The 63386-nt window shown below is 43.0% G+C and overlaps 5 protein-coding genes and 1 long non-coding RNA gene across 11 annotated transcripts; 1 reads left to right on the top strand and 5 right to left on the bottom strand.

Annotated features, from left to right (window-relative positions):
- Positions 1-11226: 11226 nt before the first annotated feature.
- LOC120711612 lies at positions 11227-18945 on the bottom strand. Its single transcript, XM_039997203.1, has 4 exons — positions 18839-18945; positions 12807-12965; positions 12572-12727; positions 11227-11977 (listed from the first exon to the last, which is right to left on the bottom strand). Exons 2-4 carry the CDS (start codon positions 12957-12959, stop codon positions 11891-11893), a joined length of 396 nt encoding a protein of 131 aa, XP_039853137.1. The 5' UTR covers positions 12960-12965; positions 18839-18945; the 3' UTR covers positions 11227-11890.
- A 1586-nt stretch (positions 18946-20531) lies between these two features.
- On the bottom strand, positions 20532-22912 carry LOC120711609 (U3 small nucleolar RNA-associated protein 18 homolog). The gene is made up of 2 exons (XM_039997200.1): positions 22821-22912; positions 20532-22020 (listed from the first exon to the last, which is right to left on the bottom strand). Exon 2 carries the CDS (start codon positions 22000-22002, stop codon positions 20710-20712), a length of 1293 nt encoding a protein of 430 aa, XP_039853134.1. The 5' UTR covers positions 22003-22020; positions 22821-22912; the 3' UTR covers positions 20532-20709.
- Positions 22913-22961: 49 nt separating this feature from the next.
- Positions 22962-26631, bottom strand: LOC120711614. 5 transcript variants are annotated; one of them, XR_005690356.1, is made up of 6 exons: positions 24824-26631; positions 24422-24743; positions 24031-24131; positions 23878-23943; positions 23531-23712; positions 22962-23200 (listed from the first exon to the last, which is right to left on the bottom strand). It is a non-coding gene; the product is annotated as an uncharacterized LOC120711614 (long non-coding RNA). The 5 variants fall into 5 exon arrangements; XR_005690354.1 differs by having other exon boundaries at positions 24031-24743; positions 24824-25597; positions 26448-26631; XR_005690357.1 differs by having other exon boundaries at positions 23878-23958; positions 24031-24743.
- Positions 26632-32987: 6356 nt separating this feature from the next.
- Positions 32988-33701, bottom strand: LOC120713202. The gene has a single exon (XM_039999207.1). The coding sequence runs from the start codon at positions 33699-33701 to the stop codon at positions 32988-32990; it is 714 nt and encodes a 237-aa protein (XP_039855141.1).
- Positions 33702-39280: 5579 nt separating this feature from the next.
- LOC120711608 (putative disease resistance protein RGA3) lies at positions 39281-45765 on the top strand. Its single transcript, XM_039997199.1, has 3 exons — positions 39281-39696; positions 40576-43071; positions 45437-45765. Exons 1-2 carry the CDS (start codon positions 39391-39393, stop codon positions 43057-43059), a joined length of 2790 nt encoding a protein of 929 aa, XP_039853133.1. The 5' UTR covers positions 39281-39390; the 3' UTR covers positions 43060-43071; positions 45437-45765.
- A 4718-nt stretch (positions 45766-50483) lies between these two features.
- Positions 50484-57072, bottom strand: LOC120711607 (putative disease resistance protein RGA4). 2 transcript variants are annotated; one of them, XM_039997197.1, is made up of 3 exons: positions 56663-57072; positions 51752-54858; positions 50484-51700 (listed from the first exon to the last, which is right to left on the bottom strand). In XM_039997197.1, exons 1-3 carry the CDS (start codon positions 56945-56947, stop codon positions 50617-50619), a joined length of 4476 nt encoding a protein of 1491 aa, XP_039853131.1. In that variant the 5' UTR covers positions 56948-57072; the 3' UTR covers positions 50484-50616. The 2 variants fall into 2 exon arrangements, with proteins under 2 accessions (XP_039853131.1, XP_039853130.1); XM_039997196.1 differs by having other exon boundaries at positions 50484-54858.
- Between the last annotated feature and the right edge of the window lie 6314 nt (positions 57073-63386).

Here is a 63386-nt window from a genome sequence, read left to right as displayed (position 1 = left end):
GCATAGCGACAGCTTTCTTGCTTGGGCAATACCCTTTTTTTAGACAAAGGATTAAACCTATGCATGGGTCGACTTGTTCTTGCTTGTAATCCACCCCCTAGATCTTGATGCAAGCCCAAGAAAAATGTTTCTTTATTCAGATTTGCTGCTTATCCTCCGAGTGAAAATTTATTATATTGTGCTTGCCAAGAAAGGAATTTGTGTAAAGTTTTACGTTTGTTTTTACAGATTTGCTCCTTATCAAGCAGTTGATCTTTTGTTTATCTTTCGATCAACGTCCGCAAGTGTCGGATCCGTGCTGGACGGATGAGATTGTGATGCGTAACTACGCGACGCGTCCGCTTCTGTGTGACCATGTGGGGCCCGCTGCATTCCCGCATGCTGTTGTAGTGTTATCGGATCCAATTTTCTGTGACCCGTTTCGACCGGCGGCTGGCAGAGATAGAGAACACAGCGGATGCTCCCACGGTGCAGCGGCAATGGCGGCGATGTGGCAGCACGTGTCTCCCTCCCCTGTCTTCTCTCTCGGCTCAGACGACACCTGCTCGTGCCGCACTAGAGGAAGCAACTATGGGCCCGTTAACATGCAGAAGATAGAAAATAGGAGAATATGTAAGCGACGACAAGACGTTGGATGATGTTTCAGATTCAATGACTATGGCTGGTGATTGATAGATAAGCTAGATTTCAGTTGATTGACACAGAGATGCTTGTTTTTAAAAAACTAGTAGAGATGTACGTGCCGCATGCATATATTTATTTTTCTTTCTATCAAATAATAATATTATTTATTTATTTATTTTTAAAAAATAATACACGTCTTTCTTTTCTTTTCATAAACAATAATGTCAATTATTATTTTTCCAAAATAAATAATGACATGAATTATGGGTGAATGCATGTGAAAAGTAAAGTAAAGTGTGTTCTAAAGGAAAGTAATACGAGGGTATAGGAGGTGGTATAGAAAATTGGTGGTGTAAAAAGTATTAGAATTTTAGTGAAAAACAGTAACCTTTGTTTTTAAAAGAATACGAGGCTGAGATGATGAGCGCGTTCCAGTGTCATCCAACAAGGCCTTCCGGCGCCCCACCGACGCCAAGACGGACACGTTCGATGACGACGGCCGGAGAAATGCCCACGACGCCGCCGCGGCTGGGCTCTGTTTTGAGGCAGTACAAGTGCCCACTGAAATGCCCACCCGGCTGCGACCTGGGAGAGGCAAGGCAGCAGGCGAAGATGACGGCCGCGAGCACGGACGCCGACAACGTGGCGACCGTGAAAACCCCTCGGGCTCTTGTGGGGATTGTGTGGCTGCATCCTCAGCTCCCCACTGCGGCAGCAACTTCGTCTACAATGCAAGGATAGCATACGTAAGTAAGGAGTTCACTACAGCATGCTGGGCGTGCAAATAGAAAACATCAACGCCTCCAACACTTTCCACTCAAAAATCGGCTTTTCTTCCCGTAGTAATGCACCAAGCAGAATGTATGATCTGGTGGGGGCAAATCGAGTAAGCGTACACATTCTGATTTTTTTTTATACAGCATAAAAACACAGTTCCAGAGAGAAAGGCCGTCGAGAACCAGTGTGCATAATCTGCTTGCAAATATGATAATTAGGATTCATATGGGGCACATCATTTTCATGTTTTTTCAGAGGGATACCATAAATATATCCTGTACAAAGGACATGGTTTCTTCACAAACAAAAATCCTGCATATCATCACTTTCCAATATCTTCATAGCAGTTTTTCTCACCGTTCCTGGACAGCATTCCTTGTATATCAGCTTGGTCCAATTGTTCACAAATGTCAACACCTGAAGAAAATAAATGAAAATTTAGATTCAGCTTGAAGCAAATATGCTTTTGGCATAAAACAAAAAAAATGCAGCAATTTGAATGGAAACAAATGCTTGATATGTTTGCGCAACTGTTCAAATTTTGCTTCAGTTTTGATAAAAAATATTTAACGGTGGTTGGTGTTTTTGCTTCACAATTGTTAAGAGAAGTACTAACAATGGCTGACACTTTGCTTCAGTGTTTAAGAATAATTTGATTGTGGTTTAAAATTGTCTACTGTTTCAGAGTTACGTCTTTCCCTAGGAACGCTCGGCAGTACGAAAATGAGCATGTGACTGATGCTTTGGCAATTATTGCTGTTACTGGTAGCGCCATTAGGCAAGTTAGTATGGAAGTGATGAGCGAAAAATGAAAAAGTGAAACTAAATTGTCTAGCAGAAATGTCAACACAAGATGAACTTGCATAAAAAAAAACACAAGATGAACTATATGTAGAAAGAAGCTAGGAGTTTCTATAATGCAGATGCCAAGAGAAAGTATTCCTTTGTATGAACAAGCACATCTTGTGGATCAGCCATCAGAAACGAGCTCAGTAAAGTTCAATTTGTATGTAACAAAGGACAGGTGCAAGCAAAGGAGGACAACAACAATTAATCTCTGTGCACTCAATGAATGAGAGCACATTGATTCTGGGATTAGTGGACCAAATGTGCCTGAACTAGTAAAAGAAACCAAAGGTGCATAGGCATCAACAATAAAAAGAGGGAAGAAGTATAGCAATTGCAATGCAAAAATCATGGCAGCATATCATAATTTATATTCAGCAAACCTCCAAACCCAGATTGTCACACCATTGACTAACTACAACCAAAACAATAAACATGCATATACACATGCATACTAACCCCTAAAAAAATACTTTAAAATTGCTTAATTATTTAAAGTAGATTTGAGTACGACATCTTAATGCCTGAATCGTGATCTTTGTTTCTTTTTGGATTTTATCTCTAATCTACCCCAACTTGCTTGGGACAAAAGGCTATGTTGTTGTTGTTGTTGTTGTTGTTGTTGTTGAGTATGACATCTTAAAATTAAGTAAAGGTGCTTGACACCTCAGAATAATGAGATTTGGAAATAATACAAGGTTGTAACATGCAGGTGATCTAGCTGTGGTAGATCAAAAATGGAAAACTCTGGAACAAGATGTGAAAAACGCATGCTGGCATGTAGAAATATGCTTTGATGTCTGACACAGATATGCTCGAACTCTACAGAAAAAAATTGCAAGGAAAGCTGGGAACCATATTTTCAGTCTAATTCATAGCTTATGGGAAAAAATATATAATCTCATTATCTTAACTCATATCTACTGCTACCTAATGTTGATGAATAGGTATGCCAAATACAACTGAACATGCAGTTCTAACAGTACAGGCGATTAAGAAAAAAAAAGAAAAGGATTTTCTTCGTTGTGATTGTGTACTAAATAGTTACTGCAGAAAGTCATAAATGCTATAGATATATACATAAAAAATGCATAATACCTAGTAAAGTGAGTACAGAGAACTTATAAATATGCCTCAACCTTTGACAAAAGTGTTTGGCCTACAAACTAAAGCATAAAAGTACCAAGAAATAGACAGGAACAATAAATAATTACACTTAATACCAAAAGTCAAAACACAAAAAGTATGTTCTACTATGAAAAAGACAGGAACATGCTATGATATATCATGTTCTACTAGGTGAAGAACGCGCTCCGCCGCGTAGAAAGAAAACATGAAAAGAAACTGAAAAGGGAAAAAATTGAGGAAAAAAGGAAAATTGTGAGAAAAAAGGAAACACGGCACCGCACGGCGGTGGACGCCACCGGGCGTTCCCGCCGCCCCGCGTTTCTGTCTGTATGTCGCCTCCGTCCGTCTCGCTCCCGCCGCCGTTCGCGTTGACACCTTGACACCAGCGTCGCCGCCGACGCCATCGCTTCGACACCAGCGTTTGGATCCGCCGCCCGCTCCATGCCGTCACCCGGATCTGCCGACCACTGCACCGCCTCGACACCGCCACCCGGATCCGCCGCCCACCGATCCACCTCGACGCCGCTGGACCAGATCCGCCGCCCATTGCTTCGTCTCGACATCGCCGGCCGAGATCCGCCATCTGCGCCCTTCACGGCGGGCGGAGGGCGGCGCGCTGAAGCGGCATGGGGAGGGACGGTGGCAGCGTCCTGGAAGGGGAGGGGCGGCGAGGGCGTGGAGACGGCAAAGGGGACGGATGGAGGGCGGTGACTACCGGGATGCGGCGGGATGGAGGCCGGGGAGGAAGGGGGCACGTTGCGATGGGGAGGGTTGAGAGGGCAAGTTTTTTGCAAAAAAAAATATGGACGGCGGATTCGAATAACAAAACTTGAAGGGTCTATTTGCGAAAAAAAACCAAAAAACGGTGTGGATCGATCTCGCACGACGGATCGGACGGCCAGCGTTGTGCTACTTTTCTCCGAGGACACGTGTCGCTCCGTGGGCAGCCGGGTGCTCTAAGCCTCCTTCTCCATGGTGTATAGTATATAACATACATATTATGCAGATGATCTAGTTGTCTTGTAAAAATGGTAGCTATCACTTTTGTACAACTGACAAGAGCGTGTGAAAATACATAGATTAAGTAGATAAAACTGGATATAAAGCAGATCTAAATAAAATAAAACAGAAGCAAAATAGAAAGAGAAAAAATCCGTCACGAAATGCAGTAATTCTTCTTTATTTTTCTAACTGATTGCAATTAAATTAGACTCAATCTTTTCTAAAAAAAGATTGAGCCAAATTTAAATAGATCTTGATAGGATCATGAGACTTGACAAATCGAGATTCTTCTAAAGTCATTTACAAAAAAATGGTTCAGATACTTGGCATACAAGTATTTGGACTATATAAGAAATGTATATGAGGTAGCAACCTGTTTCGTGCTAAGAATCATAGTTCTATGGTAAGTTGAGCAATACTATTGCATTATATGTGCCGCTACCTACCGTTGATGGCATGACCAAAACAACTATATATGAATTTCTAATTGATAAAAGTGGTCATAACTTTTTTATAATCTCTTTCTACTATGTTGTTTTTAAGTTTACACCAATATCCTGTCATATTCCAAATTTAAAAATGAATGCTACCCCAACGAACATCAATTCTGACACTGAAGCACAACATCAAACTGTTGTGAAAATTTGCGATCAATTCTGACATGGAGGTGAACACAAAAAACAAATTAATGTCTCAGCGTCGATCAATCCCCGAAAGCCATACAAATAAAAGGCAGCCATCCAAAAATTTTCAGAATTGTACTAAGCCAGAAACATATGTATGTCCTAAACTATGCTATCCTCGCACAAACATAGTGGCAAGCCCACTGAAAAAAGGCTATATTGAACTGTACTAAATTCTAAGACAGCTAATAGCAGCCATAAAAGTAAGAGATTAAGATTAGTCATGAACTAACTTCTACAATTTTGGCAGTAGCTAAACCAAGAACATCACAACTAATAATCCAAACATCACTTATGGAGCAAAAACAATCCTAGTATCCCATACTCACCTGGTAATCGTCATAACGTCAGGTAGCTACAGCACCCTCACCACCGTTACACCAAACACAAGTCTGGGGAAAAAACGTGCAAACCAAATATGGATTCAACAAATATGGGGAGCAAAAACAAAACATACAAAAAGAAGGGGATCGTATTGTCGGTGTCCTGACCCGGCGGTCCGGACCCAACCAGTGATGATGCTGCGTGTTTCTCATCCCAGATGTTGATGCAAGAGGCAACACAATAACGCACGGGTTTATCCTGGTTCCGGCCATGGGGCCGTACGTCCAGCAAAGGGATGTGCGAGAGCACTGTACTGTCCTGCACCGGGGGTGCCTGTAGTATGGGGTACAAGCGAGGCGAGAGAGGGAGGGAAGCTCCCAAGTCTCTGCTAGAGGGGGAGTTGATTGAGGCGAGTGCCAATATCGGGGCTTAGAAGACCGTATGTGCTCTGTGAGTAGTGCTGAGCGTTGTGTTCTACCGAAAAATGGGCCGACCCCCATTAAGGGAAAGCCCGCCTCCTCCTATTATAGACACAAGGAGGGATGGTGTACATGCACAGGGGATCGTGGAAGTCGTCGTCTTCTCCCCGAGTCGCGAGGGTGCAGTGGTCGAGCACTGTGGGAAGTACACTGTGGGGAATGGTGCCGGGCGTGGCAGTCATCCTTGGTCTTGCGGGGATTGCGCCGGCGTCCTGGCGGCTCCAGCGGGCGGCGTGGTCGTTGTTGTGGGAGGTACCGTCCTCCAGGCGTGGCGTGGCGTGGCGGCGTCCCGAAGGTCCTACAGGACAGGGTCTTGTCCAGGTCAAGGCCGGAGCCGCTTCCGAGGGTCATGCCCATGCCGTTTGAGAGCTCCGCGGAAGGGAAAGTACGAAGGAGGTATGGGGAGTTGGCAGTATAGTAGCTGGAGCAGTGCCGAGCACGTCTTGCACTGCATCGCAGGTTCCCACAGTGTCGCCACAGCGTCCGGAATGGCGGAGCAGTGATCGGAGTTGGCGGACGAGACTCCGGTCACCGCCACTGTGGGGAATGGCGGCCTGACGCCGTCTGACCCGGGCGCTGTGGAGGAGTGGTTGGCAGTAATGCCTCCGTACGGCGGGCGGATGAGCGGAAGGGCCGTTTGTCTTTTCCGTCAAAGGGTGGCCTCGAGTTAGGCGGAGACGTTCTGCTTTCTCGAGAGCAGGCTCGCTACCCTCGAGCAAGGTGGAGCCGATCTGCCTCCCCGAGGGTGAGCTTGCTACCCTCGAGCGAGGTGGAGGCGCGGGGCGCGGTCAAGGGCTTCGACGGGGAGCCCTCGAGCGAGGTGAGATCACCTCGCGGGTCCGAGGGGGGTGCGGATGGGCCGCACTGCGTACGTGGGCCACGTGTTGGGCTTCTTTGAGTCCTGTCCTTTCTTCCAGATTGGAAGGAGCCTGCAGGCCTTCGTGGGCCCGGTTGCCCAGTATGTGTTTGTGTTTTTAGGGCGATTTTAGTCCTCTGATTAGGGTGCCCCTAATCACGGTATCCGACAGTAGCCCCCGAGCCTTTGGTCGAGTCAGGGGATTCGGCCAAAGGGTATTTCGGCAAATTTACCCCTTGATGTGATCGATCGGTGCTGCGCTCCCGCCAGACGCATCCGGATGCTGGCCTGGCGGATGCGACAACTCGTTGGTCGGGGTAGTGCACCTGTGGAAAAAGTACTCCGAGGCGCGCCCCTTCTTGTCTTGTTTCGGTGACAAGACGCGTCAGCGTGCTGAGCAAGCCAGGGCCATGATGGCGCCTGCCACTTTGCAGCTGGTGTATTGCCGCGCTGTCCCGCGTTCAGGGTCTCAGCCCTGCTTTCCCTGGTCGCCTTGCGACGCGCCGTTCGAGGGCAATCGGCCAGCACCGATGCTGGGCTGCTCAGCGTCCAGGGGCTCGGCTTTGCGTTGTTTGGTCACGTCTCGGCACGGTAACCGAGGGCATCTTTTACTCGTGGGGTGCCGCACCGTCACGGGTGGTCCAAGCCTTCCCCTTGCGATAGGCTTAAAGCTTGGCGCCCGATGCAGCTATAAATAGGGATCGTGGGACTCCCTTTCCGCTCCAACTTCTCTGCTCTTATTTCTAACATCGCCTAAGTCTAGTAATGTTTCCCTTTGCCTTTCACGATCGTCCCCCGGACAGGGTGGCCTGGCTTCTTTAGGCTTTGATGCTAGAAGAATGTTTGCGAGCGGCGAGGGAAAGCTGGAGAGGGCGTGCTCACCATCCCTCGGCTTCAGTGGGATTAGCAGAAGAACATTGGGCCCGAGGGGTCCTGCCTTTGCAATGTCCCTCAGCCTGAAGGGCGTTGAGATGCCTGACCATGGCGTCGGCACTAGATTTGGTGGCTGTTCTTCGCATCGTCCCTTTTGGCGACAACGTCGCTCTCGGGGAGATGGTGCAGAGGGTGCTGTCCGCCAGCTTGACCCCCCGCAAGGTCTTCGGTGGAGGAGATGCTAGAAGAAAGATTGCGAGGAGGGCATCCCGCCGGACCCGTGCGGTCTAGGGGCTGCTCCTCGCAATCCCGAGCAGCCTGGTCGCGATGTCGGCCAAGGACTCGGCGTTCTTCATCGGCGCTCGCTCCTCCCCAAAACAGGGAAAATTGCCACGCAGGTGGCAACGCGTTTGTACTTTTCGACGGCTTCGAGCCGATAACCCTTTGTAATCTTTGTTTGTAAAGAGCAATGAAGTCTTCTTCCCCTTCGCGGAGAGGACGACCGAGGGTGTAAGGGTGAGCATTAGCCCTGCAGAGGATTTTGGTCCTCGAATGTGTGAAGTTTCCTCCATGGGGGCGCGTCAGCGCACCCGCGGGTGTAGCCCCTGAGGCCTTGAAGGAGTGTTTGCACTCGTCCAAGGGCTATAAACGTCGCCCTGCTCGGTTGCTTTACTGGGGTGGCCGTCCAGCGTCTTTTTCAGCCGGCATCGGCATTCCTTTCAGCCAGCCTCGGCATTTTTCGTGCTGGCGCAGTGACTCAGAGTCCTGCTGATCCATCTAGCAGGCACGCGTTAAGAGTGGGGGTTTTGGGTTAAACACGTGGAACTTCACAATCGACAGTTGTCGATCCATTCGAGGGTGCGGCCTGAGCCGCGGTGTGCGAGGAGCCCCTGAGCCCCGGCCTGCGTGAAGGCATTCAGGGGACTCTCGACTTATATTACGACCCTCGTCGCCCTTCCACATGGAGGAGGGGTGAAGCGCACCATGCTACCCATGCCCGGGCCGCGAGCTATGGCTGCTTCAGTGAGCTGTTATCGGGTGGTTCAAGGGGACGTCTGTGCCCCATTCGATAAGGGTCGGCTCGTGGTCCATGGACACGTCACATAAAGCACTCGCAAAGGTTCGCTAGGTAGGGCTCGGACCCGTTTGATAGGGTCCGAGGGCTCGATGCTCTCCCTCGATGGGATCCCCCTGCTAGGCACCCTCGACTGGCCTTGAACACTGCGTAGGATGTCTCGAACTCCGTGTTCGAGGGTAGCTTGTACGACACATCCATGCAGTCCCTGACTCTGGGGATCTGGGGTGCCTGTCGAACCCTCGACAGGCCAGGCTTCGAAGCCCTGATCAGTAAGGCCTCATAATGAGGTTCCTTCGAGAGTGAAGAGCCCCCAAAAGGAATATTCCATCACAGTTCGCAAACAGCGCGGAGTCGCAGGTTGTGCGCGTGGGTCTTCCGCTGGTCGTGGGCGACGTGGCCCAGTACGTGCGGTGTAGTGCGGGTGCGCCTTTTCAGGCGGCTGCCTCGGGTAGACGAAGTGGCGTGGGCGGCGGCTGACAGATGGAACAGTGCTATAGTTGCACCGCGCCCATCGGTTACCACACCGTAATTATTGCCAAGTGCGCGCGTGGGAGACTCTGCGGTTGTGGGGCCCAGCCGTCAGCGGTAGCAAAATCTACCGCATTGAATGCGGTGGATTCGGGCCACGGCGGCGAATCCGCCTGTCTTGATGGATAAAAAAACAGGGAAGGGGGGATTGTTTGGGCTCACCTGGCCACTTTGCCTTCGTTTCCCCTGCCTTCTCTGTCTCCCCTGCACCCAGAGCCCCGAGCCAAAAGCGAGAGGAGGAAGAAGGAGAGAGCGAGAGCGCACCTTAGCCACCGTAGAGCTTGCCTTCCCACATCCCCTAGCGGTTCGAAGCGATGTCGGATGTCCAGGAGCCGTTGCCGTGGGGGAAGTCCGCCGCCACCGCGGCGGTATTGGAGCAGCTGGCCGCAGATAGGCTGCTTCCGATTAACCACGACTCGGAGCGGCCGGCGTGGATTCCCCTGCGGCCGGAGGAGACCGAACCGAATCCCCCCGAGGGCTACGTTGTGAGCCTCGTGCGACTCCACAAGCGGGGATTCGGCGTCCCCATCGGCAGATTCATGCGGGCGCTGTGCGAGTACTACGGGGTGGAGCTGCACAACTTCGGCCCCAACTCCATCTCGCAGGCGGCGGTCTTCGTCGCTGTCTGCGAGGGGTATCTTGGGATCGAGACGCACTGGGATCTATGGATCCACTTGTTCCACGGTGAGCTCTTCATCGAGAACGTGCGGGGCCAGCCGAAGAGGTTCGCCCGCGCCGGCTGTCTGATGCTCCACTTGCGCCCAACCCGGAGGAGTTTGTACATCCCCAACAGGAGGACGACGAACAATGCCGGGTCGACTCGAGGGCCGCGACCAGCAGACAGGCGCCGTCGTCGCAATCGAAGCGGAAGCCGAGACCCGCCGCCGGGCGTCTCCCTCGCAGCCGAGGCGGAAGCCGAGACGACCCGCAGCCGGGCGTCTCCCTCGCAGCCGAGGCGGGAGCCGAGATCCGCCGCCGGGTGTCGCCCTCCCAGCCAAGGTGGTAGACGAGACCCGCTGCCGGGAGTCGAGTGGTCGGCGTCGGTTTTGGGAGGTTTTGGGCGGCATCGGTTTTGGTCAGGACTCAGGCGACTGAATCCCCCTAGATCAACGGGTCGAAGGGCTGAAGAGGATCTCCGAAAGTGCAGCTGCGGTTCAACTGCGGTCGTCCATCGATCATCCGACGGCCCACGTTTAAGCTACTTCCATTAAGCGCCCAAGTTAGAAAACTCCTTTATTATTTTTAAATTTAAAATTTATAATTCTGAGATGCACGTATTTAATTTCCCTTCTATCAAGAATCAATGTCATTTATTTTCCTTCTAAAAATAATACACATCTTTCTTTTCCTTTCATAAACAATGATGTTAATTATTATCCTTTCAAAATAAATAATGATGAGAATTATGGGTGAATGTATATGCAAAGAAAAGTAAAGTATGTGCCAAAGGAAAATAGTACGCGAGTACAAGAGGTGGGTATAAAAAATTGCTGGTGTAAAAAGTACTAAAATTTTAGTGTAAAATATTGACGAAACCGATCTTCCCCTCCCTTTTATCAAACCTTTTGGACTGACAAGTGGGGCCTCCGTGAGAGGTACGGTGGGACTAATTTTGGTGACATAGGATTTCAATTGGTTCAACTTGTTTTAACTTTTTATTTATAGATAGATTTGGTTGTAATGGCAGCAACAATAATTCAACTTTTTTTTTGTTTGGAAGAGGCGTTCGCCTTCAACTGTTACTGGTGGGGGGAAGAATCAGTACTACTTAACTTCAACTTATAATTTACCGTGAGGTTCCTCACCTGAAAGCAAAATAACTTCATTTTCCTGCATGAAAAAGATTGGAAACCACAGAGTACCAATTGATTGAGTTGTTTAGGGCTATCCAATTTCGCAAATGTATCAAAATAACAAACATACACAAGGAATGAAGAAATGTAAACAAGATCTCCTGATTTTCTTTTCCCCAGATGAAGATTCGCAAAAGCACCCACATGTATATGCTGCCGAAGGCACGAAAAAGCATTAAAACAACAACAACAACAAAAAGTTCATTAACCATTTCTGTGACACCTAAACCCATTGCCAGGCACAAGTACCACCCTAGATACAAAGGTCACATAATTTGTATCAATCAAATCCACTTCAGGATATTTGCCACATATATAAAACATTTTGATAAAGGTCACATAAACACCTGATCTATAAAACAAAACAATTAACCCTCCAAACTTACAAAATGGATCATTTACATTAAAGGATCAAGTTATATTTGCCACATATGATGAGAGGGGTGATACTTTCTTCTCTGCCAAATGCCAATCACATTTTGCTGCTTGTGTGCCCATGTGACAAAATTCTCTCATTTGGTCCAAATTACTAAAACCACCTCAGATGATCCAGTTCTGTAACTTCTGGGATTAAATATTCGGTTTCGTAGTTCAGTGCTTTGGGTATCATAAACTTTATGCCATTTACAAAATAGTAAGGATCTGACTGAATTTCTGTCGAGCAAGGAAAGACTTGGCATTTTGACGACCAGTAAGTTCTTTAAGCCTTATCAAGGAATCCACAGACTTGCTATGCACCATCTTGGAAACTGGATCCACAGTCATATGCTGAAGTGCGGTAGCATTCTCCAGAATATACCGTGCCAGCTCAATCTGTCCCTTGCAACCATAAAATCCAGTCATATTGTCTTGAGGTGACTGTGCTGAACCCCAGATCTATTCTTACTCAATTTAAACAATGTGGTTGGTATATCACACATACACATCTGCATCAAAGAAGCCCTCAAATTAGTATAGTTTCAGTGAAAAAGATAAATATATCATGAACTCAAAACTGGAGCAGGATCAGATGTTATTAACAACAGGAGTCAATGTAATCACAAAAGGATGCAAAAACAAATCTGCAGCATCATGCATATATGGGCTGTGCCTATGTTCCTTCCAGGTTGTGGAATAATGTATAATAAACACAAAGCAGTTAACGAAAGGAATAGGATTTGTAACGGGGTATATTTTTGCTGCACAAGTACATAGCAGTGCATCAAACCATGGTTGGATATTGCCAACCATTTTCCCCCTAACTAAAACCAGATTCAATCAGACTATAAATTACCAATCTGTAACCAATATAGCACAATGACAGGTCCCGTAAATGCTTCCCTTGGAAAAGGTAGTATGAGAGAACAAGTAGTAATTTTTTAGACTACTTAGGAGAAACTAGTTAAGCTTTTATTTCAGAAGAAAGACGCCAAAATCCAAACTGATGAGAACTTGAACCAGGGTTAGTGTGAATGTACACCAAAACCTCCCCACCAGCTGTTCCTAAACCCTAAGTGTATACAAGCAGAAATTTTACTTACATGCAATTCCAGCTCTTCCAAAAGGGGTGCTACTTCCAAAAGGGAAACTAGACGAAGAAGCCCACTTGAGCACTCTACTTGTCCATGTAAATGAATCTCCATGTTCAGATACCTTAGATGAATGAAATCACGGGGGCTCACTACCCATCCCTTTGTCTGAAAAATATGTTAAAAATGAAAGCAATGAAAGGTTATGTATATCAACTCTAATAAACATGTTTTCTTAGGATCTAACCTCTCTTCTCATAAATAGACTCAGATTGAGTCTCTCAAGATTAGGCATGGCATTAAGAAGAGTATTGAACGAATAGTCAAGACTATCTTTACCCGACGTTACTTCAATATTAGCCTCCTTCAGCAGTAAAAGCTCATCAAGTATAACAGGCATTTCCCTCTGTTGAAACTTAAATGAGCTAAGATTCGAAGCATGTAATTCCATGCTCTTCATATAACAATTCTCAATAGTAAAATGCTGCAGATGAACCAATTGCTGACAAAGAGTGAAACCAGACAGAAAACAGTCCGTCAATCTTATATGCTCAAGAAGAGCGCACGCTGAAAGCACACAGTTAAGATCTCTCCAGAGAAGCACCCTGTGGAGAACAATCCTTTTGAGATTTTTCAAGCCACAAAATCCAGTAGGTGGTCTCAAAATGACTAGGACAAGCCGGAGGGATTCGACAAAACATGAGTTATACTCCTGAAAAAGGTGAAGGGGAAAGACGTAGGCATCGTCTAGGCACTCTGGATGTGGAGTCAAGTTGATAACAATATGCTTTGACTTCGAGTCAACAGCAAACCTAATCCACCGATCAAGATGATCTTTGTGTCCTTTGTGTAGTCCAAAACTAACCTTAAACCTCTTTATTGGGATGTTCAGATATTATATTGCCTGCCGTGTTTAGATGACAAGCAAAAGTAAAATAGCAAATCCATTACTAAAATAAAACATGGAAGTAAATGAGCTGAGAGAAGCCAAGTATTTTACAGCTTTTCAATCTAGAAATGAAGGGAGACAACAGATTATGAGAAAATATGAAAGTAAACAGGTGACAAACTGCCAAGGTTCTGGAATTCAAAGACAGGATCATAGCGAGCTACTGAAAAGAGATGGAACCAATTCAGATGCCTGAAATCCATATAAGGATGCATGATGAAAGATACTGACACCAGGAGAAAGAAGGCCTACATTTCTACATTCTTAGCAAACTTACATGCTAATCATTCACATTATATAGCCCTAATGCAATAATGTAAACAGACATTTCCTCTGACCTCCAGTTTGAAAGAGCAATAACATTAGTTTATTATAATCATAATGAATATAGTCTCGCAGATGAAAGAATGTATGGGCTGCATGTATTCTCTATTCGAAATATTCATGCCCTCAAGCAAATCATATATATGGCTTACTGTTGAAAATGTTTCAGCTGACTCCCTAGTGAGGGGGGAAAAGTTTATCAGAAAGTACCATAAAGAAGCAGACAACTAGTCCACTCACTCATGTAGCGAAACATTCAGTTAATTTAGTGCAAATATGATTTTAAAAAAAATTACTGTTGACATTTGCAACTTTGCATAGGTTAAAAAAACAGCATGAAATATGAAGACGCCATAGTGGGAGGCACATGGAGTGTACTTCTTATTCACACCCAACCAATGAATGCGATTCTCTTCTGCCAACATTGCTAGCCAAAAAATTTAAAAGAGGATCATACTGCCTTAAAGGCAGGTAAGCGCGCACTTATTGTAATAAACCGCTGGCTTAAACTGACTACACCACCAAATTCCTGTAACCAGCAGAACTAATAAGTAGTTCAGCTTTAATTCATAATAGTTGACCAGAGCATGGGTAGTTGATCAGGCATAGCAAAACTGGGCAATCATAAAAAATAACAGATTTTTTGAGCTGCCCATATCAGCTAACATTAGGCCATTGTCCAAAGAGGCAATTAACCAAGGCTCATAACAGAAAGAAGACTAAAAACATGTAAATAATGCAAAATGAGTTAATGAATGCAACCTTTTTACTTTGTAGCACAAATATAGAAGCATCAAACCACAATCATCTCATGTTTTGGACATGCAATCTCTCCATCAATTGATACTACAATGCTAATTAATACTAACTGTTTTAGTAAGAAGACGATCAAAATATGCTTGTTGTCACCTATAACAAGTGAGCTGCAAAAAAAAAGTGCATGCACATACAATTAAACATGAACTTATCATAACTAAAATTCCAAAACACACTAGATTTGTGCATTAAATCCAAAACCATTATATAAAGAAGATAAGAGCAGCCTCAGCACTCTCTGGGAGCGAATGGGTCTCTCCCTTCACTTTAATTCTTGTGTGCATCATCATTTTTCTCGAGAATTTTGAGATTAAATCAGCAAAAGAATATTAATCATGTTGCAAAATTTTCAAATAGGCTACACCAAGTATTAATTCCCTCCAATGTTCATGCAACATAAACTTTAGGTAACATTACTGCAGAGATAGAACAAAGCATCCAGATATCCAAAAAGGGAAAATAGCAACTGTACATAAATGAACTATCAACCTAGCAATTTGCTTGACAATAGATCTCCAGATGTAAGCTGCATTGGTTGTGCGCTGACTTAATTCATCTGTGAACATATCAATCAAGCACGAATTCTAAGGTTGGTCAATAACGAAAATGTACAAAATGAGATCAATGAATGAGAAAGGAACTAGCTACGAAATTCTGCTTCTGCAAGTTTTTTTTAACAAACGAAATTCTGCAGTTTGGAAAAAGCCATTAGCACTGTCACAAATGGAGCCTTGATGTATTGAGATATGCCCAAAGGGCTATATAAAGAGTACAAGAGAGATGAGAGACCCCAAACCCTAGACTAGAGTACAATGACTAATAATACCCTTAACACCCCCTCTCAAATGCAACGTGAATGCAATGTCGTTGCATTTGGAGAGTTGACACTAAGCACTAGACTCAAACATAAACATGAAAAATGATACATCCAAAGTACAAATCAAAGATGTCATCAAAGCGTGCAACTCTTGAACATATCGATGTAGATGAGGCTCCTCCACAAGAGGGTATTGCCTTCACAACCGTACTTCAGCGAATAGCCCGAGTCTTCACAAACCAGTACATCGACTCTTCAACATGAACCTTGCTTTGGAGACTTTGAACTTAGCAACCGATGAGATTAGTGATGTGCCAAATCGAGCCAAAAGAGAATAGAGATAAACCACATATGCAAGACGGCATGCTGTGGTACTATCGTGTTGATGACTAAGAAGGCCACTTGGTGATGAAATGTAGCAAGAAGGCTACGAAAAGGCCAAATGGCAAAGATGCATCAACCACGACGACGAAGATGGGTTGCCACACATCATGGCAAACCTGAAAAAGAAAATGATGGCTGATTTGGCAACTAGGATGTAGGCACGCATAGCATTGACGAACTGAAGGTATGCAATTGGATTTGGATTGATAGTGATTTGGATGGATACGACATAATTGGACAATTAGGACTAAGATAGTAGCAGGTACAGGCAAAATCTGATGATGGATGCAAGCAGCAGCAAGCAACAAGCAAAAGATGATATGGATGGACAGCCGACCATATGAGCAGATGAGCAGAGCAGCACAGCCGCACACAGACAGATAGCAGCAGCACGCATATGCAAAAGATGGATAGAAGTGGCCTAGCAGCAGCAGAATTATGGAGCAATCAAATTGGACTTGGATTGGCACTGACTTGGATGAATATAGCAGAAATATTACATTATACTATGGATAGAAGCACAAGCAAGCAACGAGCAAAATAGAGCAGCAATGGACTGATGCAGATAGGCAGTAGATACTGGCAGAAGGATGCAAATGCAATGCTGGCATGCTGCAAGCAAATGAACAGAGCAGCAGCTCCTCAACCGGGCCTCCAGCAACCCAAAATGAGGCCCAATATGACACTTTCAGGACCAAATGGCTTGACCTCATGGGTAGGCAGCCAGGCAGGAGGGGTTGGCGGCGGCACTAATGACGAGCTGCGATGGGCGGCAGTCGATGAGGACAAGGCAACGGGCGGCAGCGCGATGGGACGAGAGGAGGCTGCAACAGCGGCCAGCGGACGGAGGAGGAGGCCGCATGGACGCGCGCGGGTGGCTGCGACGCTACTGGCCGCGCAAGAACGGCCGCGACGGGCCGAGTGGACGGCGGACGGCGGCAGTGACAGGCTGCGCTGACCGCGAGGACGAAGACGGCCGGATCCGCGCGACGGGCCGGCGACGATGCGGAGCAGAGGAACAGAAGGACGGCTCCGCGGGAAGATGTGCTGCTGCTGCTGCTATGCCAGGGGGGAGGGCCGGCGACGACTGGGCACCCTCGATCTGCGGCCGGGAAAGCCAAATCAAGGCCCGGCGGCGCTCGATCTGCGCCCGGGGATGCCGAATCGAGGCCCGGCGGCAGCCGGAGGTTGAGGATGGACGGCAACTTCTCCACGACAGGCGGACAGCAGCTGCTGCGACTCAATTACTAAAAAACAGAGAAATGGGTTTGGGGCTGGAGGAAGATGCCGCCCCCAGGAGCAAGATGAAGCTCCCAGGGGCAGCGCAGCGACGACGATGAGGATGGCGGACTGGATTTAGAACAACCGTAGCCCTGATACCATGTCATAAATGGAGCCTTGATGTATTGAGATATGCCCAAAGGGCTATATAAAGAGTACAAGAGAGATGAGAGACCCTAAACCCTAGACTAGAGTACAATGACTAATAATACCCTTAACAGGCACTACCATAGTCGTTGGAACCCAGGGCAGACTTGTTACTAAGTAAAATAATATGTAGTCTCTATCAGTATCCACATCCCAAGACCCAGTTGTAGAATTTAGATTTTCCCTCAAATCAATCATCAATCAAATAAATAACGAAAGATGTGTGCAGTTCATCAATTTCAGTCTAGAGATGCCTGTAACATGAACAGACACATGCACAAATATGCTGGCACTTAATACACAATTACTGAAATCAACCCCAAAACCCGCAAGTAACAGTCCACACAACATATATGCAGACTTATTTCTTTTTCACTTTAATGATATAATTATTCTACGAAAAACAAACAGGGAGTAACACAGAACCAGCATAGCTGGGATTGAATAGCTGAACATGAGCAATAGAAAAGGTAGTGAAGGCTCAGATGGATTTTGTCGGGTATATGGACACACATAATATATTAATATGCCCTGGGCAGCACTGGCCGTGGTCATCAACGAACAATGTAGGTAGTACTACTCCCTCCTTCCCTGTTTATAAGGCATACACGTATATCAAGATTCAAACATTGTCATCTTTGACCAATAATTTGACTATTAAATTTTTATTTTTATAATGCAAATTTCATATGATTGGATTCATAATCAAATATATTTTACAATGATTATAAGTTTATAATCAAAAGTGATATAATATATGATAAATAAATGGTCAAAGTGTTGTTTAGAAGACCGTGTCATGTTCCACCATGCCTTATAAACGGGGAAGGAGGGAGTATAAAGTAATAATTTACTGTTTTGTTGTACTTGGTGCTGAATACATTACTGGGCAAAGCAAACGGGGCCAGCGACGAGAGTGCTGACTATCAGGTGCTTAGGCGAGCTCCAACGGAGCCCCCTAGAATGCCCCCCACCCTACGTAGGGGGCTGCGGGGGAGAGCGAGCGCTCCAACAGCTCCCTCCACAGCTCTCCCTACGTAGGGGGAGAGATGAATCTCTCCTCATATATGGAGGGAGATCACATCTCCCCTATACTCTAATCACATCATTTTTTCATGATATTAATCTCGTTTGAGTCCCGTAATATGATGATAATGTATATTATGACAGTACAAATACTGTATGGTTTTTTCTAAATTCAAAAATGATAAATAAATAGTTAGTTAATGAGTGATAGTATATAGAGGGAATAGATATGGGGGGAATGGTTGGAGAGAAGGAGTTATAGGGGGAGGAATCTTTTGGAGGGAGGTAGTAAAATATACTAAATAGTATGTTTGTGAGGAGTTGGATGGGGGAATGGTTGGAGAAAGTCTTATGCCCCGTCCCGAGACGAGGAGCTGGGTCGGTGCCGAACTTCGACCCGGTAGCGCCCGGGACGCAACACAACGAGCGCAAGTGGCGGGATCGCAACTCCAGGGGCTCGAGCGGACGGAAGATGACGCTAGGGCTAGAGAGCTCAATCAGCACAAAGCTGGAAATGGAGAGATTAGGGATATACCTGCGCCGATTTATTAGTTGGTAGCGGGCAATGGTGGCCGGCGGCGACGGCTGGTGGGTGGGCAGAGTTGGGGAAGACGAAGAGCGAGGAGGAAGAACAGACAGCTTTTTTTTGTTGAGTGGAACAGATGGGTTCTAATAGGCTGGATGGGCTAGGGTTGGATGCTTAACTGGTTTCGTGGGCTGTCTCGCTCGGCTAGGGGTGGTAACGAGCCATAGCCCTATTGGCCTCTTCACAATCCAACAAAACCTTTAAATTATTTAGTTCAAAATTATATAAGATTAGAGCCCGGCGTCTGGCCCTTAGATTTTCTAGTTCAAAATCTTGGACCCTTTACCACCCCTACGCCCGGCTGACGGTTCCATTTAACTAGAGCCTTCCTCTACGCTTGTACAAATGGAACACATGCTTTTGCATCAAATCTACCCTCAGGTGGGGGCATCATAAGTTTTAATTGGAACCGAATATGGAAATAAAGTCCCAAATAAAATGAAACATTTCATTTGGAGATTGGCCCATAATAGTTTACCACTAAGACAAAATATAAAGAGAAGAGGGGTGAAGCTGGACACTATTTGCCCAATGTGCCACTGTTTAGATGAAGATGGAGGGCATCTTTTTCTTAGGTGCAAATGTGTGCGTCAATTATGGCGTGCTCTACATCTCGAAGAGGCTCGACTTCTTCTTGTTAACTGCACGTCAGCAAAACATCTTTTGGAGGAGATATGGAAATTAGATGATGAGCAACAAACTGAAATACTGACATTGCTTTGGGTGTGGTGGTCCACTCGTAACAAAGTATCTCAAGGAGAATGCTCCTTTATTTTGGATGATGTGATCTTCTTTTATAGAAATCACCTCAAGAACTTTAAGGATTGTATGAATAAGGGAAATAAACATGATCAGAGCTCCAATCTCTCTTTGTGGAGACCACCTGAAGGGGATTTCTTGAAGATAAATGTGGATGGTTCCTTCTGTGAAAAGACTGGAGATGGTGGTTGGGGAGCTGTTGTTAGAGATTGTGAAGGGAGACCAAGAATGATGGCAGCCGGTAAATTGCATAACCTCCAAGATCCTGTTCAGGCAGAGTTAATGGCTGTCACTAATGCCTTGAAGATTGCTACAAATCTTGGCATGGGCAAAATTATCCTAGAGACAGATTGTCAAAATATGAAGACTTCCTTGCTAAAAGAAGAGTTGGACAATGGCATCAATGCAGTTGTGTTTAGGGAAGCAAGAATGCTACTTTTTCTGAACTTTGATGTATATCATATAATGTATTGTCCAAGGGTTTGTAACCGTGTAGCGCATCAACTAGCCCAGTTGAGTGCTTCTCTGGAGTCATCCGATAATGCTTGTGTTTGGCTTGATGACTTCCCAGGGCTTGTTTCGGACATTGTAACCAGCGACTGTGCTAGTCTAGTTGTCTAATGAAAGTTTGTTGCTTCAAAAAAAATCTACCCTCAGACCTACACATACTTTCAGTCTGAAATCTTTGGCATGCTGCAAATGAGAGCTTAATCTTGCACTAAGAACATGTGGTTTTCCTCTGTTTATGTTACCTAAGGAAACCCACAGATTCAGCAATTATGATTAAATTTTCCTCGTTTATTATAAAGCACAAGGTCCAATGGTTTCACAGTTAGGAGATCATAGAAACCATTTCATTTCTTTAACCACAATGCAATCAGGATGATCATAGAAACAGAAACCTTGACTCATATCTGCCCGAGTTAACAGTGTTCCAGTGGTGGAATGTGCAGATCTGTGTCAATTTAGGTGAAATTATTTGCAACTTTAGCCTTAAAATGCTCCATGCAAGAGCAATATAGGAGGCGCAGACTGAAATAGAAAGGTCACTTGATGAGATCTCATGCTGAGTCATGGAGTTGCGTCCTGAATAACATAGCATTTCCACAAAAGGTCCCAACAGCCATCAAGCCACTGCTGGGGCTGAAATCCATACAGCAAGGAAACCGTGACTTGAGGTCGGTCCCTGGCCAGGTCTCAGAAGAGACACTGCAGGATGGGAGGTGCACAAGCCTCAGCGCGTGTGCTCCACCCCTCGAGATCATCGCCAAGAGCTGAGCATCATTGTTGAACTTTACTTGCTCGACAGACGTACAACTGGTAAGGCCATCAATCACCTTCACCGGCTCACTGCTACCACTGACAAACTCACTTCTATCATACATGTTTACAAAGCCATCGCTGGAAGCCACAGCAAACAAGGAACTGTCCAGTGAAGTGCAGAGCGGCGCGTTATCCAGGCAGGCGATGGTTTTGTTAACACACCTCCTTGTTCTGAGATCCCACAGGTATACATGACCACTACCATCAGTGCTCAGTAGCTGGTTCCCACAATCCGTGTAAGCTACCGAACGTGCCTGACTGTCTTCGTCCATCCTGAGAATGCCAACTTTTTCCTTCGTTTTAGGTGAGACCAGAAGGATGTACCCTCTGTTGTTACTGACAAGTGCAACAGTGCTTGAGTCCGGTGACACCTCAAAGTTATAGAAACGTCTGTCCTCCCACTTTGGGAATGGACCAGCCTTGACCAAGGCATTATTCACGAGATCATAGGAGTAGACAAATTGTGTACCATTTGCAACAATTACTTCAGAACCATTTGGCATAAAGGCAGCTTGGCTGATCTCACAATTGGGAAGAGACACAGTCTGGACCCTCGTGGCATTGCTGTTTTCACCATCAATCTGGGAGAGTCTCATGTTCCCATCTGATCCTGCAGCCAGCACAAGCCGACCTTCCTTATCAAACCGTACCGAACTCATACAACAGTTGCGTGCAGATCTCTCCAAACGTGCATCTACAAGCCTAGAGATCTGCTTCAGGCAAGGGTTGACCTTTGCATTAGCTACCTCATTGTCATTACTGGTTGCCACAGTCTTACTTCTCGTATTATCGGTTTTGGTAGCCACACCCTTGGCTTGCAAATTCATGGCAGGACAGACCTTTTTATTGTGTTTGGCTGCCAATACCTTTTCCTTTTCAGCTTGAGCCCTTCTCTTTTTCTTCTCATAGTTCGATCTGGGTTCATTAACAATCTTCCACATATAACCAAGTGGAATTCCGAAATCCTCAACTTCCTCATTCCCCTTCTCATCTGCATGGTAGCCAGGTGTAGTCTGAGTGGTCAAGCTCATCTTGTGCAGATATATGACCTGCAAAACCAGTAGTTAATCCTATCAGGTTTGGAACAATCGAGGTAGGGGACAACACTCATACCTAGTATCAAGAAGAAGAAAACAATTTACATGCTTGCATTGCATAATTAATACTAAGTTAGTGAAAAGGCTGATGCCACTAAATAGCAGTGAGGAACTAAGATCCAAAAGTGATAGCAGTGTAAACTAGAACAATAGACTACACTGTGTACAGACTCCAGAATAGTAAAGTTACCTTTTTTTCTAAGAAAAAAAAACAGATATGAACCATAAGAATGAAAAAAAATCTACTTTTCCCTGATAGGAAATAGTCACTCGCTGTTCTTTAATCATCCTACTCTAATATTCAATTTCACAGTTACTGCAATGTATGTTGTTCTAGCAATGTGAATGTGATTGAAACCTTTAGCTAGTATCGACAGGGATCAGTGAATTCTATCAGCCACCAGCCCACCAATCAAATTATCAAAGGGACGATAAGGTTCAAGGTATAGAATTCAGCTTCCAATCAACTAATAAGATGAGAAAAAGTCCAATCCAGGACCTGAAACAATCAACCAGTTTAAGGCAGAAGGTGAAACTAATGGACCGTTAACCGGATCTACCATCCAGCTAAATGAGGGGAACGGGGGCACACTACGGCCACTGGGTGGCGTCCCCCAAACACCCCCACGGAGAAGAACAGATCCGTGGTGTCGATGCCTTCTTGGTTTCGAACCGCGAACACAGAATAAGCATAACAGAGCTCATCACTGACGGGCGGCTGAGGGAAGGGGAAGGAAGCTGCCGCTGCTTACCCCCTTCCTTGGCAAGTCACCGGAGTTGCTCCGCCGGCGGCTAGGGAAGGAGCGCTAGCGGTGCCCGTGCGAACGGGAGGAGATCACGCGCGTGCGTTGCTACGGGCAACAAAAATTATACTAATTCATGTACAAGAGTTATTCAACTTCGTAAAACTTATGCAAAATTGAATTCAAATATAGTGATAAAATTTGAAAAGTATTAATTTCACCACTCACATCACAAATGACAGATTGCAAATGTACAATGAATATTTGAATCAATCTTCACATATTATCAAAAGAGCTGAGCTGAGCTAATGAAGGCTATTATATACAACATCTGATGGATCAAGCAAGGAGGTGTGCTCTTCGGTGATGGCAACTTGGTCCTAGCTGATCTGTAAGTAAGGTGCCGCATCAGAGGTGCAAGCAATCACCGACAATCTTACTTTAAAAAATGATAGCTTCTAGATGACAGAATTATGAAAATGTATAGTGATATGGCCTCACAAGATTTATCTCGTTTCGTTGCTCCAGTACTAATAATTTTCACAGGCAATTAATCGAGAGTTCTTATTGAATGAAATTTCTGAACATCAAAATCAGGTTTCTATTGAACTTTATTTTGTAATTCTAATAGGTACAGCCAACTGTTTCTTTTAAACAGCTTTTACATGTGCTGACAGGCTGCACTGAAAAGAGAGGATAGAAACTGAAAAACAAAATACCTTCTTGTCTTTGTTTGAATACATTTAGAGTAAGACATATTAACACCTTGTCTTTGTTTGATACAAATACTGCAGAAAGATAGCAATATTAGGAGGTCAATGACAGGAAATGTCAATCACTTCTAGGTATAAAATTCACTCGGATGGTGTAATAATTGCAGACTTGGTGGTTCTTAAGATGTCTGCAAAAGGAAGCAGCAGAAAAAGTCAGAGTGAGGGAAATACTACATTGTAGTCATCCTCATATCACTACTTCTAATGGGGAAGTAATTTCTAATCACCAAAAAAATAAAGCAATCATAGAAAATTAATGACACAACTAATAAAGGTTGAATATGGTTCATTACCATAGACAGTGTCTCTCTCCCTCTCTGTTCCCTTGTCCTCTGCTTCTCTTTCATTTCTATCGTGCCCTAGTATAGAAATCGCTAAGCATCATGTTAGCATTTCATATCAAATGCTGTAGCTGAAATGGGAACATAATGGATCAGGAAATATACTTGCTTCAGTGTCGATGTGGAAGAACTTGACCTGCCCCTAGCATCAGCCGATACCCATAGACCTCATCTTCAATGTATTGGCAGACATCAAGCCCCATACACTAATTTATTGGCCGATTATCATACTGTGTACAATCAATTGGAGAGGGAGACAGGAAATATATGCGAAACAATAAATTGGCAAATTTTTATCATAAAAGCAGTAATGACCATTGCCATACACTAAATTCATAATGACTTCTTTTGAGTATATGTGATAAAAAAACAACTATAGCTCACAGAAAAGTCAGCATCAAACAATATATCCAGTGAACTCAGACTATATTTGTTGGGAGTATTTTCTAAAGAAAAATAAGAAAATTCGAGTCAGAAAAATTCGATACTACCATACCTCAGTTGAAGAACTTTTCCATAAGTTTCTAATTGTTTAAATGGATGGACAACATTACCCAGTTGCCTCTGGTTTAATAAGATGTAGTTTTCACCACGATAGAGTTGACAATATCTATCAAGAGAAAAGCTGCAAGTGGCTCTTCTTGATTTCATCAGCTACAGAAAAAGCTTTGGTTCTCATGGGCCAAGTGCAGTCAAAGAACACCATCATGCTCAATGTTAACTCTGTATTTCAGGATCATAACTCCTGCTAATCAATTGGGACATTGTCTCTTATGTGATATTCAGAAGATATCAACGCATTTTGTCAATATAGAAAACTGCAAGAAAAATGGTGTCAGTATTATATTGTTCCATAATTAAGACATAACTCTGAACAAATCAAAAGAAAAGAACACACCATCTCAATGCCTCAATGGATTCAGACATGTATTAGCTGCACAACCAGCAAAACAAATGTGTTGTCTTCCAGCATCACCTACCTAGCAATGGCAAAGTCCACCCCATTTCTGAAGTCTCAATCCAACAGATTCATGTAAAGGCTCAACTGGTGTGCTCCTAGGCTTCGAGTAAAATCTGAATGTTTGTCTCAAAATTTAGACATTGTCAGCTGAACTCTGCAATGTTTTTGAGCATTCAATTTTTTTTCTTTATTTGCTAAGGAATTAATATATGGGAATCAAATGTTTTATTCATTTTAATATGTTGCAAGAAGGAATAACAAGTTACAAAAGGAACGTTCATATAACTTGTGATGCATACATGATACAATGCAGAATGAACAGATTGGCATGTCATATCATCATATGGGACCTTCAAACCTTATATATCTTGTTGTTGTAATAAGCAAAGAAACGAACAGAGAACTTAAATGCTGAGGTATTGAAAACATTGCTTTGATACTAAACATCGAAATAAATAGCAGGCAGCACTGTTGCCTGAATTTCACCCTCAGATGCAGTAACATAACCTCTAGTCAATGTTTGGTTCTTATTGCATCACTCTAGGCCAAAGAAAGGTGTCAAATAGAACATTACTTCCTTTCATAAGCACCAAGTTAAAGCAGATGCCTACCCAAGCAAAGGTATGGTTTGCTGTAGAAGTTAAAGCTGAAAGAACAAATAAGCTTTCATACCTTTGTTTTGCTTCATTTCCGAATATATATGTTGGCATCCTGGCATGGTATAAAAAATATGCACAGATAAATGATAGATGTCAAAATATGAAGGAAACAATAGGCAACGAGAATTGAACTGACCAAGAAATCACTCCCAAAAACTATAACCATGGCCATAATGAAACATTCACAAATAGATCTGAAGACAACATTAATTTTGTCCAAGCAAACAAAATAACATTGAACTTATCGACAGATTAAAAACTCGTACTCATTTTGTTCTGTGTATCTTTAGATTTATTGAATAATAATAACACGGCTAACTCTATGGTTCAGTAAAGAACACCCCTTAAATTATTAAAATAGGATATGTTTGGAAAGAAGTGAGTATTCACGGGGCCATGAGCCGGCACAGGCATTTGGTTGAGCACCTTGTAGGCATAGAAGATAATGTCCAGCAACAAGATAATTTGGCATTACAAACCTAGAATCCCTCACTGTCCACCAGTGAAAGGATGATAATGCCTGAGGGAGCACCTGATGTGCGGCACTCTACATGGCCCATGAGGAGGCAAACATAAATTAGTAGTGTGTGCTCTTGCACCTTGCTGTTGCCGTTGGCTTAATTAAGGAGGAGGCAAACATAAATCAATATGCATAGTGCCTGGCAAAGCACATAATTCGCATCATTACAGCATTCTTGATCACACTTCAATCCCATAGTGTGATGCAAAGTTTACATCATGGATTCGATCATCAACAAGCAAAAATTAGAGGAGGGATTCGCCTCGCGGAGGGGATGTCGTCAATGGGACGGAGGTCGGCAACGCTCCGCGTGTGGTAGACGTCTCGTTGCCAGGGAGGAATGCGGGGGTGGCGAGCAACTGCGGAGTGAGGAGAAGCTCACCGCATTTGACGAATGTGCCGTAGTCGTGCGGATCGTGGGGAGCGGAACCTGGGATCGGCGCAGTCGTGCGGATCGTGGGGAGCGGAATGGGCGCAGCCGCCTCAGTTGCGAATCGTGGGAAGCGGGACTGGGATCGGCGGGCTGCGCCTGCGCCGCAGATCGCGGAGATCGTGGGGTGAACCGAAGACGGGAAGGACGAAAGACGTTTTGACCAAAGATGGGACTCCCAATCGTTCTTTATAGCCTGTGTTTAGTTTTGGCGCAAATTTTTTTTCATTGGAATCTTACTTTTTGAAGTACTAAATGAAGTCTATTTACAAAACTTTTTGCACAGATGAATTGTAAATCGCGAGACGAATCTAATGATGCTAATTAATCCATAATTAATTAATAGTTAGCTGATGATTACTGTAGCATCACTGTTGCAAAACATGAATTAAGTAGGCTCATTAGATTCTTCTCGCGATTTACAGCCCATCTATGAAAAAAATTTGTAAATAGACTTTATTTAGTACTCCATACATGTGTCGAAACATTCAATGTGATGTTTTTTTTTACGTTTACGGAATTTATGGGGTGTGATATAAAGCACCTCGTAGAGATTCGAGTCCCATCGTTCAAGTCCCATGGGAAAAAAGATTCGGTCTTACTTGCGCCCGTCGGACGGACGGTGTCTTAAAATTCGTTCCATTATTTTAAGTGCAACATGAAAAAATAGAATATGCAATATGAGAAAAACACTACCAGCACCAAGAAATAATAATAATTGCAACATGCTAGCAACATGCTAAAGTGTACTAAAATTCTTCTCAACCATCCGACGACGAGAAGTGCAAAAACCCGCCGCAACATGTGCGTCTATGCATCATGTTGCTTGCTACAATCAATTTTGTCATACAAAATTATATGTTGCATTAAAACATTCCAAACTAACGACTGCAATATGTGAAAGTATCTTGTGCAACATACTGAAACCTCGCAAAAAAAGAAGAATCTAACATTAGAATATTTGATAAAATATTCTGAATTGCATCGTTATTGTAGTTTTATGAAAAATTACGATGAAAATAAATTGAAACATTTGCAACGTCTCGAATCATCAAGTAAAACATAACAAAACAACATATTTCAGCATTTCTAAATCAACCATTCAATAAAAAAAAATTAGCGAACCCCAAATCCCCCCTTCTCTGTATCCCTCGCTCGGCGGACATGGGCGCCGCCGCCCATGGCCGACTCTAGCACCCGCGTCGTCTCCGCCGCCACCATGGAGGCATCGCGGCCATGTTGGAACCCATGGCGGCAATCATCTCAGCGACTCATGCTAACATGGTCACATGGATGAGCGTACGTCGATGCTTGGTTAGCTTTCCTTGGATCTGGAGTACACCGCATGCTAACGCCGTGTCGCGACGCCCACCTGGTCGAGCTGCACCATGAGGAACCACCATCGAACCTCGACATGCTCCTGCACTTGTCGTCGTTGGGCGGGTCCTCCGGCATCACCGCGCTCACCTCCGTCGAGCGAGGCTCCACCGGAGCCATCAACTTCTGTCCGCTCTGCTTGAGCTCAACAAGGAGCGGGCTCCCCCCCTGAGAAAGTGCCCCTGCTGATCGGGGCTGATCCGCTCAAGCATGACGAGGAGCAGCACGAATGAAGAGTCCAAAGATGAGCGGTGCTAAATGCAAGAGGCGGAAAGAATTTCTCGGTCGGTCACTCATCTCCAAATTGCTTCGGGCCAAACACGCTTAACTTCGGGATTCTTTGGAGACCGGCTTCTATAAAAAAAGTTGCAACTTGTTAGTATGATTATCTTATTAATTCTATTAATCACTGGGCCGTGGTGTCACATACACACTCCATCAAGAGACTGACGTTCTCGTCGGTCAATTCCAAGCAAGGAACGTTCTCTTTTGGCCACGTCTCCTACGTCCAGTGCCAACGGTCCGAGTGCCACGTCCGTGCGTCCAGTGCCAATGGTCTCTGTGCTATATCCGTGCGTCCAGTGCCAACGGCGCATCCCAGATGCCTGCGCGCTGACCCACCACGCGCATGTCCACATGCCGGTGGCATCTACGCCCCCACGCGCCCGTGCTCATGCCCGCACACTTATACCCGTACGAGCCTGTGAAACCGCGAGAGTCGGCTCTGATACCATTCTGTAACATCCCGCCTCCTCGAGGCCGGGCCCGCTTACATCTAGCAGTTTTCTAGGACATAGACTGCCCTCATAGACCAACGCAAGTATTTTCTGCACACTTTGTCCTCACTCGTGCGCACCTAGGAAGAACTTTCCGGTCGGTCACCCATCCCCAAATTGCTCCGAGGTTGCGCATCCGGGAAGAACTTTCCGGTCGGTCACCCATTCCCAAAATGTTCCGGGCGAAGCACGCTTAACCTCGGAGTTCTTTGGAGACCGGCTTCCGAAAAAGAAGTTACAACTTGTTAGTATGAGTATCCTATTAATCGTATTAAGCCCTGAGCCGGGGTGTCACAATACGAGAGATCGCTATGTGGTCTTCGTTGCGTATGTTGGCTGAGCGCAAGCATTTCCTTTTTTCAATTATACAGTATAACTCAGATACTCACAACGTACGCACACTCACACCCTTACGAATACAAGTACGCAAACTCTATCATGTTTTTTCTTTTCTTTTTTATTCATGTCCCATTCTTTCCTTCTTTTTGTTTGAGTCTCATGATTTTTTTTAATTATATAGTACAACTCAAACACTCACAACGTACGCACACTCACACTCTTATAAATATGTGTACACAAAATCTATCTTTATAAGCATCTTATTTTGGCCATAAGCTGGATTTAAGCTGCTCCAAACATAAGATTAATTCCAAGCTCTCAATCTCCTTCCTCTCCATCTTCGAGTAATCCACACCCTTCACATCCTGTTTCCTCAAAAGGTTCACCTTCTCTTCATGCTCCTGATTATACACCTGTACTCCCTCCGTTTCGAAATGTAGATCGTTTTGACTTTTTTAGATTCATAGTATTTACTATGCACCTAGATATAATATATGTCTAGATACGTAGCAAAATATATGAATATAAAAAAGTCAAAACGACCTACATTTTGGAACGAAAGGAGTAGTTAAAGGTCACAATCTTATCAGAAGGAGCACAAAGATGCTTCTTTGGAGCTGGAGATAAAGCTAGAATGGCATAACTGCTGAACAGATATGAATATATGATCTAAGCAGTATAATAATCATATTTTTACCTTGACATACAAATTAGGCAACAAGACTTCAGAATGCATCCGAGCAGTATCATGCATAGCAAAATGGTTGTCAACGAAATACAATTCATGTGGAATTAAATATTCACATATGTGTACATTATAAGGATATAAAATAAACTATTAAAGTGATCTACTGGTCTTTATGCAACAAGGATTCCAAAAGCTGCGGATAAATGGATGAGTTTTCTATTGTGCCCAAGACAAAAATAACATGGCAAAGTTTAAGGACTTGAACCTGCATGGCAAGGCCCAAAAGTAATGAATCCAAGAATGCCAATGGAGATGCAAGTGCAAAAGGAGTCACAAACTGAACGAAGGATCCCAGTATGCGTCCTCGACGACCCACCCCCAACGCTGAAGCCTCTACCTTTGCATCGACGAGCGCCGCCGCCCAACTGCACGGGTGACATGGCTTTGTTTGGTTCTTTGTCACTGTTCCTTAGTGCACGCAAGTCGAGAAAAGAATCTTCGATGCATGAAATTCAGAATGAAGTCTATTTGCAAAACTTTTTCAGGAATGAGTGCAACTTTTTGCGACGAATTTAATGACGGTAATTAATCGATGATTGGCTACAGTGATATTACAGTAATCATCCTCTAATTACGCGGTCAAAGACATCATTAGATTCTTCAGTATTCCTAGCGCAGAGGTTCTGGAGTTAGTTTTATAAACTGATTTAATTTGACACCATAATTAACGGTCAAAATTGTTATACAACGTCCCGAACGCCGGCCAGTGTCGCAAGCGGGAACTGCGGCTGCCGGGGTAGCAGCACCTCCTCTACCTCCCCCTCCCTACTTGCCATCTTCGCGGAGGGTGCCGCAGCGTCCCCATCCCCTCCGCCGCTGTTTCTCCCCGCTGCTCGCTCGGTCCACGTCGCCGGGGGTTGCCGGGGTGCGGGGCGCTGGTGGAGGAGGGGCATGTAAGGCCTAGGTGTCAAAGCCGGCATCTTCCTCCGCTTGACCTATCGCCGCTGCTTTTTTTTTGGGTTTTTTGGATTGGTACCATTACAATTCTTGAGCTTTGGAGAAGTACCATTACTATTCATCTATTTTGAAGAATACCATTACAATTCTTCATTTGTCACAGGAACACCACGGAATACGTATCAGATGGTCGCGGGCCCATCTGCAGGCGTATGGGGCGGCTCTGTATTTTTGTATGGCCGGTTTTGCCCTCGGCGCCCAAGAGGATAAGTTCATGGGGAGTCTGTCTTCCTCCTCACCCTCCCTCTCTCGTCTACTTGCGCCTCTGTGTGCTCCCCACCCAAACCCTAACCAACGGCGGCGACTCCAGCTCCGGCGGCGACTCCAGCTCCAACGGCGGCAAAGAGAAGCACCCATCCCAAGCCTCCGCCCCACCGTCGACACCGCCTCCGCCGTGTACGCTACCTCCGACTTCGCTGCCACCTTGACCGTCGACGCCAACTCCGCCCCCGCCTCCACCTCCGCCGCCGACGTCGACGTCGCCTTCGCCTAAACCTTGGTCATGGCCGCCTCGGGTTCAAGCTCTTCACATCAGGGAAGGGCTCTCCCTCTCATCAATTGCCCTGAATGCCAGGAGCTTGTTGTTAAGTACAGGAGCAAGAATGACAACATCTACTACTGGTGCTCGAAACAAGTGTGGTAAATTCTGGTTTGAGGCAGCTTATGAGCTGTATTTGTGCGATAATAAACCACATCTATTGGACAGTTCTTGTGGTTCTGGGCACATTCAAGTGGTCGGGCAGGCTTCTGATAATGGTGCTCAAGAAATGCAACAGGTTAGTGGCGAGTTGAAGATTGTGGCTCTTGATTTGAAGATGCAACTGGGTGATATCAAATTGGAGATTGGCAAGCTGAGGAATGAAATGAAAGAACTGATGGATGAGTGTAGGAAGCGTAGTAGGTCAATTGTGGTGAGCAATGCTGTTGTTTTTGTCGTCTTTGTAGCAATTTTAGTTGTTGTCTTGTTGTGGAAGAAATGAAGTTGCTTGTAATGTAGCTGGGGACCTATGTAGCTGTGTTAGCTTAGAGTGCAGCGCAGCTTCATGTTATCTTTGGTTGTAATTGGAGCTATGTTTATATGCAATATATGTTGTAATTTCAGCAGCATATGTTTGGGTAATTTGAGCTATGTTTTGGTAGCATTTTGGCAGTATCTTTGTCTATTCTGTGTAAATGGAAACCAACAAAATTGCAGTACACAGATCACAGGATTATGACAAACTTAACAGAATTTAGCCACAACCATTTCTAGTACCCAGATCACAAATATTTCATAGAAATTTTAGTAGCCAAATCACAACAATAATTCTAGTACCCAAATCATAAATATTACAAATTCATGTTGCCAAAGGCATCAGGCGACACATTACAAGTTTTTGTGCCCAAAAGCATGGCATAACCTTACAAGTTCTTGTCCCAAAAGCATGGCATAACATTACACTCTCAAGCAGACTACCCTTCAAATACTAGTTTTCTGATGCTGGTGACAACAGTGGGAGCTGGGTTTGCCTCTGCCCTCTTTTGTCTCTTCATTGCAGGGGTCTTCTTTTTTTGGGGGGTACCCTTCTTTTTCTTCTAGGTCTTTGGTTTCTTCACATGTGAGGGGCTAGCATCATCTTGAGTGGACTTCTTTCTACAAGTATAGTGTAAACAATTATGGTTAGTGGACATGAAGTAACTGATGCATAAATTTCATGCATTTTGTGCCAAAAAATATTACCTTTTGTTCCTGTTTATCCCTCTTTCACCATCTGCACCAACTTTTGCATCTTTGCAAGTTTTAGCAAAATGGCCTAGTGCATGACATCTGCTGCATTTAACCTTTTTCTTTGTGGCCCTTTTTTCTAGACAGCCTCTAATCCTTTGCACCTTTGGCCTTCCTGGTCCTCTATCCAATAGTGGTGGATGCACTTTGAAACCAAGATTCACTTCAAGCCACTGTGTCCTATCTGGTATTCCTTCAGTTCTTTCTTCATAAGCTTTCTTAAACCTAGCCACTGAGTAGTACTTGTGGACATAGTCTTCAATTTTTATACCTCTATTAGACAATATCCAGGCCAAAGCATGTCTACATGGCTTTCCAGTAACTTGCCACTCCCTGCAAGAACATTTGTGATTCTGCAGGTCTACTGTATGCCTTTTTTTTATTGTTCCATTGGTCCAAAAGGGTGACTTCAGCTATGTAATCATCACTCACTGTAACTTTTATGACCTTGAGCTGGTTGCTAGTTAGATTCAATTCTTTCATGACATTAGGTAGAATTCCTTCAGGCCACTGCCTAGACAATTTCTTTCTCAAGTACCTCTCTTTTCCATTATGAGCTCCCTCAGCTTGTCGACTAGCTCATGCAACAGCAACCCTTTGAACTTCTTCACTTGAGCATTGAAACTCTCTGACACATTATTGGTCAAGTAATCACACTTGTTGTTTTCAAAGAACCCACATCTGTACCATATTCTATTGTTGCGTGTCTCTAGATGCTCAATTGTGTTAGGTGCAATGTATATTTTCTTCATGTGCCACTGGAACATTCCAGTTGTGTAATTCCTAGCAGCTGGATACAGGTGATCAGTGAAAACATCACCTGTAAACTGCTTCATAAAATTCTGGTACAAGTGTCTCATGCATTCCCTATTTTCAGCATGTGGGAATACAGCTCCTGTTGTCTCCAAACCTTTACAAGCATCTGTACAAATAACTAGGTTAGGAACATCTACAATGGCTCTGTGCAGCTGTTCCATGAACCAAACCAAGTTGTCCTCATTCTCATTGTCAAAAATTGCATATGCAATGTGATACAGCCAATTGTGCCCATCTACACCAGTTGCAGATGCCAACTGTCCTCTGTACTTGCCATACAAATTTGATGCATCAACACCTATAAATGGTCTGCATCCCTCTAGGAATCCATCAATACGTGGTTTAAGAGCTACAAAAATCCTCCTAAACCTTTGCTTCTTCTGAACCCTCTCTAACTCTATCTGTACTGATGAGTTATCGTGTGCCATCGCGGCAAGAGAATGTGACATGTCATGAAGAATTGTCCAAATACTCGATCTTTCATCGCTGCACCTGATGGTAATGGATATATAAGTGCTAGCGATGTTGAGAATGAATTGGTTCTTGGAGCTAACTTTGTTGCAGATTCGGAGGACGAGGGTGAGGCAATTGATTCTGTGGCTGCGACAAAGGACCTTCCTAGTCTTCTTGTGCAGCGTGTGCTGATTTCTAAAGCGGAACATGAGGATGAGGAGAAAATCCAACGCAAGAATTTGTTCCATATGTTTCTCCAAGTAAAGGATTGCCGTGTTCTAACCATAATTGATAGCGGGAGTTGCATCAACTTGGTGAGTTCAGATTTGATCAAGAGGTTTGGTTTGCCCACTCGTTCTATTCTTCAACCTTACTATCTTGAATGATTCAACTCTAGTGGTAAGACTAAGGTAACTAAATCAGCACACATACACTTTTCGGTTGCTTCTTATCATGACTATGCTGATTTTGATGTTGTACCTATGCAATCATCTTCATTGTTGTTAGGACGACCATGGGAATTTGATAATGATGTTACAAACCATGGTAGAACTAATACATACACTTTCATGTATAAGAACAAAAAGATTACTTTGCTTCCTTTATCCCCAGCTGATATTAGGAAACATTTTAATGAGTTCGCTGCAAATGATAAGGAAACACCTCCTAGTAATGACTCTAGTGATGCTCACACTAATGGCATTAAATTGAAGGATGGTATTTACATTGCTACTACATCTGCTGCTACTGCATTATGCGATAACCCTGATGCACCTTGTTATACTATGCTTTGTTGGGATATGTGTTTTATTAACAATGATCCTATGCAACATGTTTTGCATCTTGTTGTCACTAACCTTTTGCAGGAATTTGATGCTGGGATGGAGTCAAGGACGACTCCAATTCAAGAAGGGGAGGATGATGAGGACATCGCCATGCTGGACATGCACGAACTGGCCTCATCTCCAAGTTACAAGTCGACTCCAACTCGGTCTTCACGTTCATCTCGGATTTAGCCAACACCCCTGCACGGTTTCGGCGATATCTCCTTCATACAGAGTCAGAATGAGGTGATCTTGGATGTCTTGGAATCGTGACGATGAGACGCTTCTTTTGGTTCTGGCACCAACTCAGAAGCATCGTGGATCATTCTGTGTGACCACAGAAAGGTGCTGCGACACCTGTTTGGGCCTTTTCAGGCTTTGTATCGTGTCGGGCCTTAACTCCAAGTTGTGGGCGCCCTCCCTGGTCGCCCCAACCCTAGGATGCCCCTTTCTCCTTTAAACTCAGTAGTCGCCGCCGTTTAGACTCGTGTTTTGTTTATTTCTTATGTTTTCCTTCGAGAAACAGAGATTGATTCGTTGTAACTGTGGCGACAAGTCCTTTTACAATGATCCAGGGGCCCCGTTCTTGATCTCATCCACTGTGTCGATTAGTCCTTTGGAATCGAGTTCTTGAACCCCTATTTTGATTCGCTTCATCCATATTTGCAATATCAGATTGCGTGTTTACATCTTCTTGCTTGTGTCCTTCGATTCGCTTGCAGGAAATAAAAACCTTCTTGGCGAGGTCAATCAAGTTGTGCTTAGTTGATAACTAACAGAGCAGTGGTGTAATGGTTGTTTGACTTCAAATCGTGCTGATTAGAAGCTGGATCGCCAACGTCACACACTCCACCAATCGAATTTACCTCTACCTCTCGAAAGATCGGGCCTACTCCTCATCAAGTACTATACTGCCAGGTGAAGATTGTTCAATTTGAGCTTTCCAGTTGAAAAGAAGCTAAAAACGCTCATCATACTTTTCATGGATCTGCTCTAGTACTACCTTCATGCCAGACCATGCTTTTAAGTACTTTATCTTGATACCATAGTCCCCCTCTAATTTGTCCTTACAATCCATTGGACCTTTAGTTGGATTTCTCTTCAGCCAATCCCCTAACCTATTTGCACACTAACCTTGTGTAGCCATTTTCCCTTCTCTCAGTTTAGTAGTAGGACAATTGTGCTTTGCAGGCAAAACTTTGATCTGCAAACAAGCAAAAACTGTATCAGTAATTTATGGTAGGAAAAGTAGAGAACAGAAGCATAAGTGCTGCCATCTCACCTCTATTGCCTTGCCATGAGAGATCCTTGAAGCATGTATGCGCCAAGGACATCCATTAGCTTTACACCTGGCAATGAACCTTATCGGGTCTGTGATGACTTTTGATAATTCAAACCCTGTGACAACTACATAATGCCTCACTGCCTTCCTAAATGCAATAATATCAGGAAACCTTTTGCCCACCTCTATCTTGGGGTTTTCTGGGTCATGGATAACATGAAGCTTCTCTGGATCTGCATCATTTACCTTTGCCTTAGGAGGAATATCTCCTTCAGCATCAACAACCCCATCAAATTCATCAGCATCATGAAAAGAAGAAAATTCTGCATTGTTAGAGGTGCCTGCATTGATTCAACATTGTTAGCTGCCTATGCAGATGGTACATGCATGAATAGAGCCTCATCATCAATACCAATGTACTTCTCGGCATTGTCAAACATGTCAAACTCCCTATCAGGCTCAAGCTCAGGCTCAGGCTCAGGGTCATTAGGCTCGGCAGCATGATTTTCAGAACCAGATGGCAAAGTTAGGTTATTATTTTCAGGGTTTTCATCGGGTGGAATGGCACAAATTGGCTCTAAATCGTCAAAATTAAATCATCAGCACCTCTATTGCAACTGTCAAAAACCCCAACAATAATTTCACAGTGCATCTGGTCCTTATACATTTTAAACAAATCATGCATATGAAAATCATTTTCTAGCTTCATATCTTCACCCATCCTTTTGTCATAGAACCATACACCAGGAGATTGGCTACTCGACCACTGAAACTCGTTGCGCAGGCTTGTTAACAGCATATCGAAAGAAAATGAACCTACTTCAACATCCCACTTAATCAAGTGTCCCTTTGTGTATACTTTCCTACCATTATTGTCTGTGGAACTGAATCCTTCAACTTTAATCTCAAGTGAGAACAATGAAACCCTATCAAGAAGAAAGAAGAATCCCCAAATTGAAACAATCACTAGCGAAATCCAAAGCAAACCTAGTGGTCGCAAGCTCCAAAGAAATCACTAGGGAAATAAAGGAGGTACAGGATCCATACCCGCCGTCGCCCTCATCGCCCGCCATGTCCAACACGAACGGAACGCGCGCCTGCGGATCACCCATTGCGGTCCACGGGGTGCATCGCAGCGCGCTTGGGATGGGTGCTTCTCTCTGCCGCCACCGAAGCTGGGGTCGTCGCCAGAGCTGAGTCGCCGCCGTTGGCTAGGGTTTGGGTGGGGACCACACGGAGGCGCATGTAGACGAGAGAGGGAGGGTGAGGAGGAAGACAGAGTCCCCATGAACTTATCCTCTTGGGCGCCGAGGGCAAAACCAGTCATACGAAAATACAGAGCCGCCCCATACGCCTGCAGATGGGCCCGCGACCGTCTGATACATATTCCGTGGTGTTCCTGTGACAAATGAAGAATTATAATGGTATTCTTCAAAATAGATGAATAGTAATAGTAGTTCTTCAAAGCTAAAGAATTGTAATGGTACCAATAAAAAAAATCTTTTTTTATTTTTTTATCGTGCTGACGCTGTCTTTCCAGAGCGAGCGAGGGAGAAGAGTGGGGAGCAGCCATGCCAATGGCCGAGACAGTGCAATCATTTCAGAATTCAAGGGAATCTCTGACGCAGCGCTCTCGTGTTTCTGGAGGCGACGTAGCGCGGCGCGAAGGCCGAGCGGGCACGCCAATTGCGAGGGTGCGAGGAGGGTGGTAGCTTTTAAGAAATCGAATTTACTCTGTTCTGCTAGGCTTAACTGTTGCTGATTTACTGTGAGATTTGATGTGTGAGAAAAATACTGTAGCTGATTGCCGGCAGAACATAGCAAATTGTGTCCTTCTGGTACCCCAATCGTACTCAACACTCCACCTCTTCCACGTGTTTGATCCTTGGGCCTGGTCTTGTCTAGACCTCAAAAATTTTTAGTTAAAAATATTACATCGAATATTTGGACACATGCATAAAATATTAAATGTGAAAAAAACTAATTGCACAATTATTGTGTAAATTGCCAGATGAATCTTTTAAGTCTAATTGTGCCATGATTTGACAATGTGATGCTACAGTAAATATTTGCTAATGACGGATTACTTGGCTTAATGAATTCGTCTCGCAGTTTACAGGCAAAATCTATAATTTGTTTTGTTTGTTAGTCTATATTTAATACTTCAAATGTGTGTCTGTATACTTCAAAAATTTTACACCAAAAGAACTAAACACACGCTTTAGCTTGAGTCACATCGGATAATTGAATGCTAATTAGAATAATTAAATAAGCTAATTATAAAACTAATTACATAAACTGTGGCTAATTGGCAAGACGAATCTATTAAGTCTAGTTAATCTAAGGCCTTGTTTAGTTTCCAAAAAAAATTCTGCAGTATCCGTCACATCGAATTTTTAGACACATGCATGGAGCACTAAATGTAATTGAAAAAAATAACTAATTACACAGTCTAACTGATTAGCATGAGATGAATCTTTTAAGCCTAATTAGTCCATAATTGGATATTAATTGCCAAATAACAACGAAAGTGCTATAGTGTCAAAACCCAAAAATTTTCGCAAACTAAACAGGGCCTAAGATTAGCACATGTTTACTATAGCATCATATGAGCTAATCATAGATTAATTAGTTTTAATGTATTCGTCTCTTTCGCAATTAGTTTTATAATTAGCTAATATTTAATACTTCTAATTCCTACTCCTTTCCATCTAATTTTGATACATATATTTTTATATGGCACAATGACCAAGGACACCAAGTGTGTTTAGCAATCTAATCAATGCAACACAGACTTTTTGTTGGTCCTCCAATGTTTTAACTAGAAACTCCTTGTTACTAGTTCTATTTATTGCCACAGCCCATATCAATAATAAATATATCTATCAATTTTGAATATTTAAGTTTTTGAAACATATCTATTAAAACTGAATGAAATAACTGATTAAAAAGATGGTTGAGACACTAGCGCTACTCTAAGAGCATCACCAAGAGTTTGCCATATTTTATTTGGCATATCTTGTGTTTTGCCAACTTCTAAAAAGATATGCCAAGTAAAAAAAGAGCTTATCTCCAACAGTTTGGCAAAATTCACTTGCCAAATCCAGATCTAACTTACATCAGAAACCCTGAGAGAGAAACAAAATTATATTTATGTCATTCCATCTTTTGAAAATTTAAATCAGGAACCCTTCTCTGTTATTTATTTCTTTTTTCACCCTCCCACCTGACTAGAAACCACGATGCCAACCGCACGTCGCGCGCGTATATTTACGCGCTGGAGGCTGGTTTTTCCCAAGTTGTCAAAAATTGCAAAGTCTTTTGACAAATTATTGGAGAAGTATTTTTAATATTTTTACTAAAAAATCAAAGATGACAACTCGATCGATTTGACAAACTGCTGCGGATGGAGATGCTTAAGGCCTGAACCGACCGGTGACCGGCAATCAGACACATAGCTCGGCGCGGTATTTGCCTCGCTTGCTCGGCTGGTAGCAGACTGCCAGTCATCTAGACCTCCCTCGACGCGGTGCGGCATTGACCTTCGTATCGTCGGAAATGTTCGACCCCATCAGCCTCGCGTCCGCGGCGGCGACATGGGTGGTGAACAAGCTGCTCGACCGCCTCTCCAGCGCCGCCATCAACGCGCTGCTCAGCTCCGAGGGCCTCGAGAAGGAAGTCGCGCACCTCAGTGACGCGCTGCGCCGCGCCAACCTCGTCCTCGGTGCCGTGCCCGCCGGGGCCGCCGCCGGAATCAGGATCAGGAACCAGCAGTTGGTGGTGCAGATCAATCAAATGCAGCGCCTGGCCGCCGACCTGGCCAAGTACCTCGACGAGCTCGAGTACTACGAGATCAAGGAAAAGGTCTTCTCAATTTCTTATTTCAGATCTGCCTCCAACCTCCTCCGCCGCCCCCAATCCACATGGATTGGGAGGGATTGACTTGGAAATTAGTTCATTTTCCACCCTAATCCACATGTATTGGTGTGGATTAGTGGTATCCAAACGACCCCTTAGACCTCAAACCAAGTCGGAAACTAGGGAATGAAAAAGCTAAGGGTGTGTTTAGTTCGTTTTGCAAAAATGTGTAAAGATATAAATAGGGCATTTGAAGTATTAAATGAAGTCTATTTGCAAAACTTTTTGCATAGATGTGTTGTAAATCGCGAGACGAATCTAATGATGCTAATTAATCCATGTTTAATCAATAATTAGCGGATGGTTACTGTAGCATCACTGTTGCAAATCATGGATTAAGTAGGCTCATTAGAATCGTCTCGCGATTTACAGCCCAGCCATGCAAAAAATTTTGTAAATAGACTTCATTTAGTACTTTAAATTAGCAAGATACCGTTTCACTTTAATGCGTTTACGGCTTTTTTGCGTTTACATGTAAAGAACTAAACAGGGCCAAAAAGCCAAATTTTTCGGCATCTGCTACTTGCACAAAACAAGTGCGATTGCAGTATCAAGTGCAACAATGAAATCACTTCCGGTTTGGCACACACAGCACATCCATAATAGTTGGAACAATTTCCATGTGCCCTGAAACATTAGTGTCCTTAACATTTCTTTTGTGCTCTGTGAAATTTTAATTTCCATTTTTTTCTTATATAATTTTTTTTAGATTCTCATTATGACCCCGCCTCTAGCATGTTAAAATTATTTCATTGATTTGTGTAAGTGTATATTGATACCAAGAAGTGACCTTTGACTCTTGCGCTCTATATTTACTATGAACAGGTTAAAACGACGAACCAGAAGAGCAGCAAACTATTGGCATCCGTGAAATCTATCACTCAAGTTGGACAACCGAAGCTGAAAATCAATAAATCTGACATACCACATATAAAAGACGCTGTGGATAATCTGCATAAGATTTCTGAGGATGTTCACAACGCTCTACTGCTAGAGAAACTTGATGGAATCAACTGGTCGACTCAAAACGCAAGCACAGACACCCGTGAGGCCGTAGAGAACTTCACTGAAGCTAAGGTGTTCTCAAGAGAAGAGAAGAATGAGATTGTGGACCTAATTTGTCGCCATGCATCAAGTGATCAAGAGCTTTTTGTTCTTCCCATAGTTGGTGATGGAGGTATTGGGAAGACAACACTTGCTCGGTTAGTGTACCATGACCCTCAGGTAAAAGGTAAATTTGACATCCTGATTTGGATCTATGTGTCTGCCAACTTTGATGAAGCCAAGCTCACTCAAGGGATTCTGGAACAAATACCCGACTGCGAATATAAGAACACTAAAAACCTTACTGTGCTTCAACGTTGTATCAAGAAATATTTGACCAAAAGATTTCTACTTGTTTTGGATGACATGTGGGAAGAGAGTGAGGGTCGCTGGGACAAGCTATTAGCTCCACTTAGATGTATGCAAGTTAAAGGTAATGCAATTCTAGTGACAACTCGGAAGTTGTCTGTTGCCATCATAACAAGCAAAAAAGAGGCACATGTCAACTTGGGTGGTATGAAGGAAGATGTATTTTGGCGTTTCTTCAAACAATGCATATTTGGTGATGAGAATTATCGAGGCCAAAAAAAGCTGATGAGAATTGCAAAGGAAATAGTCACCAAGCTGAAAGGAAATCCATTAGCAGCTAAAAGTGTGGGCACACTTTTGAGAAGAAATATTGATGAGATTCACTGGAGAAAAATTTTGGATAGTGATGAGTGGAAGTTAGAAAATGGGATAGATGGCATTGTGCCAGCACTAATGCTCAGTTACAATCACTTATCTTATCACCTTCAGCTGCTCTTCTCATATTGTGCTTTGTTTCCAAAGGGTTACAAATTTGATAAAGATCAGTTGATACGGATGTGGATTGCACTTGGCTTTGTCATGGACGAAAGAAGGAAACTGGAAGATGCAGGAAGTGACAGTTTTGATGATTTGGTTGACCGGAGCTTTTTTCAGAAAGATGAACACTGCTTTGTTGTACATGATCTGATACATGATGTAGCACGAGAAGTCTCACTACATGAATGCCTTACAGTTGATGGCTCAGATCTTCAAAAAGTCTTCCCATCTGTTCGTCATGTTGGCATCTGGACTGAGTTGGTTTATAATGAACAGAACATAGAACGTAGTATAACTTTTGAAGAAAAGCTAGATCAAATTCAGAATAATGTTATCCTGACAAGCTTGGAGAGTTTAATGCTGGTAGGTGTGTATGATGAGAACTTCTCAACAAAATTTGTGAAGATTCTGGATCAATTGCGTTATATCCGGGTACTTAAGATATCAGCGATGCCCTTCAATGCTGAAATTTTGCTATCCAGTGTCAAAAAGTTCATCCATCTTCGCTATTTAGAACTGAAATTTGATTCTGACTTGCATAAACCTTTGCCTGATGCAATATGTAAGCTCTACCACCTACAGGTACTAGATGTCAGACATTGGAGAGGTCTGGATAACTTGCCAAAGGGTATGAGTAATCTTGTCAACCTACGCTGTCTGTTTGTTCCAGGGTCAGGATCATTGTACTCAAATATATATCGAGTTGGTCAACTTAAGTTTCTACAAGAACTGAAAGAATTTCGGGTTCGACAAGAGAATGGCTTTGAAATTTCACAGCTGGAAAATTTAAATGAAATCAGAGGGTCACTTAGTATTTTGGATCTTGAGAATGCCACAAAGCAAGAGGCATGTCGAGCAAGGATTAAAGACAAAAAGCATCTGCGTAAACTTTCACTATCATGGGCAACTTCAAGCATAAGTCCTGCTATTCAGAAAGAAATAATGGAAGTTCTTGAACCACATTATTACCTTGACCATCTTTGTGTCCTCAATTATGCTGGTGCTACTCCATCATGGTTACGAGAAAATTTTTCGCTCAGCAATTTAGAAAACCTCCATCTCCAAAACTGCGCAGCAATGCAGACCCTACCACCGTTTGAAAAGATGCCATCCTTGAAGACACTCTCCTTAGTTGATATGCCCTCTCTGAAAGATGTCGGGATTGACTTTGGTTGTGGCAGTGCAAATACAGATACAGATTCCCAGTCCTCTGAGGAAGATGAACTCGAGTTAAGTGAAATTGAAATATCCAAGTGTTCAGCTTTAAAATCCATAAGGCTTCATTCCTGCAAAGCACTGACTAAATTAAGCATCAGCAACTGCAAAGCACTAGCTTTCTTAGAGGGTTTGCCATCTCCAGATCAACTGAAGCACTATGTTGTCCATGGATGCCCTCAGTTTCCACCTGGTTCCATCTGAAATCAACTATCTGTAAGTATTTCTTCAGTAAATTACCTCAGGAAATTTTCTACCTATTACATAGCCCGTCATTCTCATATACTTTTCTACTTCACGGAACAATAACTGGAGTACTGGACGTTACATTGATTTAAAGCGATGATAATGAATCAAAATTTGTACTCCCTCTGTCCCACAATAACCGCACCTATAGGTTCAAATGTGACAACTTAATGGAGGTGGCAAATTACCTTGCTGCCCCTATGCTGCCAGTATACAGGTTTGACAGACCATCAGAGTAACAGCGCATATTGTAAATAAAATAAGCAAGCCCAGCAAATGTGTGGTCAGGATGAGTTCCACGCCGCCAGCCCTGGTTCCAAGGTGCTTCACACTCCTCAGTCAGTTGCCGCTGCCAGCTGCTGCTTCCATGCATAGATTAGGTCTGACACCCTATGTTGATGTTTATTTTGGGGAAAAATTTGAACCGCATATGTGCGGTTATTCTGGGACGGAGGGAGTATGCTAGTAGATATATTTCCTGAAGACTTGATTCCTTAAGATTTATACAAGGTCCGCAGTCCATTTGAAACATACAACAACAACATAGCCTTTCAGTCCCAAGCAAGTTGGGGTAGGCTAGAGTTGAAACCATACAAGAACCACAAATCAGGGTTCAGGCACATGAATAGCTGTTTTCCAAGCACTCCTATCCAAGGCTGAATCTTTGGGTATATATTTGATCCCTTCAAATCTCCTTTTATTTCCTCCTCCCATGTCAATTTTGGTCTTCCTCTGCCTCTCTTCACATTACTGTCACGCCTTAGCGTTCCACTACGCACCGGTGCCTCCGGAGGCCTCCGCTGGACATGTCAAACTATCTCAGCTGGTGTTGGATAAGTTTTTCCTCAATTGGTGCTACCCCTAACCTATCACGTATATCATCATTCCTGACTCGATCCCTTCTTGTATGACCACAAATCCAATGCAACATACGCATTTCCGCAACACTTATCTGCTGAACATGTCGTTTTTGTGTAGGCCAACATTCTGCACCATACAACATTGCAGGTCTAATCGCCATCCTATAAAACTTGCCTTTTAGCTTCAATGGTACCCTCTTGTCATATAAAATTCCTGATGCTTGGCGCCACTTCATCCACCCCGCTTTGATTCTATGGCTAACATCCTCATCAATATCCCCATCTCGTTGTAGCATTGATCCCAAATATCGAAATGTATCCTTCCTAGGCACTACTTGGCATTCCAAACTGACATCTTCCTCATGTGTAGTAGTGCCAAAGTCACATCTCATATATTTTTTCTCGAACGCTCACATCTCATATATTCAGTTTTAGTTCTGCTTGGTTTAAAACCTTTTTACTCTAGGGTCTCCTGCCACAACTCCAGTTTCCTATGTACTCCTGCTCGACTTTCATCAACTAGCACTACATCATCCGCAAAAAGCATACACCAAGGGATATCCCCTTGTATGCCTCTTGTGACCTCATCCATCACCAAGGCAAATAGATAAGGGTTCAAAGCTGACCCTTGATGCAGTCCTATTTTAATCAGAACTCCATTTGAAACATAGTTCAATCTAATATCGTGCTGTTTTCAGATCATAGAACTTGTTCCACTGCATAATTTGAGAGGACATTTACATTAAACAACACTGGTAATATATACTTGCTAGTATTTTCTAGGGTTTTTTTGGAATTGGCATAACACACAACATTTTGATCTAAAATGATAACATCATTATATAATATCAATCTGATACTTGGCCATCTAAATTGCTTACCGCTTTTTTTTCCAATGTTACCCTCAGTTATTCCAAAATCCTAGCAAGTGTTAGCTGTAAGGGAGAATACTAGTACTAACTGGTTTGGACCGTCGGATGCAAAATACTAACAAGTATATACTACCAGGATTATGTCTTCCATCAATTCACTAATTCAGTATGAACATTGTAGCATTTGTACAAAAAGTCACTAACTTGGTCCGCCATATCCTCTGGTTTGAAATTTTAAGTCAACTATTGGTAATAAAATAACCTAGATTCCTTTTTTTCTATTTTTATTTGTACAGTGTAAACAAGCCGTTTGAAGAACCTATGTGGGTCACGTGATTATATGAAAACCTATGTGCTTATGTAGTATTCATTTTCCTAAATATAACTTATAAAAAGTGGATGATGCTAATCCTGTATTTGGTTAGATCATAAACCATCGTAAGAAAATGCATAATCATATAAAGTGCATTTGATCCACAGCATCGTTTAATGTTTTCCTTGACCCCTTTCATGTAAATGTACGAAATGTAACTCAAGAAAATTGCATTTTGTAGTGCTTTTGTCCGTCAATACCAATATTCTATTCCTTTATTATGATTTCAGAATTAAGAAGTGGGAAGATCGAGCTGCTGATTGGTTTGTCCTGGATAGGCCGGATGTGGGCAGGATCGATTATTCTAAATTTGTCGTTCTTACTATTCTCATTGGAGGCAACTTGAACTAAATTAAATGGGATTGTTTTGTCCTGGATAGATAGACCGGATGATCTGTAATGAGGTGGTACAAATAAGTTGTTTGCGTAGATGTATGGGACAAATCCAAGGATATGTTTGATTAGATGTATTTGATGATACGAGAATATGTTTAGTTGCTTAGAAGACATGATTACATTATTATATAATTAAATTATTGTTCAAAAATATTTTATGCAATTATCAATACTCTGATAATTAGTACAAAATGCTAATCATTAATAATTACAGTTAATCAATGCATAGGTTACCAATAATAATCACTAACTACACATTATCATTATTATTGTTATTGCTGCTGCTGTAGCTGCGTAACTAAAACCCCTAATAACCACTAATGGTCACTAGTCATCATTAATCACAAGTGTTTAGCAAGATTGATACAATAAGCCACTCGCCCAATTTTTCTGTATGGAATACATCTTAAAGATGGACTTTTTGACTCCATCTTAATGATGCAAAACACAGCGATGTATATCAATTAGGGAGTGTTTTCATGTATCAACTGCTACATGTATGGGATGATATCCTATAGTTGTAGACTCCACAAACATTCGTGAGTCAAAAAGCCATATTGACACAACTCATATAAGTAAACTATCTACGTTATGCGTGTAAATCTTCTGACAGCTTGTGGAAGAGTGTCATGTTATTCTGGTTAATGGAGCGCAAAACACTTGCATCGGATAGATTTCTATGCTTGATCACAAATCCACAAATTAAAGAAATATGTCTCCAGATTGAGAAGTGCCTTGTGCATTAAAAAGTATAATGTTATATATTACTACATAATTTTACTTTCGATAACCAACGTATAGGTTCTAAATGATGTTAACTATTTGGTTGCATCTTTATGGGAAAAGAAAAGCCATGACATGTCGACATCCAAGAATTTCAAATAACATCAAATGAATTATAATACTAATAATTTAGAAAAGAGCACAGCATATGAAATAGTATAAAATGCAACTCAAAATCAGGAGAAATGAATACGAATCACTAAGGAAAAAATTAATTTAACTTTGAGAAGATTTGACAAAAAAAAATCAAACCCCTCTTGCATTATCTATGCTTTGTTTCCTTGAAGAGTACCATAAAGATCCGCGATGTTACAAGAATATAAGAGCATCTCCCTATACCCCTAAACCTGCCATATTGGGGTTTTAGACTCCAACAATTCCCTTTCAAACTCCAAATAGCCCAAAATTATTAGAAAAGCCCCAATAGTTACCTCAACCCCCCAACTTGCAACCCCCCTTCCCCCCTCATGGTGGGCCCCATTGGCCAACCACCCTGTGCACCACTCAGGGGGTGTTTTAGAATAGGGACTTCAAAAAAGTCCCAGGGACTTTTTAGTATTTAGAAGTATTAAATAAATATTAATTATAAAACTAACTGCAGAACCCTGGAGCTAAACAGCGAGACGAATCTAATGAGGTATCTTAATTCATGATTAGCGAATGGTTACTATAGCATCACTGTAGCAAATTATGAATTAATTAGGCTCATTAGATTCGTCTCGCAAAAAAGCACTCAGCTGTCAAAAAACATTTATAAATAGATTTTATTTAATACTATAAAATAGTAAGATTCCTTTTGATGTGATAGGGACTTCTGAAAAAAATTGGGATACCTCAGGCTTGCCACTGCTAGCACATCGATCCTGCCCCCTCACGTTGCCGCGCGCCAACTTTCCTTGTGCGCCGCCGCATCCAGCCATAGGCTGATAGCCGCCGCGCGCCACCCCACCCTATGAGGCTATGACTTCGACCCACCGCACCACGGGTCATCGCTCCACCCCACGCCCAGCCGCGCCTTGAGCCCTCGGCACCGCACATCGTATGCCCCGCCGTGCGCTGCCTTTGGGCCCGTGCCCCACCTCGACCTGGCACACCGAAAGCTCATCGTTGCTGAACCGTATCGAAGCCCTCCGGTTACCACTGCAGCCTAGAGATCGAAGGGAGAGGTAGAGGAGAGGGGGAGACATGAGAGGTAAAAGATAAATATGACACGTGGGACCTACAAGTCAGGAGATAAAGGGGATAAATTTTTTGGGGACTGCTAAAGCATATCTCCCAATACCTCCTCCAATATTGTTGGGCAGCCTTAATAGCCCTTTATTGGGGCAGCCCCAATAGGGGGACTGCTGAAACCCATTCCTTCATGACACTTAGGAAGTGTGAGTTCTGGCCACCGCCTCCAGTGTAAACCCCGGCGATCAAACTTGCTACTCCATCAGTAGTTAGATATAGCCGAAGTAATTTTCTTGCAAGTGGAAGGTGACAGTAGGAAGCAGCTCAGGAGTATGTGGGGATCGCTTGCGCCACCGATTTGATCAAAGTTTCTTGCAATGTTGGGAAAACAAGGCTGGAGATTGATGACCAATCAGAATTCCCTTTGTGCGAGAGTGTTGAAAGGGAAGTATTTCCCTCACGGAGATTTTTTGGCAGCTAGGAACAAGAGGAATTCGTCACTTACATGGCGTGCTATTTTTGGCTGGGAAAAAAGCTCTGGGAGTGGGACTGATTAAACGAATTGGTGATGGCAGAACCACTAACATTTGGAATGACCGCTGGATCCCAGGGGCAACAGGAGGAAACCCCATCTGTCGGCGAGAAGGGGGCTCAACAAGACAACAACTCTTGTGAGCGACCTGATCGAGCCTTCAGGGAGCTCATGGAATAAGCAGGTACTGGAGCAGAACATGATTCATGCAGATGCCCAGGCAATTCGATGGAACTCGTTGGGCAGGACTCGAGATGATTTCTGGGCATGGGAGGGCGAACGCCATGGTCTGTACACGGTGCGCTCGGCATACCATGCTCTGGCGGAAAAAGAGGCTCAGGAACGGGATTTCAAAGATGGCCAAACGTCACATTCTTCTGGGAATAACAATCCTTTCTGGCGCAAGCTATGGGCGGCAAAGGTTCCACCGAAGATCAGAGTCTTTTGGTGGAGAGTTGCGCACGATTTCATACCATCCAGAGCCAATCTTTGCTACTGACATATTGAGCTGCTGAGCACGTGCGAAAGTTGTGGCGCATGCGAGGAAACCACGTTCTATGCCCTGACTGAATGCACTTTTGCTCGGCGTTTTTGGACGAGGTTGACAGAGGTGACAGGCATTAAGCTTCCAAAGTTATGCCCATATACTTGGACAGTGGACCTCCTGGATGATTCCTATTGTTTGGAGAGGGACCGAGGCATTATTCTTTGTGGGATGTGGTCTTTATGGAACAGCCACAATGACAGAAGGCATGGAAAAGTAGCCATTGCACCTGAACTGGCGATAGAATGGGCAATGGATGTTTGTTTCCAATTGTTGACAGACAATTTGTCTCACAAGAAAGGAGTTCAAAATTAGGCGCACCAGAAATGGCACAAACCGTCCAATGGCTATGTCAAAGTAAACACAGATGGTGCGTTCCCGCAGATTATTCAGGCGCCACGGGTGCATTGATTCGTAGAGCGGACTCGGTCGCTTCCACCTTGATGACAGAACGAAGCTGAAGCACTAAGGATGGAATCCGGTTAATACCTCAAGGGACTTTGGACCGAGTGATTGCAGAGACTGATTCTGAGGAGCTGGTGTCTCTCTGGCGATCACGCGGAACGGACATGTCTGAGATAGCTACAATCCTTTGTGATGTTCAGGAGCTAGCGTTTAGCTCTTTTGTGATTGTTCATGTGAGAAGGACGGCCAATGCTGCCTGCTAAATGATTGTAATGACGCTACTTAATCGATGAAGAAGCAAGTTCCCGAAAAAAAGGGGGACTGCTGACTCCATTAGGCATACCATGTGGTCAGTGCAGTGGTACAGCCTGTCGTCCCTTGTATCCTCTTCCTCGAGCTATGGGCAAATGCAGTAAGGAAAGATGGACAGAGGCGGCATTTCAATCTCTAGCAAGTTTAAAGCCCTTCCTAGAAGTGCTTGTCAGACATCGTTGAGGATGGGACGAGCTCATGCAGTACTCCTTTGTATGCTTTATTCCGTAGAATGACTTCATAGATTAATCTAGCATGCCACTTTTCAATGGAGAGCGCAGAGAGTAATTTTGCACTAATAAGTACAGAATTCCATCTTATCTTACTATTACTAATTGGAGCCTCCTTTTAAAGCCTCCGGATGAAGCCACCTAAGATCCTAGGTGGACAGTCTTGAAAAAAAAGAGAAATCCTACAAATTCTCACAAAAATCAGAAATATTCGGTCATCAATTCGGCAACTCTAATCATAATAGCCATTGGATCTGTTATCCTTTTTTAATAAATTACCCATCTTTGCCATTATGAAAATAGACTAAAGTAACATCTACTCATGTATCTAAATTATACACCTCTGCCATTATAAAAAATTATCTAAAGTAACCCCCTAATCTTCATATAAATCGCTCATTTATGCCACTATAAAATAATATCAAATAACCCCTAATTTTTCATATATATATTATCCAATGATATCATAATAAAATGTTAAAATAAACTTCAAATCTGAATCAAAATTATATTATTATAATAAAATTTTAAAGCGCATCGACATAAAATTCTAAATTACTATTTCTATCATTGTTCACATAGTTCACACAAAGTGTTCAGTTAAATACATATCAAATATATATGGAGGTATGATGCAAAGTGAGAAAAAAATGTTAGTAACTAAATCTATCACATTTACTACAATTATATAATGACAATCTTTACTGTACTGGATTAGAATATTTATTTGGTTAAATAGAGCGTGATTTAAATAATTATTAGATATCTCTAACTAGCTCGTGCGGGAGCCCAGGTTGGTATACTAGTTATGTACAAATGATATGGGAGAATAAAACATCAATATAACATTCTGGTCGATGTTTAAGAATCAATGAATCATATCAATCAAAAGATAGAACAAATAGAATTCAACTGAGTTCTTGCTAGAATCAACGAATCATATCAATCAAAAGATAGAACAAATAGAATTATTATACATAACTCCTACGAAGATGCAGTATAAAATGCGAAAACTTCTTTCGGATCTCAAGGGAGTTAACAAGACAATTGCTCCACATCGGTTCCATCAATACTTAAATTTATTCTTCGAACCCTAAGCATCTCTCGGCACGCCACATTTAGCTCCTCGCTGCAACCATATGCCTCCAAGTCCGTCAGGGAATCTGGCAGGCCTCCCACCGGCAAGGAAGTGATCGAGCTACAGTGGCCAATGAATAATCCCTTCAGTGATTTAAGAGATCGAAGTTCTGCAGGCAATGACTTGAGATGCACAAAGCGCTCCAGGTTAAGATGTCTCAAGGAGGTGAGAAGTAGCAGCCCTTTCGTCAAGATATCCACATTGCCACGTTGAGCATCACGACCCCCATCGATGAATAATGTTTTGAGAGAAGTTAACATGCTGCATATGGGCAAACAGAGGACACCAATGTCATCGACGTCGAGCTTTTGAAGTGGCAATGAGAAGCTGTGCTCGCTGCTGACTTCTTCAGCTGCTGATACCCATGATCTTGTGAAGCCCGGGGATCTTTTAACTTGCAAATCTTCAAGACTGATGAGGTATTTCAGACCTTCCCATGATTCTAAAGCAGGGCAGTCCACAATGCATAGTTTCTGCAGTGCAGTACACGAATTCAAGTCCAGAGATGCTAAACTTTTATTCTCCTCTATGGCCAGCATTTTCAGACTGCTGAGTGATGCTCTGAGCCGCTGCAGCAACTCACAGTTCGTCACCCTCAAATCCCGCAACGCCGTACATGACTCTAAGCCTTCAATTGATCGTAGCGAAATGCAATCTCTAATACACACCTTTTCTAGTGCAGTGCAAGAATTCAGACTCAAACATGACAAAGACGGGCATCCCGAGACCTCTAAATCGACAATGGAAGAGACTTGTGACAAGTGCAGAATGCTGTCTTGGACGCCAGCTATGCTGAGTTTTGCCAAATAGGATGGAGATATGTGGGATGCTTCTCCTGAAACCATTCTAGATAACAGAGCAAGGCAATTTTCTATGACAATTTTTTCAAGAGATGCGAATCTTCCGAGGCCGTGCTTGCATGAAAAGAGCATCACTGAGCTCGGGTCTTGTTTTCCTCTTGTGAAAGAGATCTGCAAAAATTTCATTGAGCTCGGGTCTTGTTTTCCTCTTGTGAAAGAGATATGCAAAAATTTCATGGTCGTCAAACAGCCCGGAGGGATGCGCCACGAGCCTTCTTCCGTTTGATTTTGTTCATCTGTAAACAATCCTACAGGTAACGATGTTACCCCTTCACAGCTGTCTACCTTGAGATTCTTAAGTAAGCCAAGGTTCAGCAGGAGTCGTGACAATTGTATACCTGTAATATTGCACCAACTAAACTCGAGTTCTTCAATTGATGGTGGCAGAAAGAGCTCAAGGTCCGTAGCAAATAATACGGCGCACATGATCATTCTGAACTTTTTCAATGAAGTCAACTGTTGGAAGCCGTCCCACGATCGCTCTTGGCGTCTCTCGGTGGGATAACCCCGGATTTCAAGCTCTTGCAGGTTCCTGAGTTTGTTCAATGCAAATAATCTTTCATCTAGCTTATGAATATATTCGTTTCCTTCGATTTGCACCCCGATCCCATTTGATATGCCGGATGGTTTTAGACGAAGTCCGCCAAATCCTGATTGTTGTTCACAACGCAGATCTATATCTGCTAAAGAATCAATGACTATGAGTTCAAATAGCGGGATGGTATTCAGAATGAAGTCATTTTTAATCTGAAGCCTGTGAAGACCAAGAAACTTGTGCTCACTGGAAGACATGAATATCTGAGATAGAGACTCATCCAGTTTAGGGCAACCCTCCACTTCGAGTACCTGCAGATTAGCATATGACTGTTCCTTGTCAAAAAATGTGAACTCGCTCAGATATCGCAACCTGCGTAGTTCCAGGATCTTGAGAGGACCAACCTCTATTTTTTTAACAAGAGACAGGTCAATCAAATGCATCTCCTGGAGAACAGGCAACTGCTGGGGATGTGGAATTGTTTCCCAAAATAAGCATTTAACCAGATGAATTGACCGCAATGAGGTGAGATGGACACTGGTGCTGAGCCAAGATGGTAGCGGGTGTCTGTATGCTACAATTCGCAAATTTCTAAGGCCCGATGGTGGTACAAGGTCCTCAAGGATAGGACCAGTACGCAACGGAATGTGTGATCCAGATAAAGAATACCATGACAATTCCAGACTAGTTAGGTAGACCTTGTTGCAGAGCCTTGCTTCTGTAGCCTCTTCGCGGGATACCCAGTAAAGACTAGAAATGCTTATTGATCCTCTTAACTGATTCAGTCCTTTCAACTGCGATAAGCTAAACTCTCTTGAGTCCCTGACGTCAAATGCCTCGAGTTCTTGCAGAGCAACCATCTTTCCTATGCTGGGTATTTTTGCATGCAACTCCTTCTTAGCGATAAGATGGCGTAAGTTAACAAGCTTGCATATTCCTCTTGGTAAAACTGTGCTAACTCCCCAGTTCTTCTTTATATCCAGGACTTCTAAGTGGTATAACCTACATATAGCCTCAGGCAATTCCAACCTGGGACCCTCGTAAAAGCATCCCAATTCTAGATAGCGAAGATTGAAAAATGCTGAGATGTTGCCGATCAGTGCATTCAACTCAAAGAAGACCATCTCCAGCTTCAACACACGGACTGACCTTACTTCATTGAGTTCTTGACGAAATGTTTCTGCAAAACCCAAGTCATGTGGCCCGAACAGCATCAATGTGCTTAAACTTCTTCGTTGCAACTTGCGGAATGAATTACAGAACTGTCGAAGAAACAGCTCATTAGGATGCACTTTACCATTTATTTCTGTCTTGTACTGCTGTTCTGTGATTACACTGACATGACGAACGAGCAGCGGTGCATCCGTGGGCTCGTTGTTCTCTATGGTGAAGCTTTCATCAGATGAAACCTTCTGTGCTAGATCATGAATCAGATCGTGCATGACGAGTAGGCTTGAAAACTCAGTTTGGTTTTCCAGAAAACCCTTATCGACCAGATCATTGAAGTAGTCAGTTCCAATGTCCTCCTGCCGTCTATGCATGTCAGGGGAATATATCAAATCTTCTGCGATCCACATATGGATCAAACGTTCTTTGTCATACCTATGATACTTAGGGAATATAGCACAGTACGAGAAGCACCGTTGAAGGTGAAAAGGTAGATATTTGTAGCTGATCATCAAAGCCGGCATGATATCATTCTCATCATTGTTATGCTTCCATTCACTAGTGTCCAGAATTCTTCTCCAGTAATCAACGTCAAATCTTCTTCTCAATACTTTGCCCAGAGTCTTTGCTGCTAAAGGGTTGCCCTTTAACTTTTCAACTATCTGCTGCCCAATTTTCTCCAGTCTCCTGTCTCCCTTATAGTTTTCATCACCAAAGGCACACGCTTTAAACAAACGCCAAAAATTACCCTTGTTCAAACCTTCTAGTTTTATGCAATCTGAAGCTCCGACCATTGCTGCAACAGATGGTTTACGAGTGGTGACCAGAACTCTATTTCCATTGCAATCATTGGTAAGTAATAGATTTTGCAGCTCATCCCATTTTTCCCTTTTGTCATCCTCCCACATGTCATCCATGACAAGTAGCACACGTTTCGACCTCAACATATACTCAAGCTTCTCTTGGAGTGTGAGCTCCTCTGATTTCTTGATGTTTTCATGCTTGTCCCCACACAGTGTATCCAACAGTTCACGCATAATCTTAACTACATCAAAGTGAACTGACACATAAACCCATAATAGTATGTCAAAATGCTCTGACACTATTGATTTGTTGAAGACCAGCTTAGCCAGAGTAGTCTTTCCAACACCTCCATGTCCAACGATGGCAAGGACAGATAGGTTTGTCCTAGTAGATTCCATACTTGTTAACTTGCTTATAATGAAGTCCTGCTCTCGGTCCCTCCCATAAACTTTCTGTTCAGTATGATAAGGCGACGTCTCCCGAGGATCTGTCCTTGTGCTAGGGTTTCTCTGAGCAATATGGAAATCTAGATTTTCTAGCTCAAGAGCGTTGTGCACATACTTGGCTATCCTGCAGCATTCTTCTACGTGTTCACTTATCTCGCGTGAAATATCCTTGTTAGGTACAATCTGTAGCGCAGGAGCTGTATCTTCACTGCTAAAAGAACTTCCTGTGGTATCTTGAGCCGCTTCAGGTATATCATTATTCAAAATCTTAATATCGCTTCCAGGGGTCAAGAGAAGCATTTTTTTGTCGCCAACGTCATGCAATAGCTGAAAAAACATAACAAGATGTAGGATTATTTAAGTAGGCTAAACAAATTCCAAAGCCTTCGTAGTCATAGTTTAGCATACAAATAAAAAATCAAACATAGAAATGCTTAAACTTTTGGGATTTCAAAATTTATTTCCGATTAATCGATGCATTGTAGTGTAATTCCACACTTTCCTTTACACAGAAAAAATGAAATTACTTGAACTCCACATAATTAACCTAGTATCTTATAAATTGGCGAACAAACGGAGCCACTATGTTCTCATGATATAGAAATTATCACGTTATTCGAAAAAAGGAAAACAAAATAATTACCCAACACTGTTGTTACACAACTGAAGGGCGGGCCTGGTGCAGCGGTAGAGCCTACCGTCTGTAACCGGAAGGTCCCGGGTTCGAGCCCCAGCCTCCACACATTTGTGTGGGTAAGGCTTGGGGCTTAAAAACAACCCTTCCCCAGACCCCGCACAGTGCGGGAATCCTACGGCACTGGGTACGCCCTTTGTTGTTACACAACTATGTAAACTCTTCTTTCTGGAGTTAGTTCAGGAATTTCTCCAGTCTCAAAAATCATTCCCTTCTTTCCATTAATAATTTGTGACCACAAATCTCATTGGCGTTCTCTTCAACATTTTAACATGTTATGAACTAATAATCTAGAAATGTATACATGCTAACTCAACCTGTAGACTGTTAGCAAACAATTTTTAAATTAGATTGAATACAATACATGAATTTTTACATTAAAAACCCTTACAGGAAAAAGAATTATGGCACCAAGCGGCGATCTCCACTATGTTACTGATGGTACAACCACACGGGAATATGAGTCGTCTAGACGTCTACTTTAGTACACTTGGATGATAGTCGAATTCGCCTTATATTTCAATATGCACACTTTTAGTCATATCATTATCAGCCACATGGCAAAATCATCGCCACGTCAAGAAAGAAACATCAAGGACGTTTGGTTAGCCGGACATTATTCAAAAGAAAATATTAGTTTGTACCTCCCCTGTCCTATTTTCCTTGTAGCTTACGACATCAATATATATGGTCAGTGACACATGCAGCGGCGGAGGGAGGGCAGGGTTAAACCTCCTAACAAAAGAAAATTGCCTAGATTACCTCTAACAATCCTAGTTAATTACTTGTGTTTTATGCACTCAAGCTCACTCATGGATTAATCCTTCGTTGCCCCCTCCCTATGTCTAAATCCCAGCTCCGCCCCCAAACACATGCCTTTGCCCACTAATTTTCCAAGTATTCCAATACTTCGGTCCGTATAATTGGTTAAACTTGAAAATAACTTGAAAGTATTTCTTTGTAAAAAATATATTAGTAATATTTTCAATTAGACAAACCCTAATACTTTGGTCCATATAATTGGTTAAACTTTTTAAAGTTTGATGACTACTCCCTCCGTTCCAAAATGTAGGTCGTTTTGGCTTTTTTAGGTTCATGGTATTTGCTATGCATATAAATATAGTGTATGTCTAAATGCATAACAAAATATATGAATATAGAAAAATCAAAACGACCTACATTTTGGAACGGAGGGAGTATATTTGTAAACGAAAATTTTTAGATGGGCATCTGCATCAACGAGGGATACACACGGTCGTTAAACCTCACAAATATCTAAATAGGTGTGCACCATGATTTGAACCCTAGCGGGTCCAATGATGCTTTCGCATTTAAGGACGGAATGAGTAATAGCGGGTAAAAAAAATGAAATCTCTCACCGAATTATTAAGCAAAGGACTTTCAGCGCCCTATGCGGATTGCGGAAGTGGAACTGACCTTATCGCCGTAGTTCTCCTCGCGCTCCTCCCACAGGATACGGTAGTGATCCAGCTCGCCCAGCAGGTCGTCGGCGCGGGACGCCTTCTGCCAGGCCTCCCTCAGGTGCAGCAGCAGCGCCTTGTTGTGGATCTCCTTTCGCTGCGCCTCCGCGAGCACCGAGCCGAGGCCTCTGCGGGCGCCAATGAGCCGCTCCACCTCGCCCCCCAAGCCGACGCCGGAAGCCCACAGATGAAGCACGCCGCCGTCGACGACCCCGGCGCTCGGAACAATCGCCGTGTCCATCGCCTGTCTGCGCCGGAAGTCGGAGACGACGGCCAAAAGTGGGCGAGCGGCGAGATGCAGAAATGGGGCGAAATATTATGGCGAGAACGGTGTGAGCAACGGCGCTCCGTCGTCGTCTTCCTGAGCTTAAATTGATGAAGAGAATGAGCAATTTAATCAGACTAATAGAAGCGAGCAGCAACAACAGATGGTGCGCGCGACCAACCTCAGGACAAGGCCAAGTCAGGGACGTACTGTCAATCATCACTGCATACGCTGACTGAGAGGACGTGATAGCGACCGAGCACGTGGGTTGTCCGTCTGCGTGCATCGTCCCCGTTAGGCCAGTTTTCAAAAAAAATTCAACGCTATTGTAATTTTAAATATTTGACCACTAATTAGAATATTAAATGTGAATTTCACAATCTTCGAGAAAAATTGCAAAACGAATTTTTTAAATCTAGTTGGACCATATATAATTAGATATTGTCGTGCTACACTTTTAATGATAAATTAATTAGGTTTAATAAATTCGTCTCATGATTTTCTGTCTATCCATGTAATTAATTTTATAATTAGATTATATTTAGTTCTTCTAATCTTCGGTTGAAAATTACGGCAGTGAATTTCGACTAAAATTTTTTATGATCTAAACACAGTTTTATGATCTAAACACAGCTTTAAACAAGGTCATAGTGGAAGAGCAAATAGACAACCGACAACACAACAAGCTGACCATGACAAACAAATGTTAGCGTCTTATAGCATTTCCAGCAGTCCCCTGATAATTCTTTCCCGATAACTACTATTGGGAGATGTTCTAATAAAAAATTTAGAATTATTGGAGGACTTACTTTTTGACGGATCTAGGAACTGGAGTCCCCAATGAGCCCACACAAACACTAAGGTAATTAATCGATAATTGGCTATAGTGATACTACAGTAACTATCTTTTAATCGTGCGGTTAAAGACTTTATTAGATTCATCAGGGTTCCTAGTGCAGGAGTTTTGGAGTTGGTTTTGTAAACTGATTTTGTTTCACACCCCTAACTAGCGGTTAAAGTTCCTTCTATGACTTCTAGACTGAAACCAACAGGACAGTGTCTACTAATACCGTAATAGTGAACACTATTTCACCCACCCATCCTTCGGGATGGGCGACGGAGGGAACCGTCATTTCACCTCTTTTCGCACAGGGTTATCATGACTGCTCTGCCAGTGCACCACCTAGTGGAGAGGTGAGTTACAGGGCAAGATTCTCTACGGGTCGGCACACGGAACTCCACAGCAGGATTCCGCTCCTACTGATGAGACACGACGAACAGGGACAAGCACCAATTATGAAAGACCCAGTCGGGCGCCACTCGTACGCCCCGACTGACAAGGACGACGCCCCAGAATGAGAAAATAGGAAGGCCTGACCGACGGAGTCTGTAGTCCTCCTATCTTTTCTTTAGCAACACACTAGCTTCTACTATAAAGAGACCCACATTAGTCTATAAAAGGGAGGATCCTCCACATAGGAAGGGGACTTTTTCACTCACCACGCTCTAGCACTCTAGTTCATCTCACCCATCCACATCTCTCTCTTGAGCACCTGGGCTCGAGCAATACAAGCAACGAACCACCAAACTGGATGTAGGGCATTCAACTCCGAACCAGTATAAATTTTGACTCATTGTGTGCTAGTCCATATCCGATCGGACGCACGACAACACGCAGTCGAGTAGATTGGTAGTCGCCCATTTTCGGAACCGACACTTTTGCAGTCTCCCAATAATTTTCTCTCAATCCAACTATTTTATTGGGAGAGTCACAACTCCCCCTTTATTCAGGGAGAGTTGGGGTGAATTATTGAGTTGTCTCAATAATTATTGGGAAAAGAGAAATGTTTTAGGAGACTGTTGGAACACTATTTTCTTATCTACTCTCCCAATACGGTAGTTAGATTGGGGATCGAGGGACTGCTGGAGATACTCTTAAGCCTTGTTTAGTTCCTCGTCAAAAATTTTACGCATCAATCATATCAATATTTGGACACATGCATGGCGTCCCCCTCCTTTTTCCCTTCGCCCGCCTCCCGCCATTGCCGGCGAGCTCGAGCTCGCCGTGGCCAGACCACCTCCGCCCCGCATTGCCCAAACTAGCCACCCCACTAGCACCCCCTTGCATTGGTGAAGCTCCTGGACCCGAACCTCCCCTCCAGAACGCACCGGAGCATTGTCACCGCCGCCCCTGTTCCAGGGACTTGGTTGCAGTGATTGATTTCTTTCCAGGGGTTAAATCGAAAAATGTACAAGAACTTTAGAAATGAAATCAGTGAACTTTGAAAATGCCTAGAAAATTGTATAGAAATCATAAAAATGCAAAATAAAATGTTTTGGAATTCATGAAACAAGATCTACAAGTTTTGTTACATGCACATCTTCAGAATCTGAATACAATTTAATCTATGAAAAAGATTAGATTAGATGGACTATGTTTGTTCTAGGAGTTGTGCTCATCAACTATGGCCCATTTTTGGCTAGAATGTGTCTCCTACTATTAATAGTACCTGGTAAAAATTGGAACACCTTTTGACACAATTAACCAGGTCAAAGTGCCAAGATTCCTAGATCTACTAGTATGGCTCATGTATTAATGCTGGTAGAAATATTAGGGTTCTGCGTATGAAACTTTTTCTTTGCATGCATATCGCTAAAACCTTACTTTTGCGCAAGTTTAAGAAAATTTAGATCAGTATAACTATATAATTGATTTAATGCTTGTTAAGTAGGCTTTAATTATGATAAATGGTTTCCTTGCTTAGAAAAATTTGGAAAAAAATTGTGGAACTCTATTTTAGTCATAAATAAATGTCTGCAAAAACTGAGATCCATTTGATAAACATAACTGTAGATACAAAATGTGCATATTATGCCATGAATAAATTTGTTATTTTTGTCCTGGTAACAATAATGCTTGAATGCTCATTATTTTTGCTCCCATTACTAATCAGTGTGTCTAAATGCTATAGAAAAAGTTTTACATGCTTTACTGTACATTTGATAATTCGAATAATAATGCATGTGTATACATTTTTTTATTCCTTGATAATTATACGTGTGATGAAAATACTTCATATTTTTACTGCAGCATGTTTAGGAAGAAAATAAGCTCTGGTAAATGTTTTATGTGCAGAAACCTGGTAGAACTCGCTGTAGAATTTAAGTTTGAAAAATGCATGTTCACTTTGTCTATTTTGTATCTCCTATTATAAGTGTAGATTAAATCTGGAAAAATTACAGCACATTACATATCATATGTAGTTGTTGGTGAAAAATTTTGAGCTCCAGAATCCATGTAGAACAGTCTGTACAAATTTAGTTTGTTCCTAGCATACAATGAGTTAATGATTCTTCATGATTAGACACATTGCTGTTAATTGCTGAAAATTTTACTGGACATTCTTGAGCATATGATCTGTTATATGTGAAAATTTCAGCGCCAGTTTATGTCTATAGCTTCTGTTCTGATTTTTGTAAGTAACATCATGTTTCTAGTCTAGAAATTGAAAACTACAACCCAGCTCCTTTTATGAAGTAAAGTGAATTTAAAAACTACTCTATAAACGATTGCCCAGTAAATAATAACTGAGTTCACCACAACAAACACATACTATGTTGGACTACAACTTTATAGTGAAGGAAAGAAATATGTTTTTATCATGTTGTAATAAAATTCACTGTTGCATTCATATAGAAACTGCCAATCTCACTGACTGTAACTACGAGTTGGTGCCAACGCACGAGGCCAACACCGCTGACGCGCAAGTGAACGCGCTTGAGCTAATCCAAGACCCAAACCAAAGTTCGGAAGAGCTCAAGGCTAGCAGTGCCCAGGAAGGCAAGCCCCGGTGCATCTAATACCTATTATTTTCAATTATATGCAATCTATGTTGTAATTTATTTATTTGTGTATTTACATTCAGGCGTTGGTTGAAACCATAGATGCATGATCCTAGGTACCCATGTTTTGCATACTAGAGGTTAAGCTCGACTAGATGCTCTGCTAACTAGGACCAGTAAAAGTCGAGTAGTTTTCTGCTACTCGCGAAATTATAGGATCTAACTGTTTTACCACATACTGCAAATATAAGGTTTGTGGACGGGATCATGGGACCCCGTCGTAGAGAGAAAAATGAATAAGGTCGCAGTGTCTGGTAGCTTTGTTAAGCGTTTGAACGTACTAACCACATGCCGAGAAATATGGTAATCGGTAAGCTAAAGTACCTGATTGGACCTGCCAGGGGACTTTAGTTTCACTCTCTTTTGGACGAAGTCTAGGATGAGCGCAACATGCGGGTGCAGAGTAGCCATACTCTGTAGTCGAGGGGAGTAAGCCTGATCCACGGACAGGAAAGAAAGGGGAGATATTGCCTGGGTGACTTTTGTTCCCCATGCGTGTGGGTTTGGTTTTCCTTGCAAGGTTTAGAAACTCAATTCGAATCGTTCCGCCTCTCACGGATAATGAGTCTGCTTAACATTTTTTGCCACATAGAGTAACAAGTGGAAGTTGAGGATGATGAATATTGATGAATGCTTAATGGTTTTCCCAACATGGATGATTAGAGATAGATGCTGATCTAGAATGGTTAATTGAACTAGAATGATGAAAGCTAAAATCGGTAAGTAAGGATCTACTACTAGTTGCTTTTCGGCAAAACAAACCCCTCCAGCCAAAAAGCCTTGCATGTCTAGTTAAGTGGACTAAGTTATATCCGTTGATAGGTAAGCCTTGCTGAGTATTAGTATACTCAGCCTTGCTTGTGGCTTTGTTTTCAGGTGAGAACTTTGAAGATATGATTGCTGGATTGACTTACTCTTGTACTCTACCTCCGGGCTGGTGCTGACGTTTCTACTTCCGAGTGATATCTCGTATGGGCTTTATCGAGATGTCATGTTATCGTTAGTTATCGCGTTTTTATCTTCCGCTGAATAAATAAACTCTGATGGACTGTTGTAGATAAGACTTCTGTAGTACTACTGTCTTTACTTTCAGAACTGTTCTGTAATAATTTTAAATTCCACTGCAAGACTCTGGGATGTATGAAATGTGTGTTGTTGTACTCTCTGGACTCGCCTTCGTGTGAGGTTTGCTTATTCGATCTCGGTTTTTTGTGGTTTTAATCGAGATTTTACTCGAGGAACCGCCGAGGTACGTGCGAGTTGGATCAGAGTTACCTTTGCAACGATGGTTAGCGCACTAATCCAATTTTATTTTGGGTGGTTCCGCCACATTAACCTAGCACCAACACCCTCAAAGGTGTGCTAAGGACTAAAAATTTGATCACTAAGCTCTTGGATGGCTTGGAGGTGCTCTTGGGTGTGTGTATGGGGTCTTTCTTAACTCCAGCAACTCCGAAATGGCCGGGGAATGCCATATATATAACCCACAGACTCGAAGTAGCCGTTTGTAGCCGTTGGAGGCATTTCTACATAAGCATCGATTTAACCGGTGCCTAGTCATCGGTTTAACCGGTCCCTGATAGCTTGAACTAGCCGTTGGCCCTTTCTGACAAGTTCTGCAGCTAAAATTTGGTACCATCGATTTATCCGGTGATAGCATCGGTTTAACTGGTGCTAAAGAAATTTTCTGGAGCCAAAAATATGCTCTCTGGACAATGGTATGGTGCATTGCACCGATGCCTTTTTTATTAGGATCGGTTTAACCAGTTTTCAAAGGAATCAGCTTCAAGGTTATAACTTTTTACTTCGAACTTCGATTTTGATGATCTTATACTCTATGGAAAGTTTGTGAAATTCTCTACAAGATTATGCTGAAGTTCATCTCATTTGACAAAATTTTGAGCATCAGAATAACCGGTGATAGGGTGTCGATTTAACCGGTGCCACACCGAAATTAGCTTTCTTGTGATTTGATCATAACTTTTTACTCGGAACTCCGATTTTGACAATCTTGTACTCTATAGAAAACTTGTGAAATTCTCTACAAGATTCCGCTGAACACCTTCTCATTTGACCAAAGTTTGAGCATCAATTTAACCGATGGTTTGACCGATGGCTGGGCACCGTATTAACCGGTGCTGCGGTTTTATGCCAAACTCGTCCAATTCAGCGTTTTTTTGAGTTCTTTCTTCGTGTTTTGTTTTGCTTGGGCTTTTTACTTCATCTCTGAGATCTAGCAATGTTCACTTGACAAACTCTTTAGTCCCATTGATTATGTTGTCATTCGATTACCAAAAACACAGAACAATGGCCTAAATGGGACCATATTCGTTACAGCTACCTGCCAACAAAAATGTGGAAGGGTTCCATTTCTCGGACCAGGAACAAGATCTTAAGTCAAGTAAGGTGAGTGAAAATACTTTTGCCTTGTGATTTTTCGTAGATCTAGAGTTAGGGTGCCATTTCTTTGGAATCTATGGCGGTGCAGTACACATGTAGATATGATCAATTT

Source organism: Panicum virgatum, chromosome 6K, assembly GCF_016808335.1.
Source record: "Panicum virgatum strain AP13 chromosome 6K, P.virgatum_v5, whole genome shotgun sequence".
Taxonomy (NCBI): Eukaryota; Viridiplantae; Streptophyta; class Magnoliopsida; order Poales; family Poaceae; genus Panicum; species Panicum virgatum.
This window is presented reverse-complemented; position numbering and strand designations above follow the sequence as displayed.

Bases quoted from the DNA above. Each gene is read 5' to 3' on its own strand.
- LOC120711612 (XM_039997203.1), bottom strand. From the start codon at position 12,959: ATGCCTGTTATACTTGATGAGCTTTTACTGCTGAAGGAGGCTAATATT. The intron at 12,728-12,806 runs GTTAGATCCTAA...CATATTTTTCAG, and splicing joins GTCTATTTATGAGAAGAGAG to ACAAAGGGATGGGTAGTGAG. The intron at 11,978-12,571 runs GTAAGTAAAATT...TCTTTGATGCAG, and splicing joins TGGAAGAGCTGGAATTGCAT to ATGTGTATGTGTGATATACC.
- LOC120711609 (XM_039997200.1), bottom strand. From the start codon at position 22,002: ATGAGCTTGACCACTCAGACTACACCTGGCTACCATGCAGATGAGAAG.
- LOC120713202 (XM_039999207.1), bottom strand. From the start codon at position 33,701: ATGGCACACGATAACTCATCAGTACAGATAGAGTTAGAGAGGGTTCAG.
- LOC120711608 (XM_039997199.1), top strand. From the start codon at position 39,391: ATGTTCGACCCCATCAGCCTCGCGTCCGCGGCGGCGACATGGGTGGTG. The intron at 39,697-40,575 runs GTCTTCTCAATT...TACTATGAACAG, and splicing joins ACTACGAGATCAAGGAAAAG to GTTAAAACGACGAACCAGAA.
- LOC120711607 (XM_039997196.1), bottom strand. From the start codon at position 56,947: ATGGACACGGCGATTGTTCCGAGCGCCGGGGTCGTCGACGGCGGCGTG. The intron at 54,859-56,662 runs GTCAGTTCCACT...ATGTTTTTTCAG, and splicing joins AGGAGAACTACGGCGATAAG to CTATTGCATGACGTTGGCGA.